Source organism: Dama dama, chromosome 2 (assembly GCF_033118175.1).
Source record: "Dama dama isolate Ldn47 chromosome 2, ASM3311817v1, whole genome shotgun sequence".
Lineage (NCBI taxonomy): Eukaryota > Metazoa > Chordata > Mammalia > Artiodactyla > Cervidae > Dama > Dama dama.
In genome coordinates, this window is record NC_083682.1 from 7,487,518 (window position 1) to 7,558,841 (window position 71,324).

General features: G+C 46.0%; 3 protein-coding genes across 3 annotated transcripts in view; all 3 read right to left on the minus strand.

Annotated features, from left to right (window-relative positions):
* Positions 1-4,700, minus strand: part of LOC133066002 (solute carrier family 22 member 20-like) — a 20,473-nt gene extending 15,773 nt beyond the window's left edge. The window contains exons 1-3 of the mRNA XM_061156596.1: positions 4,326-4,700; positions 4,142-4,245; positions 2,470-2,624 (exon numbers count right to left, since the gene is read on the minus strand). Of these exons, the coding sequence (XP_061012579.1) occupies positions 2,470-2,624; positions 4,142-4,245; positions 4,326-4,700 (634 nt within the window). The remainder of the gene's footprint in view (positions 1-2,469; positions 2,625-4,141; positions 4,246-4,325) is intronic.
* Positions 4,701-6,164: 1,464 nt separating this feature from the next.
* CAPN1 (calpain 1) lies at positions 6,165-32,460 on the minus strand. Its single transcript, XM_061163955.1, has 22 exons — positions 32,305-32,460; positions 31,323-31,590; positions 31,099-31,168; positions 30,722-30,840; positions 29,053-29,186; positions 28,797-28,965; positions 27,900-27,983; positions 27,466-27,551; positions 27,028-27,102; positions 26,731-26,891; positions 14,874-15,055; positions 14,010-14,021; positions 11,065-11,276; positions 10,924-10,963; positions 10,301-10,366; positions 10,163-10,220; positions 9,128-9,192; positions 8,664-8,732; positions 8,343-8,421; positions 7,645-7,761; positions 7,329-7,387; positions 6,165-6,919 (listed from the first exon to the last, which is right to left on the minus strand). Exons 2-22 carry the CDS (start codon positions 31,587-31,589, stop codon positions 6,893-6,895), a joined length of 2,151 nt encoding a protein of 716 aa, XP_061019938.1. The 5' UTR covers position 31,590; positions 32,305-32,460; the 3' UTR covers positions 6,165-6,892.
* Positions 32,461-43,835: 11,375 nt separating this feature from the next.
* Positions 43,836-45,706, minus strand: SPDYC (speedy/RINGO cell cycle regulator family member C). The gene is made up of 6 exons (XM_061156610.1): positions 45,565-45,706; positions 45,222-45,280; positions 44,879-44,964; positions 44,601-44,772; positions 44,174-44,504; positions 43,836-43,964 (listed from the first exon to the last, which is right to left on the minus strand). The coding sequence occupies exons 1-6, from the start codon at positions 45,704-45,706 to the stop codon at positions 43,930-43,932; spliced, it is 825 nt and encodes a 274-aa protein (XP_061012593.1). The 3' UTR covers positions 43,836-43,929.
* Positions 45,707-71,324: the final 25,618 nt, after the last annotated feature.

Here is a 71,324-nt window from a genome sequence, read left to right on the forward strand (position 1 = left end):
AATGCGCAAAGGATGTTGAAAAGGGAATATAATGACTCTTAATTACATGTGTGTGTCTGTGTTGGTTGCTCAGTCGTGTCCAACTCTTTGTGACCTCGTGGACTATAGCCTGCCAGGCTCCTCTGTCCATGGAATTCTCCAGGAAAGAATACTGGAGTGGGTTGCCATTCCCTTCTCCGGGGGATCTTCCTGGCCCAGGGATTGAACGAACCTGGGTCTCCTGCGCTGTAGGCAGATTCTTTATCATCTGAGCCACCAGAGAAGCGTCTCTTAAATACATGATTTTTTGCAAATAGCAAAACTTGGAAACAATTTAAATGTCCTTCCGTGGGGGCCTGGTGAAATAGAGCATGCACACTCTCACAAAACAACCAGATGGATGCATGAGACAAGTGCTCAGGCCTGGTGCACTGGGAAGACCCGGAGGGATTGGGTAGAGAGGGAGGTGGGAGGGGGGATCGGGATGGGGAACACATGTAAATCCATGGCTGATTCATGTCAATGTATGACCAGATCCACTGCAGTATTGTAAAGTGATTAGCCTCCAACTAATAAAAATAAATGAAAACAAAAACAAAACAACCAGAATAAATGGAAGAGGATGCTGCTTTCAGTCAGCAGCCAGCTCGTGTGTTCAGTCCATTGGCAAATCCTGTGGCTTCTCCCTGCAGAACCAAACCAGACCCTGAGCCTTCCTGCCTCCCCCTGTGCTATCCCCTGGCCCACTCCAGCCTCGCCTCTTGCCAGGTGACGGATAAGCCTCAGACTGGCCTTCCTGCTCCTGTCCTTGAGCCGCATGGCAGCCTGAGGGGTCCTGGCCGATGCCCAGTGGGACCAAGTCAGGCCTGTCCTCAGCTCAGGACCCTCCCGAGGCTGCCCCCTCACCCAGAGTCAAAGCCAACGTCCTCCAAGGCCCCCAGGTCTAAGGACCTGCCGCTGTCACCCCAGCCCTGCTCACCCACCTCAGCTCTGTCCAGCCACAAGGACCTCCTCCTTGCTCTTGAGTCCACTAGACACACTCTTGCCTCAGGGCCTTTGTCTGGAACGTTCTTCCCCAGTGGCCACAGGTCCCCTTCCCTCACCTCCCTCAAGCTTTGGTCAAAGTGACCCCTGCTCAGCGAGGCCTGCCCTGAGCCAATAAAACTGCAGGCTCTCTCCGCCTCAGGCCGCCACCGCCTGGCCCCCTCGCCCGGCCGCTCTCAGCCCCTTTCTGTTTGCCTCTGTAGCACTTATCACCTTCTAACACACTGTGCAGTTTGCTTATTTGTGTGGTTTATCTGTCTTCCTGCAGGAGAACATGGGCTCGCCATCTCCCACACCTAGAAGTGTGTGTGTGTGTGTGTGTGTGTGTGTGTGTGTGTGAGTAGGGATGTGTGTATATGGTGCATGTCTTGTGGTTAGGAGTGTGTATGGTGTGTGTGTAATGGTTAGGAGTGTGTGTGCGTGTCTGTATGTAGGAGTATGTGTTTATAGGTGTGTGTGTTATGGTTAGGAGTCCATGTGTATGTGTAGAGGTGTGTGTATATTGTTGTGTAAGGGTGTGTGTTGTGGTTAGAAGTGTGCATCTGTGTATGTCAGGGTGTGTGTATATGGTCTGTGTGTGTGTGTGTGTAGGCGTGTATATCATGCAAGTGATTCTAGCAGGAGATGGATTTTGGACGACTGTTTCTGCCTTTAGATTCCACAAGCCGTGGCTGGACGCCCACCCTGAAGAATGAGGTGGGTGGGCTGGGGTTTGCTGAGATCCCACCATGAGCTCAGCACCCTTCAATGTCTGGATGTGGGGAGTAGAGGTGGTCAGAGTGTGATCTGGAGCAGCCTGGTTCTCCAGCCCCAAGATTCCCCACTACCCTGGGATAGAAGACCCCAGCAAACCAAGTAATTAGAGGCAGGGGGTGGGCGTGCATCCAGGGTGGGCTTCCTCTGCCCACACAGCTCTCTGCCAGAGCCTCCGGGAGCTGCCTGGAACCAGCCTGGAGTGGCAACTGACCCTGTCACTGCGGGATTGGGACATTCTAACCTGGCAGCCAGGAGGCCAGGCCGCCAGTGCCCTCAAGGGGAAGCCTCACCTCTTTTGGATCCACATACTTTCGGGGTGCCTGCCACCCACCCCGGGGACCCCTGTGTCTCAGCTCGTTTCCATGTCCCCACACTAAGCCCCACAGGAGCCTGGCACACAGTAGGTCCTTTGTAAGTGGTTATTGCTGACTAATTCACACAAGAAGTGAACCCAGCCCTCTCAGCTCGCAGACAGGCAAATCGCAGCCCAGGGTCCCTGGCTTGCTGCTGGCAGGGCCACCACTGAGAGCCCAGGTCTCCTGAGAACCCCGGTGGGAGGCTGTGAGTTGAGGTCACTGGATGAGAATCCCACCATAAGGAAATGGGAACGATGCCCACCAATGAGGCTGCCACCGCCCTCCTGCCCCTGCAAGCCCCCTCCCCTCCAGGGCCCTCCATGGCTGGACTCACCCAGAGAAAGCGAGTTTAGGATGATGCCGGAGAAGGTCATGCCCATCAGGAACCGGCAGAAGCAGTAGGCGCCGAAGGAGCCGAAGTACGCTGTGGCCACCCCCGAAACTGCCAGCTGCAGGTATGACCAGACCAGGGGGGCCTTGCGGCCTAGCCTGAGCCCAGCCATGGGCGCAGGGTTAGGGTTCCAAGGTGGCAGCAGCTTCCCCCATGGCTGTCATGGAGGGAGGATGAGAGGAAGCTACTTACCCCCACCCCCCTCACCCCCCAATTTGAAAGCCACTCATCCTAACAGAAGCACACTCACTGGGGCCCAGGCACCGGCAAAGGCCAGGGAGGGAGAACACGGTGTGGAAGGAGAGCGGGGATGAAGAGACACCTTCCCGCCTTTGTTCTTTCACTCAAGGAGAATTCTAGCTCCCGACCAAGCCCCCACTCTCCCAGGATTTGGGGGAAGGCAGAGATTCTGCAGAGGCCCAGAAGCTGGTGCAGAGGGTTATGAGAGGGTCCCCTGAGTGACTTTCTGTTTGGGGGGTAGCCCTCGAACCAGAACTCATGGGGGCGTGAGCCCTTGAGGGGGCCCAGGCTGATGGGAACAGGGCCCCAGGTCTTCATTGGAATTGGTCATTTTGGGGGGACCAGGGTGAGGTAGGGCTTGTTATAGTGTAAAGGAGTCCAAGGCTAGGGAAACAGGGCCTTGGCATTGCCCCATTTGTAAGTGAGGGTCCAGGGCCGAAGCCCCAGCTTGTCTAGGTGGGCAGCACTTCTTGCTCACACACCGCATATTACACTCATTCATTCCATCATTCATTCACTGATTCTGTTGCACAGATGTCCATTGGTGACCTCTAAGCGGTAGGTCTGAGCTGGGGGCTGGTGACAAAGAAGACACTATGCATAAGACACAGCAGTCCAGGGGACCCCAGAACCTGAAGATTGAGAGGAGGGGCTATGGGGAGGGGAGAGGAGAGGGGGAGAGAGAGAGAAGGGGAGGCGAAGCAGGGAGGGAAGGGAAAGAGGACAGAGGCGGGAAGGAGCCAACTCCATCAGAGCCGTGGCGTGCGCTGCATTTCGGGGCGTCTCTGTATCCTCAGGGGCGCTTATGGTCAGCAGTAGCTCACCCACACAGTGGGGTGCAGCCTGGATGTAGGCAACACACAGTGTCTGAAGCAACACGCAGAGGCCACGAGTGAAGTAAAATAAAATCTTGATAGAGAACCGTGTGTGGGCTATGCCCACGTTTGTATAGACAAGGGGGATGGAGCACATGCACATGCTCTCTCGGACTGGTGTTGTTCAATCGCTCAGTTGTGCCCGACTCTGCGACTCCACGGACTGCAGCTCGCCCAGCCTCGGATCATACAAAATCGTAAAACATCTCTGTGAGATACACAGAAACCAGGCTGCCCTAGAGGAATTACTGGAGTGCAGGGCAGAGGGGAGAACGCTGGCCTGCATACCCACTTGTACCTTCTGGAATTTTGAACCACGTGAATGTAGTCTATGTATTATAATAAATTATATAATACAATATATAATACATACATCTACTTTAAAATACGCATTTTAAATACATTAAAATACATATTATTTTAAAATTTAGTTTAAAATAAACTTTAATAAAGAAAAGTTAATGGAGAGACTGGGGAGACCTTTGCCCCCGAAGGCTCACCTGTCTGCAAGGCTGCCAAACACAGCGGCACCTGCCAGCACCCCGGCCATGTAGACGGACTGAGCCAGGTCACGGAGGGTGCGGGCCTCGCATACCAGGTCCCACTGCGGGGGAGAGAGGGAAGCTCCAGCCTCGGCCTGGGGTGCAGCCCCCACCAACCCCGCAGCCCCTGGCCCCACCTGACCTCCGTCACAATGGTGGACGGGAAGACACTGCGGTTGTAGACCCAGCCGTCCTTGCAGCCCTCCGTGGCTGCCCCGTGGACAGAGGCATTGGGGCTCAGGAGGGCCAACTGAGGCCGTGTGAAGCGCTGGCATGGCTCGGGGACCCCGAGCGGGTCCAGGGGTACGGTGGCTCTCAGCCAGGCCTCCGAGCCGTAGACGGCGGCTGCAGTGTGGTTGGCGGGGCTTTGGCAGTGGTGGGGGGGCACGGCGGCCGTGAAGTTCTGCAGGAAGTTGTGACAGGCCAGCAGGCTGCAGGGTAGCAGCAGCAGGGCCGTGGAGACCAGCTGGAAGCGACCCACGCCACCCAGGGCGTCCAGCAGGTCTGTGAAGGCCATGGCCCCGGGCCTGACCTGAGGCCCAGGTGTGGGGCCTTAAGTAAAGGGGCTGGGACGGGGCCCTGGGAGGTGGAGGAACAGGCCGGGGTTAGGACCGCAGATGCCTCGTGTCCGGAACTCACAGGGGTCTGGTTACACCTCACAGGAGGCCTGGGGCGTCCCCACGTCTGCAGGCTTCTCTCCTGCCAGGCCCTTTCTCCTAATCTCTCACCTCCTGGGTTAGAAAAGCGAGGGGTCCCAGGGGGCCGCCTCACAGCCCCCTGCCCAGATCTGCAGGCCCAGCCCCCTGCCCACAGCCCTCATGGGGTGGGGGGGGGGAGGCGGGGGCGGACAGTAAATGCAGCACCACCGTCACCCTCCCCTTCTCTCTGGAGGCCGCAGTGAAGCATCTTCAGGAGCCTAATTCCAGCCTCAGCACACGCGACCCAGGCCTGCCACTGCTCTCCCCTGAGGCCAGAGCCTTAAAAGCTTGGAGATCATGTAAGGGGGTGCCAGCGATTACTGCTGCTTGCCTCTCGCCCATTTTCCTGGAAGTCAGGGGCTGCACAGGAGATACTCAGAAAAAAGTCCTTTAAAAATGCCCAAACTGGGAAACCAAGAGGAAGGCCTGCTCTCCCTGCCTCCACCCCAGGCGCCCTCAGGCTGGGGGTGGGTGAGGGGGCAGGGCCTCCAGGCTTGGGCACCCACGGTGTCCCAGCCCCTCATCAAAGAAAACCCACTACAGAGAACCAAGAGGGTGGGGCCCTCCACCTGCCCCCTCTCACAAACCAGCCCCCGAGCCCAGGAAATGACGGGCCACCCCCCTTACTGATGAGACCCAGCGGACCAGCCCATGGACTCCCAAAGGCAAAATGCAGATTCCAGGCCCCGTCTGCCACTCGGGGCTCCGCCTGGGTCTCCCGGGGCCAAGGGCAGTCCCCACCCTCTACCTGGCCCCGTCAGTCTCTGCCCTGCAGGTGCTGCCCTAGTTTGCAGCTCCCCCCAGCCCCTCCTCTACGCCCAACTCAACCTACTCTTATCTCTGGTAAGAAGAACCGGGATCCCAGAAGGACCAGAACAGCTTATACAAGCCGCAGGTGTCTGGGTCACAGGGGCAACTCCCCTCCCCCAGCCTCAAGAAGGCTTTCAGGAGGCTCTGTGCTCTGGGGAGCTTCCTGGGGGTCAGGCTGGTGTTAAGCAGGGGTTTGGGTCTCAGCCAGAGCCTCATGTTCCCTGCAGAACGTGCAGGGAAGGAAGGGGTCAGGGCTTAGAGGAGGGGGGCATGGAGGACCAGCAGGGCCACGTGGGACCTCAGCAGTGTGGCCCCATCCCCACCCCCACCCCCCAGACGCCCAGGACTCTAGCAGAGGTGCCAGCCACTGGGGCGATGGGGAAGGAGACAGAGGGCAGGGCAGGGGCGGGTGCAGGACCAGGTGTCCTCATGCGCCAGCAGGTTTAGGCAGAAACACACTCCAGAGACAAAAGCAGGGTCTTTGCCTTTATTGTTCGGGGTTTCTCCGCATGTAAACATGAGACCCCTCCCACCCCATCCCCAGGTGCCTCTGGTACCCTCATCACTGAGTCCCCACAGAGTCCCCTTTAAAATCACCAATATAAAAAAGGAGAGCGGGAGGGAGGGAGGGAAGGTCTGACCACCCCCCAGGCTAGGCTGCTTCTTGCCAGCTGGCAGGGACAGGCTGGGGGGTGTCGTGGGGCAGAGGGGAGCGTTGGCTTCCGCACAGGCACGAACAGGTGTTCCCAGTCCTGGGGAGGGGGCCCCAGCTGGGAGGGGGCTCCACAGGTCTAGACGGCAGACTGTTGCAGAGCTAGTGGTTATAAAGTGTGCAGGTGGGGGAGGGGGCGGATGGGGGGCCTGTGGGGGGAGGAGAGAGGACACATCAGGATGTGGGAGGCCTGGGGCCCCCAGCTCCCCGGGGAGCCCCATCCTGAGGCAGGAACTAGCGAAAGCTGCCTCCCTGGTCTGGCGGCCAGAGGAGCTGGGGGAGTCCATGTGCGCCCGGTGGAGGCAGGGAGGGCCCCACGGCTCTGCCCAGAGCAAATGAACTGCGGCGGCTGAGAGGTGAGGGGACAGGAGGTTGAGGCTGCCTCCTGCTCCAAGGAAGGCACTTGCAGCTGGTGTGGCGTCGCAGGAAGGCATGGCTTGGCGGACGAGGAGGACAGAGGAGCGCAGCAAGGGGGCCCGAGCCCCCGCCTCATGCAAACATGGTCAGCTGTAACCACTGCCAGGCAGAGCGGGCATAGAGAGCGGTCAGCCAGGGCAGAAGCCCCAGGTCCAGCCTCCCAGCTCCATGGCTCAGGGGCTGCCGTCTCCTCCCCCCGTCAAGGGCAGGAGGGAGAGGGACCCTCCTGGGGAGGGGTCCACTCTTACCTCCTCCACCCCTGGGGGCCCAGGCTGCTGGCTCCAGTGCAGGCCTCCAGGGGCCTGGGCCTCCCTGCCCCCACCCTCAGAAACCAGAGATCCTTGCTGTGTCCTTGCCGGATGCAGGTGGCCAGCCTCAGGGCTGACTCTGAGGCTGCAGGCTCCAGCCCCCCCCCCCACCCCCCACCCCCGCCATGAGGTGGGGGGTGGGTGAGAAAAACCCACTGCCCCTGAGCGTCTTCCCCCACCCGACCAGAGAAGAGCCCCACCTTAAACAAGTCAAAGGTCACCACTCCATCCAGATCGGTGTCCAGAGTTTTGAAAAACCCTGTGTGTTCAAGAAACGATGAGGTGGGAGGAGGACTCAGTTCGAGGGCTGGCCCCACCTCCCGCCTCACCCTCCACCTCTCCACGGCACCCCAAACTCTCGTACCCTCACAGCCGGGGAGCATCTCCCCCTGCTGCCCGAGAGCCCCCTCCAGAGTTCCCTCCCTACTCCTCATCTCCTGGCCATCAGCCTGTGTGGACACCCAGCTCCACTCCCCGAGACCCCCATGGGAAGGGGGCGCCCACGGGGACACTCACGGAACATGGTCTCCAGCCGCACCAGGCAGCACACGAAGTTGTCGAAGTCCACGGCCAGGTCGGGCTCCGAGTAGCGGGTGATAATGAGCTCGTAGAGCTTCTTGTTGAGCTTGAAGCCTGGCCCAGGAGAGCAGGTGAAGCACCGGGAGGTGCAGGAAGGGGGACGGAAGGCTGGGCGGGGTGAACCCTGGGTGGGGGGTCCTGGGCAAGTGCTGGCCCAGAGAAAGCTTGAGGACCCAGAATGCCCCACCCAGGGGCTGGCCATCAGGGCCCACAGGTCCAGTTTCATCCTCTCGGAAAGCCCTGGCCTCATCCTGAACTGGGACTGTGAGGGTGAGCCCTGCACGGCTCCCACTGGAGCCCCTGGAGGCCAGCTCTACTTCTCCCTGGCTGTGTGGCTCCAGGCCAGTCACTTCCCCTCTCTGAGCAGGCACTTTTCTCTGTGCTCAGTGAGATAATAAAAGACCCTATCCTTAGCAGGCTGCAGTGAGGACAAAAAGAAATGCTGATAATAGTCACCAGAAGAAAAAGGCAGTTAGATGGCTGTTATCACTTCACCACCATTGCCATCAACACCCCTGCCCTGCCCCCTCTCCCCTGCCCCCATGGGTGGGCCACTGCCCTGGGAGCTGTCAGGGAAGCGACCCGGGGCCATCTCCCTGGGGGCTCCACAGGTCCTTTCCGCCCTCAGGCCTCACCTGCAAACTCAATGGCCATCCGCATCTCGTAGGCGCTCATGCTGCCAGACTTGTCCAGGTCAAACTTCCGGAAGATGGACTGGGGTGAGGGGCAGAGGGTGAGGGCTCGGTAAGCATCCAGCCCTTCCCATCCGCCCAGCGTGGAGGGTTAACGAGGGTGGGGAGAGAGGGGGTGAGCCGCTGGGACATGTGGGCTCAGAAAGGCAGAAGCTAGGGTGAGGGCTTGGGAACCACACAGCCGGTCCAGGAACCAGAGGCCCGCCGCCCGCTGTGATCGAGGCCGCAGAAGACGGGAGGGTGCTGCCGGCAGGAACTACCCACCAGGTAATTCCGGATCCGGTTCCATAGGATGTTGAACTCCACCAGGCCCAATTTGCCATTGCCGTCGCGCTGGACAGACGTTAAGAAGAAAACTCCACAGCTTAGAGCAGACACCAGGAGAGCGGGTGCTGAGCACCGAGGGGAGGGGAGACTGGCCGTGGAGAGAAACCCGAGGAAGGGGAGCGGAGAAGCCGCAGGAGCCGCCCAAGGCCAGGCCTGAATCGGGGTGGGCTGGGAGGGGCGTTCACTGAGCGCCAGCCTTGGGGTCACCTGTGGACGAGGCCCTCCCCCATCACTTGACACAGCCCTGCGTCTCAGTGTTCCCCCCAGTCCAGGGAAGGACGCCAGGAAGAAGGAACTGGCCCGTCCACACCTGTCCTTTTCCCCGCACTGCTCCTGGGACGGGTCACCCACAGCCCTCCCCGGGCCGACGTCCCAACCCCGGGCCCTGCTCAGCAGGATACATCCATGAGGTTGACCATGCTGCGGCAGGACTCCAGGCTGAAGCCCGTGGTCCGCAGGTCTTTGTCTGCAAGAAAGACCAGTCTCAGCACCTCAGCCCGGCCAGCGGCCCCAGCCTGCCCCATGCTGGGCACACTGGGTGGGACAGAGGGGCGGGGAGGCACCATTCCTGTCCCCTGGAATCTGAACTCTAGCTGAGGAGGTGTGTAGGATTGTTTTTATCATCAGAAAAAGGAGTTTAAAAGTATTCTAGGAGTCAAGCCGTTGACCCAACAGCCACATCAACACCACGATTAGATGTGAGTAAAAAGGAACAGTGCTAGACAGAAGTGAAGGAAATGGAGTAGAAAGATGCAGCAAAGGTGGTCCCGGCAGGGCTAGGGGTTGCTGCAGGTCCCGAAGGGTGAGAAGAGCAGGACAGAGGGGTTCTGGGCTGAGGGAAAAGCATGGACAGAGGTCGGAGGTCAGAGGTCAGAGGCGGGGGCAAAGGGAAGGCTGAAAGGCATCTGCCTTCAGTTGTATACCTTGGGGAGTGAAGCCAGTCACCTGTCACCTGCCTTCTGGGAGGAAGGGGGCTGGCGCACCGGCCCTAAGGTGCCATCAGCCAGCTAAGCTGCTGCTTTTTTGAAATATCCATCTATTTATTTATCTGGCTGCATCGGGTCTTAGTTTGGGCATGCAGGATCTTCCTTGCGGCACATGGACTCTCCAGCTGTGGCACAAGGGCTTTGCTGCCCCTGGGCCAGGGATCAAAGGTGGATTCTCAACCACTGGCCCACTCCCCAGCTAAGCGCCTAATCATACCAGGGCCTGGAGCTCAGGCAGAGAGAATGGGATCCGGCACGAGGAGCTTAGGAGGAAAAAGGGGGGTGAGCAGGGTTCTGAAAAGCAGTGGAGGGTGCCAGCCCTCCAAGATCGAGGGGCTGGGTTCAGCCCAGGGTGGGAGGAGAAGGCTAGATCCTGGAGTCTGGAGGAATGGGGGATGAGGGGGTGGAGGCAGGACACGGGGTGGAGAGCAGTCGCCCAGGGACACTCACGTTTGCTGATGATCCTGTTGAGGATGGTCCGCAGCTCCTTGACGCTGATCTCCAGGTCCTGGGGGGAGAAGGAGGATGGCACCTGCCCTGGGGAAACCCCTCGGTGCCCCAGAACACCTGCCACCAGGCCCAGCCTACCTCCCCTGCCAGTTGTCTGAAGAGGGACTTGAAGTTCTCATCAATCTCCTCTTCTGAGAGCACTTGCTGGAGGGAGAAGACGGGGAGAGCAGGTCAGGGGCGCCCCAGCCTGGCCTCTGCATGGCCAGCAGCTGCAGGCGGGGCTGGGAGCACTCATCAGCTAGGTGTCACTTCATTAAGAGCTTCACTCTCCTCATCTGTAAAATGGGAATCCAGCCCCTACTCTATCCCTGCCCAGAACTCCTGTGGTCTAAATGCGGAGGCGGAAGTTCAGTCCAATGATGAGGGGCGAGGCTGGATCCCTGTTGCATGACCAAGTTCCCTAACCTCTCTGAACCTGAGTTTCCCTCTGAGAGGAGAGATGGTGACAGCACCCTGACACGGTTGTTATGGAGGAAACCGGGTGACCCAGATAAAGAGCTCAGCACAGACCCCGTAGAGAGCAAGAACCCAAGGGCCCTGAACCATTACTATCACCAAGTCCTTTGCAAACTGTAAAGTACTTGGCAAGTGAGGGATGTGTATGGCTACTGCCAGGAGGGGCTCTGCCCTGCCGGCTGGAGACCAAGACACAGGCCACCCGGGTCCCCATCGTGCACCCAGGGTGGGGGCAGGGCACCTACCTCGTCAGGGAGATTGGCCTGGACCTGGTCATCCAGCTCTCTGCAGAGGGTGGGGAGAGAGAGGGGCCCGTCAGCGGGGGTTGGGGTAGCGAGGGCGTGGCGGGAGGAAAAGGGGAGACAGGGGAGGGGCTTTCTACTCACTGGGTCCCTGCACACTTCTCTGAGAAGAAACGCAGCACAAAGTCGCCCTCCTTGTTGGGCTCGAAGGTGGAGGGCACCACCACGTACTCCCCAGGCGGCAGGCGGAAGCGGGTGCTGACCTCCCGCAGGTTGATGAACTGCTCGGACCGGGCCCGGGATGCATTGGCCAGGAAGAAGTCTCGCTTCAGGTGCACGGCCGGCTGGCCCACCAGCTGGTGGGGGGAAGGAAGAAGTGGAGGCTGCAGCTCAGCCCACCCTTAGGAGATGCCCCCAAGCCCAGACCCAGACCTCAAGCTCCAGGTTCTGGCCAAGGGGCCGGAGAGCAGGGTCACGGCTCAGTCACCCACATTCAGCCCAACCCTGACGAGTCACATTGCTTGTTTCCTCGTCTGTAAAATGGGTGTAAGAGCCCTGCCTACTGCACAAGGGTGCGGGGAGGAGACACCATGGAAGTGAATGCAGACAGTAAGGGAAAACCACTAGACCATTCAGGTATGACCTAAATCAAATCCCTTACAATTATACAGTAGAAGTGACAAATAGATTCAGGGGATTAGATCTGATGGACAGACTGCCTGAAGAACTATGGACAGAGGTTCGTGACATTGTACAGGAGGCAGTGATCAAAACCATCCCCAAGAAAAAAGAAATGCAAAAAGGCAAAGTGGTTGTCTGGGGAGGCCTTACAAATAGCTAAGAAAAGAAGAGAAATGAAAGGCAAGGGAAAAAAAGGAAAGATAAACCTATTTGAATGCAGAGTTCCAAAGAATAGCAAGAAGAGATAAGAAAGCCTTCCTCAGTGATCAGTGCAAAGAAATAGAGGAAAACAACAGAATGGGAAAGACTAGAGATCTCTTTATGGTATGGACCTAACAGAAGTAGAAGATATTAAGAAATGGCAAGAATACAGAGAAGAACTGTACAAAAAAGATCTTAATGACCCAGATAGCCATGATGGTGTGATCATTCACCTAGAGTCAGACATCCTGGAATGGGAAGTCAAGTGGGCCTTAGGAAGCATTACTATGAACAAAGCTAGTAGAGGTGATGGAATTCTAGCTGAGCTATTTCAGATCCTAAAAGATAATGCTGTGGAAGTGCTACACTCAATATGCCAGCAAATTTGGAAAACTCAGCAGTGGCCACAGGACTGGAAAAGGTCACTTTTCATTCCAATCCCAAAGTAAGGCAATGCCAAAGAATGCTCAAACTACCGCACAATTGTACGCATCTCACATGCTAGCAAAGTAATGCTTAAAATTCTCCAAGCTAGGTTTCAACAGTACATGAACCAAGAACTTCCAGATGTTCAAGCTGGATTTAGAAAAGGCAGAGGAACCAGAGACCAAATTGCCAACATCCGTTGGATCATAGAAAAAGCAAGAGAATTCCAGAAAAACATCTGCCTTATTGACTATGCCAAAGCCTTTGACTGTGTGGATCACAACAAACTGAAAAATTATTCAAGAGATGGGAATACCAGACCACCTTACCAACCTCCTGAGAAATCTGTATCCAGGTCAAGAAGCAACAGTTAGAACTGGACCTGGAACAACGGACTGGTTCAAAATTGGGAAAGGAGTATGTCAAGGCTGTATATTGTCACCCTGTTTAATTAACTTATATGCAGAGTACATCATGAGAAATGTTGGGCTGGATGAAGCACAAGCTGAAATCAAGACTGCAGGGAGAAATATAAACAACCTCAGATATGCAGATGACAACACCCTAATGGCAGAAAGCAAAGATGAACTAAAGAGCCTCTTGATGAGAGTGACAAAGCTGCCTTAAAACTCAACTTTCAAAACACTAAGATCATGGCATCCGGTCCTATCACTTCATGGTAAGTAGATGGGGAAACAATGGAAACAGTGACAGACTATTTTCTTGGGCTCCAAAATCACTGCAGATGGTGACTGCAGCCATGAAATTAAAAGACACTTGCTCCTTGGAAAAAAAGCTATGACAAACCTAGACAGCTTGTTAAAAAAGCAGAGACATTACTTTGCCAACAAAGGTCCATCTAGTCAAAGCTATGGTTTTTCCAGTAGTCATGAATTGATATAATAATTGGACCATAAAGAAAACTGAGTGCTGAAGACTTGATGTTTTTTAATTGTGGTGTTGGAGAAGACTCTTGAGAGTCCCTTGGACTGCAAGGAGATCCAACCAGTCCATCCTAAAGGAAATCAGTCCTGAATATTCATTGGAAGAACTGGTGCCGAAGCTGAAGCTCCAATACTTTGGCCACCTGATGGGAAGAACTGACTCATTAGAAAAGATTGAAGGTGGGAGGAGAAGGGGACAACAGAGGATGAGATGGTTGGATGGCATCACTGACTTGATGGACATGAATCTGAGTAAGCTCCGGGAGGAGGTGATGGACAGGGAGGCCTGGCATGCTACAGTCCATGGGGTCACAAAGAGTCGGACACCACTGAGCAACTGAACTGACTGATGACACCATGAAATAACTTTCTTATCATCCTTACCAGGAGCTTCCCATATAAGACGCTGCAGGGCCCTCTACACAAGGCACCTCACTTATGCTCATGGAAGCCCATGACGCTTAGAGCTTAAGCAACTTGTTCAAGGGCACAGAACACTCAGCCCACCCACTACCCCATTCCCAACCAGCGTCCCAGATGTCCTCAGTGTAAAGAGTCAGACAGGAAGAGCCTCATGGGTGCGGTTCAGGCAGGACTCTGAGGGTCAAGGTTCAAATCCAGCCTCTTTACTTGTTACCTGCTCTGACACGCAGGACAGTGTTTGCTCTGCCCACTGAATAGCGGGCAAGGGGTTGGGGGCACTGTGTGAGCCCCCAAAGGAGGTGACGTCTTAGCTCTCTACGTGTGGGTGTGCCGCTGTCCTGCTCCCTCTGGGCACCATCAGGCCACGTGTGTTCAACGGTGTGTAAATCCAGGTGAGTCAGGTGCCACACCTACCTCTGGAGGGACCTGCCGGAGAAATGAGGGGAGTTAGAGATACACGCTTGGCCCAGGGGGCAGGGGGTGTGATGTGTGCCACGCAGGGGCCCCGAGTTCTTTGGATGAAAAGGACAGGATGGGGAGACCAGGTGGGTTAGGGATGGGCCTGGGGCTACTGTTGCCTCAGATCTGTTTTCACGCCAGAGGGCCCTCTTGGTCCCTGGAATGCCCTGCACCTCGGTTCTGAACCGGAGTCTCCAGGATTGCCCCCTGGGGGGCCAACAGAGAAGTCCTCCAGCCCAGAGACATCAGACATCCACACCAATCTGCTGCTGGGGGCTGCGGGCCCGGGCAGAGGCTGTGACTGTCCTTTACCCTCACCAGGGAGATCCAGAAGTGTCTGTCTGCCACGAATACAGAGTATGTAGCAGGGCCCTCCATGGCCAGCATCTGCTTACATACTTCCCAGATGGGGAGCTCACTGCTTCTCCAGGGCAGACCACTTGCCCACTCCTTTCTGAAATGGAGCCAGGCGGTCTGTCTCCCAGGCATTAGCTAAGCCAGAGCTCTGCCCAAGAGCAGCCTGCTGGCCTCCGAGGACAGGGAGAGAATCTCAGGATCTCCCCTTCTCCTGGCTAAACATTTTCCTCACCCACTATCCGCCTCCCGGGAAGAATTTTAGGCCCTGGCTGCCCTAGTCCTGGCGGAGGGCCTCAGCAGGTGCTTCCCCAAGGTCAGGTCTAGGACTGTGCACCTCAGGGGTGTGACCGGCCCCAGTTGTCCCAGGATTGGCAGGTGTCACCAAGTCCTCCGGAGCCCCCTGGCGCCCCCTGGCGGAGCTCGCAGGGAGGCCGCTTTCTCTGCCGCTTTCCGCCCACTCACCTCGTAGACGGCGAAGCCTATGGTCTCCATGTCGCGGCCGAACCTGCGCTCCCGACGGCGGTGCTTCTGCATGAGGGCGAGCAGGAAGCTGCAGCCTGACTCGCGACCCCCGTAGTCGTCGTGGTCCGGGTCATCCGTCTCCTCCAGCCGGATCTTGAATTGGGGGTTTACCCAGAAAGTGGCTGCAGGAGGTAGAGAGGCGGGGATTAGAGGAGAGGCAGAGGAGAGCAGCCCTCCATCAAGCCTTCCCTCCTCCATGTGTTCATTCAGCAAATATCGCTGTGTCCACCGTGTGCCAGGTGACATGTGTGCGGTGGGGACACACAAAGTCCCTGCCCTCAGGAGCTTGCATTCCAGAAGGAGAGGCAACGCACGTGCAAGTCGGGTTAGTCAATGGGACAGTTACAAAGAAAGCAAGCTGGAGTTGGGCAGGGAAGGAATCTTCCAGGTGACCTGTGAGCTGAGACCTGAAGGGGAAGGCCTGGGAAGCAGGACAAGGCAGAGAGAGAAAAAAGACCCACAGCGGGGGCTCCAGTGAGCAAAGGGGATCTGGGACGGTGACAGGTCAGTGGTAAGCAATGTGGATTGAATCAAAGAGCAAAAAGACCCCCTGATAGGTCTGTACTGCGAGGGGCGTGATTGGATTAGGGTTTTAGAAGGTGGCTGCTGTGTGGACAGTGACTTGGAACAGGGACAGAGAAAGAGGGTCTGAGGGGAGGCCACAGGGCTGAGGGAGACTTGCATTTCTGGCTGTTTAGTAATTCAGCTGCCTGAACAACCCCCCTGACTAGAACAACAAAGTGAGGGACAGAAAATTTAAAACCTCCTTTTAAAGGTACCAGTAAGTCCAGCATTCCCTCCCCCCACATACCAAATGAACATTAATCAAAAAGATAGATAATAATAAAAAAAAAAAAAGATAATAAGCGAGGGTGTAGAGAAATCAGAACCTCACATACAGCTGGTAGGAACATAAAATGGTACAACTACTTTGCATAATAATCTGGCAGTTACTCAAATGGTTAAACATAGAATTACCACATGGCCCTGTGATCCCACTCCTAGGTATATGTATGTATGTATGTATATGTATACATACATACATATATGTATATATCTCCAAGACTAATGACAACATGTGGTGTTGGTGGTTTAGTCGCTAAGTCATGTCTGACTCTTGCGACCCCATGGACTGTAGCCCGCCAAGCTCCCCTATCCATGGGATTCTCCAGGCAAGAGTACTGGAGTGGGTTGCCACTTCCTTCTCCAGGGGATCTTCCCGACCCAGGAATCAAACCCAGGTCTCCTACACTGCAGGCAGATTCTTTACCGACTGAGCTATGAGGGAAACCCCTCTACAAAAGCTATGAGGGAAGCCCCTCTACAAAAAGTTCTGTAAAATGGGAGGTGCTTTTTGTCTCAGCCAGAAAGTCTTTCCTCAGACCATCTTTTCTAAAGTACTTTCCACTGTCATCCTAGCAACCTCCAGTTTCTTAGCATCTGCATGTGTGCTAAGTCTCTTCAGTCACCTCCAACTCTTTGCCACCCCATGAACTGTAGCCCACCCAGTTCCTCTGTCCATGGGGTTCTCCAGGCAAGAATACTGGAGTGGGTTGCCATTTCCTTCTCCAAATGACAACATATGTCCACACAAAAAACTTGTATGTGACTGTTCAAAGTAGCATTATTTATAACTGACAAATAATAGAAACAACCCAATTTGAACAAAATGTGATATAACGCAATAATGGAATATTATTCAAAAAAGGAATGGAGTACTGACACATGCTATATAACAAGGATGAACATTGAAGACATTATGGTAAGTGAAAGAAGCCAGTCACAAAGGATCACATGTTGTATGATTCCATTTATATGAAATTACTTTCTGGAACAGCAAATCCATATGAGACAGAAAGTAGATTAGTGGTAGGATAGAAACAAGGGGGAGAAGTGACCTGGGAGTAACAGCCAGGGGTGTGTAGGGTTTCTTTGGGGGGGTAATGAAAATGTTCTACAATTGATGTGATAATGGGTACACAACTCTATGAATACAGTGAAGGCCACACTGGATTTTACACTGTAAAATGGGTGAAATATATGGTATGTGAATTTTATCTCAATAAAGCTATTTTTAAAAAATGGAAACTGGGAGCCATGAAAGGTAAATAATGCCAAAGGACTTCTACGGACTCATTGAGACCTGGAGTCCTGCCTGGGCAGAAGGGCAGGAGAAAAGTCCAACAAGAGATCCCAGCAATAAAACTGGAAGCTCTGTGAGGAATGCCAGCAGTGGAAGTGTGAAAGAAAATAAAACCACTGGGAGGAAGGAAAGCATTCTCTGAGAATTTACAACCATAAGCAGCCTTCTCATGAGCTAGCAGTTTTAATTCATCCTGCCTGTGAGGTAAAAAAAAAAACTTAAGGAGAGAATTTATCTTTAAGAGTCATGGCTTTGGAGTATCCCAGGTGACTGGCAGAAACACTCGAGGAACTTAACTTCATCCAAGAACTCAAAGAACTCCCACAGATAAACTTCTAGGTCAAATAAGCCAAAAACCTCACAAGGCTGAGAACAAGCAGCCACAGTGGACAAACCTCAGGATGGCTGAGACTGACCAGCCATGATGGATGAAAAACAACTTGCCAAGACTTCAGATACTGAAATTATCGGACATGGACTATGGAAGACTGAGCTTACTATGTTTGAAGAAATGAATGAGAAGCTGGAATATACAAGCAAGAATGAACAGATTAGAAAAAAGCCATTAACACTGCCAGAAATAAATGTTTCAAGTGAAATTAAGTATTTGGTGGAAAGATTAACCAACTGCAAAAAAGAAAATTCAAGTGAATTGAGAATGGATCTAAAGAAACTACCCAGAATGCAATCTAGGGAGATTCAAAGAAGGACCATTTAAGAGATGTTAAGAGATCTAGAGGATTGACTGAGGAGGTCTTGCTTACATTTGACTGGCATTCTCAAAGCAGAAAATAAAAAGACTAGGAAAATGTTATTCTAAAAGAGCATGAAAAATAAATAAATAATAAAAGAGCACAGGTAAGCATTTTCTAGAATTGCTGAAAGACATCAATCTTCATATACAGGGAGCTCAACAAATCCAAAACAGAATCCCCAACTCAACACATCATTGTCTAACTGTAGAATATCAAAGAAAAATAATCTTAAAAGAGGAAAGACAAACATTTCGGAAGACATGGTAAATGGACAGATTCCAGACTCACATAGCAACAGTGGCAGCACAGTCAAGAGTAAGAGCATCTCCAGGGAGGTGAAAGTCATGTCGATTCAAGATTCAACATCCAGAGAATCGTCAAGAATGAGCACATCATAAAGGCATTTTACACAAGTTCTGAGAAAATTTATTACCAAAGACCTTCACTAAAATAAATTCAGAAGGATATATTACAGACAGACAGAAAAAGATCTCAGGTGAAAGGTCTGAGTATGGTGAGCAAGAATACTAATATTATGTGGGTACTCAAACAAACATGGATTATACCAAATAATGGGGATGATGATGGTGCTTAGTTTAGGACAGGCAGGAAATAGTTAAGGATTAAAATACTAGCTAAAGATAGCATATTGAACAAAGAGAGGATGTGATCCAGCTCAAACATTTTCAGGTCTTTATACTGTTCAGGTAGAGGGTAAAGATCAACTAACTTTGGAACTTATTAAGCAAGCTCTTATATCTTCTAAACTCATAGAGGGAAAAACTGAAGACAGAAAAGAAAAGAACTCACTCTAAAAGAAGGCACAGCAGGAGGGATGAACAGAAAATGCATAGTAAGTCTGCTGAAATAAATACAAATATATCAGTAACACTATGAATGTAAATGGGTTAAATTTTCCAATCAAAGGACAATGTTTTCCAAATCTGACTATTAAAAAATAGTCATATGCTATTTATAAGAGATAACTAAAACACTGAGCTATAGAAAGAACAGACATCAAAGAGTATAACAAGACATACCACAAAAATAGTAATCAACAGAAAACTGGAATAGCATAGTCACACAGACTGAAACAGACTTCAAAGTAAAAAGAATTATTAAGATGAAGGTGGGCACTAGAAAATTAAAAAAAGTTTAATTCACCAGGAACTTAAAACAATTTTAAACTTGATACACCTAAAATCATAGCTCAATATATGTAAAGAAAAATAATTGACAGAAATAAAGGGAGAAATTGGCAAAGCCAACAGGATGGTGTGAGATTTTTATTATCCTTCTTCCAGTAATTGATAGATTAAGCAGACAAAATAATCAGTAAGTTTGATACAATGAACAATTGTAGAAGATTCCCTCTAACATTCAGAGAATAGTCAAGAGAATAGACCTGTCAAGAGAATAGACTCCAGATCGGGTTAAATCCCATCTCAGCCACTTATTAGTGACTTTGGTAAACTATTTAATTTTTCTGTGCCTCACTTTCTTCATCTGTAAAACAGTGATAATATAGTACATCCCTCAAAGGCTCAGTGTGAAAGTTAAGTAGATTATACTTTAAATATTTACAGATGTGCTCAGCATACAGTATACAACATGAAAGTGTTAGCCAGTCTTTTTAAGAATACGTGAATATTCATGCTGGGCCATTGTACCAGCTTCTGTGTATTTCAAAGTTATGATCTTATATAGATCATATTTTCTGACTGCAAGGAAATTAAATTAAAAATCAACAATAAAATAGGGAACTCCCTGGCAATCCAGTGGTTAGGATGCCACATTTCCACTGCACAGGGCCAGGCAACTGTTGGCTTCATTGATTTTTCTCTATTATTTCTCTATTTCATTTATTTGGCTCTTCTGCTTGCTTTGGGTTCAGTTTGCCCATTTGCTAGTTCCTTAAGGTAGAAAATTAGGTTATTGTTTTGAGTTCTTTTTTAATATAGGTACACAGAGTTTTAACTCCTATCGTTTGTGATTTCTCATTTACATTACTATTTCTTTGGGATAAACTCATTCTATGGGACAGCATTACCTTGACACCAAAGCCAGATGAAAACATCATAAAAAAAATTACAGACCAATATCACTCATGAATAACAATATAAAAATCCTCAACAAATACTAGCAAACCAAATCCAACAGTTTATTAAAAAGATTACATGCTATGAAATAAGATTTATCCCAAGAATGCAAGAACAGTTCAATATAAGAAAAGCAACCCGTGTAATACATTACATTAATAGGACAAAGGGGAAAAAAAATACACGACCATCTCAATTGAGACAGAAAAGGCACTTTAGAAAATCCAACACAAATTCATGACAAAAACATACATAAATTTAGGAGTAAAAGAGAAATTCCTCAATAAGAAAAAGGGCATTTAAGAACATTTAAGTAATATATTCAGTGGTGAAAAAAAAATGAAAGCTTCCTCTCCAAGATCAGGAACAAGATGCCTCTTACACCACTATTATTCAACATTGTACTGCAAGTCCTAGCTAGATCAATTAGTCAAGAAAAAGAAAAAGGAACCAAATTAAAAATGAAGAAAAAAACTATCTCTACTTGCAAATGACATGATCTTATATGGAAAAACCTGAAAAATTAGAATATTAGAATGAATAACAAATTCAGTGAAGCTGCAGATTACATCAGGACACAAAAAACAGTTGTGTTTCTATACATCAACAATGAAAAGAAATCCAAAGAGGAAATTAAGAAGACAATATCTTTATAACAGCATCCAAAACTATAAAATACCTAGGAATAAATTTCACCAAGGAGTTGAAAGACTTATACACTTAAAATTATAAAACTTTGCTGAAACAAATTTAAAAAGACATAGAAAAGTCAAAAGATATGTTCATGGATTGAAAGACCTAATATTATTAAGATGTCAATAATACTCAAAGTAATCTGCAGATTCAATGTAATCCTTATCAAAATTCCCACAGAAGTGAAAAGCAGATCCTCAAATTTATATGGAATTTTAAGGGTCCCAGAAGCTAAAATAATCTTGAAAAAGAGCAAAGTTGGAAGACTCATACCCCCTGATTTAAAAACTCACTACAAAGCTAAAATAATCAAAATAGTGTGATATTGGAATAAGAATAAACAGACACATAGACTAAAAGGATAGAACTGAGAGACCAAAAGTAAATCCATACATAAATGGCCAAATGATTTTTGACCACTGGGTGCCAAGATCATTCAATGCATAAAGAATAGTCTTTTCAACAGATCCTAGGACAGCTGGATTTCCATAATCAGAAGAACTAAATTCTGCACCTATCCCACACCATAAACAAAAACTAACTCAAAATAGATAACAACCTAAATATAAGAGCTAAAATCATAATGCTCTTAGAAGAAAATGCAAAGATAAATGACCTTGGATTTGGCAACGGATTCTTAGCTATGACACCAAAAGCATGAGCAATAAAAGAAAAAATAGAAGACCGGACATCATCAAAATTAAAAACTTTGGTGCTTCAAAAACACTATTAAGAAAATGAAAAGACACCCAACAGAATGGGAGAAAATACATACAAACCATCTACCTCATAAGGCTCACATCCAGAATATATAAATATATATATGAAGAATACATGAGAAGACAAACACCCAATCTAAAAATGGGCAAATGATTTGAATAGACATCCCAGAAAAGATACACAAATGGCCAATAAATACATGAAAATATACTAAACATTATTAGTCACCATGGAAATGCAAATTAAAACTGCAATGTGATACTACTTTAAACCAGCCAGGATGGCTATCATAAAAAAGGTGGACAATAAGTGTTAACAGGATGTGGGGAAAAAAAAAAAGGATGTGGAGAAATTGGAACCCTCATGCACTGATAGGAGGAATGTAAAACACTGCTGCCACTTTGGAAAACAGATCACAGTTTCTCAATAAGGTAAACATGGAGTTACCATACAACCTAAAAATTTCACTCCTACTTGTAGACCTAAGAGAACATATGTGTATACAAACACATGTACATAAGTATTAAGAGCAGCTTACTCACAACAGCCCCAAACTGAAAATAATTCATCAACTGAGGAATGAATAAGCAAAATGTGGTATATCCATGTCATGGAATATTATTCAACCTTACAAATGAAATGAAGTATTGATCATGCTGCAACATGGATGATCTTTGAAAACACAATGCTAAGGGGGAAAAGCTAGGCACAAAAAGCCACATATTGCATGATTCCATTTTTATGAAATGTCCAGAACAGCAAATCTACAAAGACAAAATTAAATTAGTGGTTACCAGGGATTGGTGAATGAGAGGGTTAGGGAGTTACTGCTAATGGATATAAGATTTCTTTTGCAGGTAGTGAAAATGTTCTGGAGTTAGGTAATGGTGATGATTATACAGCATTGTGAATATATTAAAAACCACTGAATTGTACCCATTAAAAGTATAAATTTTATGGAATGCAAATTATATTACAATTCTTAAAAATATTACATATCAAAACTGTGTAACTCAAAGGTACACACAGAAAAAAATTAATGAAGTAAGCATCTAATTTAAGAAGTCATAAAATTACAATTGTATCAAAAAGAATAAAATACCTAGGAATAAATCTGACTAAGAAGGTAAAAGACCTGTTCTCGGAAAACTACAAGACACTGATGAAAGAAATTGGAGAGGACGCAAACAAATGGAAAGCTATACCATGCTCATGGACTGGAAGAACTAATACTGTTAAAATGGCCATACTACCAAGACAATCTACAGATTCAATGCAACCCCTATTACAATACTAATGGTATTTTTCACCAGACTAGGACAAATAATTCTAAGATTTATATGGAAACACAAAGATCTTGAATAGCCAAAACAACATTAAGAAAGAAGAACAAAACTGAGGTAGCACACTCTCTTACTTCAAGCTATACTACAAAGCTACAGCAACCAAAACAGTATGCACAGGTTGCTTTGTGTCCCACTTTGGACACCATGTATTGTCAACTAAAAAAAATATAGAAAACTGCTAATAAGAATAAAGGATCTATTTGGGTTCTTTAAAACACAGCCACAACAACAATATGGTACTGGTATAAAAACAGACACACAGATAATGGAATAGAACAGAAAGCCCAGAAATGAACCCACACTTATATGGGCAATTAATCTATGACATCAAAGTCAAGAATACACAATGAGGAAAAGACAGCTTCTTAAATCAATGGTGTTAGGAAATCTGAAGAGCTACATGCAAAAAAAAAAACACAAAACTCAACTGTTTTCTCACACCGTATACAAAAATAAACTCAAAATGGAATAAAGATTTAAATGTAAGACCTGAAACTATAAAACTTCTAGAAGAAGCCATAGGCAATACACTCTTTGACATCAGTCTTAGTAATATTATTTTGGATCTGTCTCCTCAGGCAAGGGAAACAAAAGCAAAAATAAACAAATGGGACTACATCAAACTGAAAAGTTTCTGCACAGCAAAGGAAACCACCAACAAAATGAAAAGACTGCCTATTGAATGGGAGAAAGAAACTGACAGGAGATCACATTTGTGGTAATCAGTGTCGAGGGGTAGAGGCAGAGAGAATTGGATGAAGGTGGTCAAAAGATACACATTTCCAGTTATAAAATGAATAAATACTAGGGATACAATGTGTAACATGATAAATATAGCACTGCTGTATGTTAGATATGAAAGTTGCTAAGAAAGTACATTCTAAGAGCCTAAGAGTTCTCATCATAAGGAAAAAATACATTTTTTTTCTATTTCTTTAATATTGTATCTATATGATATGATGGATATTCACTAAACTTATTGTGGCCATCATTTTATGATGTATGTAAATCAAATCATTATGCTGTACATCTTATACAATGCTGAATGTCAATATATCACAATAAAACTGGAAGGAAAAAATGTCATAAAATAAATTCTAAAAATAAATCCAAAGAAAGCAGATGAATGAAATAACAAGCAAGAAAGATTCATAATATGGAAAAAAAATACTAGAAAGAAGTAAAAAATCATTTTATTTTAAAGACTTATATTGACAACCCCCTCACAGGATCAATAAAGACAAAAGAGACAATGAATAAAAGAGATGTTATCATTACAGATGAGGTAAAGCATATTAAGGATAACTTCATGTTAATAATTCAGAAAACAAGATGCAAAGGATAAACTCCTAGAAAATAAAACTCTTCAAAATAGTTTCAAGAGAAAGCAGAAGATCTGAAAAATTCAATGACCATAAAAGATACTCAATATGAAAAGTTAATCTTCACATAAATAAAAGAGCAGGCCTGGTAGTTTTCTAGACAAGTTCCACTAAACATTCAAGCAAGAAATCATCCTCACCTTATGCAAACTCTTCCAGAAAAACAGGAAAAGAGAACATTTCCCAGTTCACTTTGCCAGCCAAATATAGCACCCATATCAAAACTAGATAAAGTAAGTATGAGAAAAGGAAACTATTGGCAAACCTCACTCATGAATGTGGATGCGAAATTATTGTATAAAAAATTTATATAATTACTCTGTTGTTTTATCTCAGGAATGTAAGGTTAATTTAATATGAAAAAAGTGATCAATGTAACTTATTGTTTCAATGGGTAATTTAAAACAGCTAATTCTAATAATAAAGTTATTTCATAACATTAAGTTTCATTACTCTCATAAAAGGTGCATGCACACACACACAAAAAACCTAGAGTAGAAATGTTTTTAGTGATGAAATCTATAGTCAACATTTAATAGTAAAAGCTTTTCCTTTGAAAGAAGGGTAAGACCAGAACATAGTCAGTGCTAGTGGGCAAGCAGCAAGCCTGGCCAGCACATTAAACAAGAATGAATATGTAACAAAAGTTATAAGCATTGAAAAGAAACAAATTTATCATTATTGGCAGATGCTATACTGTCAGTTAGAAAACCAAAACAAGTACAGAAAAATGAGTAAAACTCATTACAGTTTAACAAGCTTGCCAGATGTAGAATAAACTTAGAAGGTCAGCTGCATGCTACAGTATCAGCAATGACCTGGCAGATGTCATTTAAAGAGATACCATTTACAATAGCAACAAGATGACAGAGTACCTAGGAACAAATCTCAACAGGTGTATAAGCCCTTTACAATGAAAATTATAAAATTTTATTGAAAGACACTAAAGACCAAAATAAAGAGACATAGCACATTCTTGGATAAGAAGAATCAAAATTGGAAAGATGTCAATTCTCCCCAAATTGGTCTATATGCAGTTCCAAATTGGTCTATATATGCAATTCCAAATTAAAATCTCAAAAGGGCTTTTTGTAGGACTTGGTAAACTGATCCTAAAATTCACACAGATGAAACAAAATCAAAAAAAGAAAACCAGAAAGAAAGAGCAAGAGGAGCTAAGAGACTCTTGAAGAAGGAATTCATCCTGTCCAAATGCAGGATTTATAAAGCTTAGTTCCACAACCAGGATTCAAACACGCACCCCCTTCACTGGAAGCACAGTCTTAACCACTGGACCACAGCCAAGTCCCCCGGACTTATAAATCTATAGCTACTAAACCAATGCACAAGGAGCAAAGGGGTAGGCCGAGGGACAGAAAGGCAACTCAGAAACAGACCCACGTATGTGGGAACTGGATGGCAGGGCTGGACCTGCAGGGAAGGGACAGACTTCCCAGTAAACGGTACAGGGAACAGTGGTCATCTGTGTGGGGAAGAACTGAAGTTAGATTCCTGCGAGGGAGAAGAGGGCTTGAACACAGAGGCTGAGAGCTGCTGGAGGAGGCAGGACATGAGAACAAAGCAGCGGTGGTGGATTTGACAAGACCAAAGGGACAGGGAGCAGCTGCAGCAGCGTGGTGGGGACGCAAGGTGGACTGGAGCGGGTTAAGCACTGAACTGGAATGAGGAAGGAGATGGTGAGGGAGGCCCTCTTGAGAAACTTCACTTTGAAGGGGAGCAGAGAAATGAGCGGGGAAGTGGGTTCCAGAGACAGGCAACTGTTTGGAGGCAGGCAATTTTCCCTCGTGACCCGGAGCGTGAGGTGACAGGTGAAGGAGCCTGAGGGAGAACGGGGTCTAGCGCACAGGTCAGGGGCGGGGGTGCCCCTGAGCGGGCACAGTTCTGCCACTGTCGCAGGCAGGAAGGCAGCAAAGACGGGCACAGGTCCAGACAGGCTGGGGGACTTGGAGGTGGGACTATGAGGGGGTGTCCTGTGAAATCGGACAACAGTGACAGTGAGGAGGCAGGTCTGAGGAGAGGCTGGGCACATACTAACCAACAGTGGAATTGCTGGGCTCATACAAAGTGCATATCTGAGGTCTGCGGCTGTGAATTTACAGGGAAAGTACTGCCCTAAGTGTGTGATTTCTCTCTAGGCCCGGTCAGCGGTTCTGGAGCCAGTGGAGAGGGTTCAATTAGGATTATGGTTGTGCCAGGTAAGAGGACCAGAGGGAGCCAGGAGCCAAGAAACTCGAGTGTCTGCAGGGACAGCATTAAAATGCTGACTCCAACCTGGCAAGGATGAGGATGCTAACCTGTTAAGAAGAGAAGGCAGGGTGGCAGAGGAAGGGTACCCATGGACCCCAGGGAAACGTGCCAGAAGGACCAAGGAGGGAGATGGTGGGCCAGGAGGAAGGTCCGGAATGAGGAGACAGGAGGTGGCCGGACAGCAAGGAAGTCTCCTCTGTCGGCACCCCGAGCTCAGGCTCCAGCAAGGCAGTCAAAGGTGACTCTTGGGAATTTACACATTTTCATCCTCAAAGTAAATTTGCAAAACCAGCACAACTACCCCTGTCTTACAGGTGAGGAAACTGAGGCTCAGAGAGAAGACATGTCTTGTCCAGGGCAGCAGGGCCCAGGACCCCGCCCCCCAGGTCACCTGGGTAGTTGCGGCAGCCCCCCGCGGTGCTCCCCCGCCGCCAGGTGCCCTCGTACAAGGTGGTGTTCCAGTTGCGGAACCTCTGGCTCTTGAGCGCGTCGGGCGTCAGGTTGCAGATCTCCAGGCGGGTGAATTCACGCATGAAGTCTCGGAATGACATCCTGGGGCGTCGAGGTGAGAGTGAACCACGGTGCCCAGTCAGAGCATCAAGAGACAGGGCACAGCTGGGTTTCGGGGCGGGGGGGGGGGGGGGTTGGAGCTGGGGTGCCCACTCAGACTGAGGAGGGGGCTGCTTACCAGAACTCCCCATCCTCCATCTTGATCCGGAGCTGCTCCCGCACGTGAGGGTCCACGCCATTCCACTCCGAGGAGCTGCGGGAAAAGGGCACTGCCAGGGGCTGGCGGCCACTGACCTGCCCAGGCTCTGTCCCTGGGGGCCTGTCCTTCCCTGGCCTGGGTCAGGAGGCCTCCACAAGGTCAAGTCCAGAGACCCCAGTCCCAGAGGTGATCTTATGAGGGCCAGGTCAGACACCTCGAGGATGCTCGTAGGCGGGCACAGCTGCCCGCAAGCACAGCCTGAGCTTTGCCAGGGCAGCCCCCAGACCCAGTCACATGCAGATGGGCCCCTCTGTCCAAACCTGAGTCCACTGTGGGCTGGCAGAGACCCCAGCAGAAATGCCAGTGTCACTGAACAGTCTTCCCAGGCCTCCCCGGCCAGCGTCTGTAGCCCCTCACCCGTCACTCCAGGCTCCCGTCCACTCCACCTCGCCCCAGGGGTTCCGCATCCGGATCAGGTTCACCATCTGGCCCTGGTAGTTCACCTGTTCCCCAGAGCTCCCGTCAGCGCCTGCTTCTGGCACATACTTTAACACCCCTTCCCTCCACCTCATCCTCACAGAGCCCAGCTCAGCACCCAGCACCCACCGTCAGAAGCGCAGCTGAGAAGCCTGTCTGGGCATAAACTGCTGAGGGAGGCAGCTCTACACACAAAGTACAGTAAATCAGGGTGGGACAAGATAACCATCTCTGGGTGAGAGTCCCTGGGAGATAGGGAAGGTGCTGCTGGAGGTCACGGGGAGAGTCGGCCTCTCCCACAGCCTTGGTCACAGGCCAGAGAGGCAAGGAGGCTGGAACCACCCTTCGGGGAAGACCTCCATCTGGGGCGGTACCTGCTTGGCCCCAGTCACAGAGTAGGCGTGGCCCTTCACCAGCTTCTTGAAGGTGACAGCCTCCATGTCCAGAATGCTGGAGATCTGCAGAAAGACACATGGGCTGCAGCCACTGTCCTCACCCCCATTCAGGAGATGAGCCCTGAGTCTTGGCTTTCCCTTGCATACACCCAAGTTACTGGGAGCGATAGGCAGGACCCCTGACCCCATCTCAGTCCCTGGAAGGGGGGCTGCTGGCTACTCCACCAATGTTACTGCTGGTGAGGGGGCCTGTGCACCCCACTGACACTGCTTTTGGCCAGAGCTGGCCAGACCCTGGGCAAACATGCGTGAACACAAACATACAGCCATGCAAAACCTCTCCCCTCACCCAGGAGCCATGAGGTCCTCAGGGGATGTCATGTGGAGGGACACAGGGAGGCAGAGAAGAGGGGTGAGCAGAGACGAGTTGGGTAGGACAGGGGAAGAGTGCGGCGGCAGGGTTAGGGCGGAGTGATAGTGGGGGTGGAGGCCGAGATCAAGGATGAGGGGGGTCTGAAGATGAGTCGGGGAACATAAGAGCAACTGAAGGAACGAATGGGGAGCATGGGGCCCACGGGAGCTGGGACTCAGGAAGAGCTAACGTCAGGCTATGAACTGGACAGTGAATGGGCATGGCCTCAGATGACAGGAAAGAGGAAGTCGAAAAACATGCTGAGGTCTGAGGTTTTGGGGACCAGGAGGAAGCCAGGCATGGAGGTGGAGGACAGGACTGAGTTGATAAGCGAGGCTGGGTGAGGATCCGGGGATGGTGTGAGGTGAAGGACAGGGTCTGGAGCCAAGCCCACAGAAAGTCTGAGGCTGGGCTGAGTAGAGAGAAGGAACCACTAGGAGACTCAGGATGGGGGAGGCACTCACATCGATGGAGCAGCCCAGCAGGGAGCCACGCTCCAGGGCCTTGAGGATGATGTTGTAGAGGTCGCTGGGTGCCTTCCGCAGCTCATACCACTCGGTGACTCCACCGGTGAAGTCCTCAAAGCCCTCAGAGGTACTGCCTCCTGAGAGGGCCTCGTAGCTGCCATTCACCCTGGGGGTGGCACAGGTCAGCACTCTGCACCGAGCAGGACCCCCCACCCTGGGAGTGGCCCGGAGCTGTCCCTGGGCCCCCACTCACTTGGCGTAGGCCTTCTCCAGCAGGGCGCTCCAGAACTCATTGCCTTGGGCAGAGTGCACGAACACCAGCTTCCCATCCTTGGTGGGCAGCAGGTCATCCACCACCACGTCCACCCACTCACCAAACTGCCACAGCTGGGGGAGGAGGGGCATAGTGAATCCCTGCTTTGAGATCCCTCAGGCCTGAGGTCAGGCCTCAGCAGCTCTGCCACTCACTAGGTATCTGATTCTAGGCCATGCATCCTAGACACAGGATCTGAGCAAATCATCCTCTCCCAGCCTGTTTCCCTCCCCACAAAAGGGAGCAGTAATGCCTTCCTAATGCAAAAACTAAACAAGATTAGGCAGGTAACGCTTGTAAGGCAGCATTGTTGATATTTTTGCCTTTTCAGGTACAAAGACGTTGCAAAACCCTTGGACCTTGGCTCTGCTGGGACCTACCATGACCCCAGACTTTCCCCCTCCCCACCATTCTAGGCCAGGGTGTGTGTGTGTGTGTGTGTGTAGCGAGTGGGGATACCTAGGTAAATTAGACGCAGAATGAAAATGCGGGTGTGTGTGTGTGTAGGGGGGTGGGGATACCTAGGTAAATTAGGTGTGGAATGAAAATGCGGGATCCAGATCCTTCAACCACAAGATGGACTGGATTCCCACAATCGCGGGCTTACTTCAAAGATGCCTTGAAAGGCAAGTTTCCCAGTGGGGGAAGGAGTTCTCCCGATCCCAGGCCAGAAGTGACTGTGGTACAGCACTGGGGGCCGTGAGTGTGCAAAACAATGGGGCAAAAGGGAGGAGGTGCACCCACAGCGATGGGTGTGGAGGAAGTGAACGGGCCAATCAGAGGCCGCGGAGGATCGGATTGGCGGAGTGAGAGGAGGGGGTGGGGAAAGGGCAGCGAGGCCACGCCCCTGCGGACCCGCGCTGGTAGGTGCCGCATTGTGGGTCCCGCAAGTCAAGCCATAGGCGCCAAGGCGGGTGAGGATTAGGGCAAGGTGCTCCCTGACTAGTCGGAAGGAAAGGACACCAGCACCAGGGGGTCTCATCCAGGGTTGCTGGGCGTGTCTCTTCCCCAAAATGAGCCTACTGAGACTTCATCAGTGTGATTTGAAAAGTGGGCCCTGTGCGCCAAGAGCATCAGGAAAAGCTGGTTTAAATAAACTTTATCCCGAGTCTTTCTTTTCCGCAGGGCTGGAGACTGCCAGAGTGCAGGAGGAGTTGGGGGTGAGGGGGTCCGGGGGAGACTGAGGCCAAGGGTGTAGATGGACACAGGTGATAGCCGATTTTCCCCAGCGGAACACTATTTCTCAGACGGGGAAACTGAGACCCTGAGGAGGAAAAGGGTTTGTCCCACAGGACATAACCCAGAGAATTTTCTCCTCTTCTAAGCACTTTTTTTTTCTCCAGTGTGCACAAGCAGCCAGGAAAACTGCCAGCCAAAATACCTGCCCAACCGTTTCACACATGACAGATTCTCACACATGACAGACCTGAGATGGAATCAAGAGGTCAAATACTTTTGGGGTGGGGGTGGGGGCTGGTCCGGCAAGGTGCGGCCCTGAGCCACCCTAACTTCAGGGTTCCCCCTGCCCATCTCCAGTGCCTGCTACCCCTCTCTCCCTCACCACGTTCCCCCCCCCCACCTTGTCCAAGGTGCATGTGGGGCTCCTCACCTGGAAATGGAAGATGCCAGCGTAGCCATCCTGGAAGCTTTGGCCATGTGGAACTACTCGGTGCAAGAGGGTGTCATTGAGGGTAAGGGAGGCGATGGCAGCCAGGAGCCAACAGTCCCCTGGGATGGGAAGGATCCACGTCAGGTCTACTCTACCCGTCTTCACCCAGTGAGTGCCATCCTGGGGAGAACCTGGGACTCCCCGGGCAGGGTGCCCCTCAACTTACAGAAAAGACCCAGGAATCTGGGCAAACCAGCCCCAGCACCGAGAGCCAGAGCCTGCTCGGGCTTGCAGGAGGGAGAGGCTGAGGCAGAGCAGGAAGGAACGGGCACAGGGAACTACCACGGAAAAAACACTCGGAATCCCCCAGGGCCTACCCAGCGCGCCCTGGCAGATGTCCGTGCGGGTGGCTCCATCCACGATGAACTGGGGGTTTGAGAACAGCTCCTGCAAGAGACCCAGAGTCCTGTCTCTGGGCCAGCCCCTCCTAGAAACTGGAACCCAGCCATCCCAGACCCCACTCTAGGGACCTGGCGTCCTATTCCCACTCCTCACCCAGGAAGGGGGTAAGCTGAATCCCACCCAGGGTGGCCCCTCTCACCGTGGGACGCTTCCACTTGATGCCATAGGTTTTGGAGGAGTTGGGGCCCAGCTCCTTGAAGCCCAGGCTCTGGGGTACCGGGGGGAAAGCCTCGTCACGGAAGAGGGCCCCGCTTTGCAGGCAGTGAACCCGCAGCTGCTCGTAATCCTGGCCCAGGTACTTGATGGCATTTTCATGGCGGCCCAGGCCCAGCCCCTTGGCCCGCTGCTTCTGCACTTGTGCAGACACCCCGGTGCAGTACACCGGAGTGATGAACTCCTCGGCCATCCTGTGGGACAGAGGGGCCCGGCTCAGAACCCAGGCCTTCCCAGGACTAGAGCTGGGGCTCCTATCTGCTAACACTGCTCTCTGGCCCGCTGCCATCCTTTCTCCCCAAGCCTGTGGTTTCCCCGCCTCCTCACTAAATTAGGGCTGGCAACCATACCTCTCTGCTCCCAGAATCCACGAGAGGGGGCTTCCCATCCCCCAGGTGCGCTGGCTACCATCTCCCTACCCCCATCCAATGCTACCACCTCTCTGTTCCCAGACTCCCATTGTCCCGGGTCTGCAGGCCTGCGGTCAGCCAGTCAGGTGGGGAAGGGCGGGGCCCGAGATAATAGCACAAGGAAAGAGGAAGGTGGGAGACCCCGAGGCAAGTCCTCTTTGAATGCCCCTCTCCCCAGACTAGCCAATCGCCTAGGCACTGGCCCCTTTCCCAGGCTTGGGGGCTGAGAAGTCCAGGCAGTCCGGGGTCCCCCTCCCCAGGCTGCTGAGACGGGTTGAAGGATCAGGGCTGCTCGGCCTCAGTCTTTTCCCCTCCCGCCCGCCCCGAGTCCAGCCTCTGGAGACAGTGAGGAACGCAGCCTGGGGCGGGCTCCGGAGTCTTGCGGTTCCCGAGCTCCCGCCTCGTCGCAGGCACTCAGAGAGCCCGGGGGGAAGGCAGCCCCGCAGTCAGGATCCAGGCCAAGCTGGGGGAACACCGGGCCGGCCTCACCCTCCTTACCTGGGGGAGGAGTGTTGGGGGGTCGCTGCGGTACCTGCGCGGGCTTCCCGGGTGGCAGCTGAGGACAGGGCCCAACCAGGAAGAGCGCTCCTCCCCGCCCTCCTCCGCCCCTCCCTTCTCCTTCTCCTCCTCCTCGGGCTTCCACCCGGCTTCCTCTCCGCCCTCCCTTCTCTCCCGGCACCTTCTCCGACGATCTCTCTAACTCACAGTATCTCTCCGGCCCTCCTCCGCAGACGCCGGGCCAACTCCGCGAGAGGACAAATTAGTCAAAGACAGAGTCGTCCCCGGGGAGCGGCCAGCGCCTGTCGGGTTGGGGAGGGCTGGGGCCCGGCCGCCAGGGCAGCGCGGGGGAGCGGAGGGGGAGGACGCGACAGGGGGTATTTTTAACCAGGGGCAGCAGCTCGAGTTGCAAGGCCGGGCGGCCCCACCCCACGCGGCGGCTCCGGAGGGCATTCCCGGGAGTCCAGCCCTGAGGCGCCACCTCCCGCAGCCCGGGGTCCGTCCCCCTCCCCTCCGCGGAGCCGCAGCTGTCCCTCCACATAGCCCCCGCCCCGCGCGCCCCTAGTGTGCGGCCGAGATTACCTCGGGCTGCGGCAGCTGCTCGGAGGAGGGGCCGGGCCGGCGGCGGGCAGACCCCTGCCGGACGCTCTGCAAACGGCAGCCCCACCCCGCCGGGTCCTCGCTGCAGCCGGGCTCCCGGGCTGGGCCGGTTCCCCGCCCCCACCCCGCCCCCGCCCCCGCGCCCCGGGACGCAGGCTCGCAGCGTCGCCACCCCGCTTTAGCGGCTCGCGGCATCCAGGCGGGGCTCGGGGAATCGGTGTCCCGGACCCGGGCTGGCTGCGTGACCTTGGATGAGTCCCTGCCCCTCTCGGCCTTAGTTTCCCCATTCGCGCCGCGAACGGGATGAAATGAGGAACTGCTGGATCCCATCTTGCGCTATGAGGTTTCTTGTACCCGGAAATTGCGAGAGGCCAGCATCCTTGCCCTCTCCTCCTGGCCTTCCCTCGCCCACCCACCTGGGAACGCCCGTGTACCGCTTTACCCAGGAGAGGGCGGCAGAGGCTGCGGGGCGGATGGCAGGCCCACCCGGGACCCGGAGAGACCCTGCCACCTGAGATGCAGAGTAGGAGGGACGGAGACCGCAGCGGATCCTCGGCTCAGGGCTTTTGATTGACCTTGGGGGCCCCAGCCAGGAAGGTCGCGGCCCTGGCATGCTGTTGTCTTGTTGTTCAGTCCCTAAGTCGTGTCCGACTCTTTGTGACCCGGTGGACTGTAGCCTGCCAGGCTCCTCTGTCCATGGGATTTCCCAGACAAGAGTACTGGAGTGGGTTGCCATTTCCTTCTCCAAGGGATCTTCCTGACCCAGGAATCGAACCCCGCGTCTCCTGCGTTGGCAGGCATTGGCAGGTGTTTTCTTTACCACTGAGCCACCAGGGAAGCCCCTTATGTGATGTACACACAAGCCTTTTGTTGGGGAAACAGTGCATATAGCCTTCCTCGCTTTTGAGGGCCCATGACCCCAAGAAGGTTAAGGGCCTCTGATCTAATCTGACTCTTATCTCACTCCTAGTGAACAGATGAGGAAAACTGAGGCCTAAGAGTGCGGGTTGCTGATCTCCTTCAACTGGTGAGTCAGGCCTGGAACCAGCTTCTGAGCTCTTTGCTCATCACCATTGGGCATTTATGTGTCCAATCTTGACCAAACCCTTCTGACAGGTCTTTGCATAGCAGACCCATGACTAAGGCAGACGAGGCCGGCTAGAGGAGGCTGCTCTCCTGGTTCAGCTTTGGGGTTTAAGAAAGGTGAATCCTACTGGAAAAGTAGGGTTAACTAGGCAGTGAGGTGCTGGAAAGAGTGTTCCAAACTGAAAGAACTGTGCGTGTACAAAGGTCCAGGGGCTGGGGGGACACAGGTCAATCAGGGGACTGCAATTGTTTCTTGTGACTGGAATGCAGGGAACAGGGGCCTGGGAGACGCTCTGGAGAGGTAGCCAAGGCCACCGTTCCCCTCAAAGCACTCTGGCTCAACCTTTGTTCCCCAGAGTCCCCAGATTACTTTCACTAAACTGTCACTCCAGCTGACAGTGTTTGACTGTTCACCAAATGGGCACTGACCACCTCGTGTATGTGCAAGGCACTGTGGTCACCTGGACATCAGATGCTGAAGACCCAAGGCCTTGGCTCCCTCTGAAGGAGGCAGACATTGACTCAGCTCTTACACCCATGATCAACTGGGAAGAAGAATGATGTGAAGGAAGCCTGTAGCTGAAGCCCTTGCTAATCCAGGGTATTAGAGTAAAGATAAATCAGACAAAGGAGTTATGGCAGGGACGGGAGAGATGCCAGGTAGGGGAAATAGTTGCCTTGGCATATGGAGGAACTAAAATATTCTGAGTGTTGCTTGAGCTAAGAGAGAAAGGGAGAGGAGAGTTCTGGCAGGGCTGGGTGAAAACTATTTATTAGTAGGATACACCGTGGGAGAAGGTGAGGGTGGGATGTTTCAAAAGAACAGCATGTATACTATCTATGGTGAAACAGATCACCAGCCCAGGTGGGATGCATGAGACAAGTGCTCGGGCTTGGTGCACTGGGAAGACCCAGAGGAATCGGGTGGAGAGGGAGGTGGGAGGGGGGATCGGGATGGGGAATACGTGTAAATCTATGGTTGATTCATATCAATGTGTGACAAAACCCACTGAAATGTTGTGAAGTAATTAGCCTCCAACTAAAAAAAAAAAAAAAAAATAGGATACACCATATCAAAATTTAACTCAAATTGGATTATACACCTAAATATAAACCCTAGAACTATAAAACCTCTAGAAGAGGGACTTCTCTGGTGGTCTGTGGCTAAGACTCCCTGCTCCCAGTGCAGGGAGCCTGGGTTCAATCCCTGGTCAGGGAACTAGATCCCACATGCCACAGCTAAAATATCCCCTATGCCACAACTAAGATGCAGTGCAGCCAAATAAAAAAAAAAAAAAATTTTTTTTTTTTTTAAAATAACAACAATCTCTGAAGAAAGCGTTGTTCAGTCACTAAGTCGTGTCTGACTCTTTGTGACCCCATGGACTGCAGCATGCCAGGCCTCCCTGTCCTTCGCTATCTCTCAGAGTTTGCTCAAACTCATGTCCATCAAGTCAGTGATACCATCCAACCATTTCATCCTCTGTCTTCCCCTTCTCCTCCTGCCTTCAATCTTTCCCAGCATCAGGGTCTTTTTCAATGAGTTGGCTCTTCGCATTAGGTGGCCAAAGTATTGGAGCTTCAGCTTCAGCATCAGTTCTTCCAAAGAATATTCAGGACTGATTTCCTTTTGGATGGACTGGTTTGATCTTCTTGCAGTCCAAGGGACTCTCAGGAGTCTCCTCCAGCACCACAGTTCGAAAGCATCAATTCTTTGCCTCTCAGCTTTCTTTATTGTCCAACTCTCACATCCATACATGACTACTGGAAAAACCATAGTTTTGACTATGTGGATCTTTGTCAGTAATATCTCTGCTTTTTAATATGCTGTCTAGGTTTGTCATAACTTTTCTTCCAAGGACCAAGTGTCTTTTAATTTCATGGCTACAGTCATTGTCCACAGTGATTTTGGAGACCAAGAAAATAAAGTCTGTCTTAGGTTTGGTATCACATTGCTTTATATTGTAGTGTACTAACACATGACATACTTAGGATTTTTATAGTTCCTTTGACATCAATTAAAAGAAAATTGTATTGCTTCTGCCTTTTATTCTTACGGCATTAGATATACAAGCGTTTTTCTTTGTTAATGTTAATATGAACTGTCTTCTGGAATCCCTAATGTTCAAGCTGAAGAACTCCTCCTGTAATTCCTGTGAGGCAATTGGCTACTAATACATTTTTTCAGTTGTTATTGATCTGAGAGGATCTTTGTTTTGACTCTTATCTTTCAGAAGGTAGTTTTGGTCAAGATGGAATTCTGGTTGATAGTTTTTTTTTCTTAGCATGCCTTGAATGCTTCCCTCTGCCTTTTGGCCTCACTGTTTTTTTGCTGAGATATCACCTAATTTCACTGGGGTAATTTTACTGGTCATTTTTCAAATGCCCTTTATTCCCACTATATGGTTCCAACTCCTATTTCTATGTATGTCTCATGTTTCTGTTATAAACTAGATATTTTAAGCAATATAATGTAAGTACTCTGGGTACTGGACACATTTCTTCTGGACTTTGTTATAACGAGTACCAGCATTATCATTTTTTTGTTTGTTTTTTGGTGGGGAATCTGAGTAATTATCCAGCCTTATTTTAATGAAGCTTGATCCCCACGTTTTGAGAAGCCAGAGCTAGTGTATTGAATTAAGGCTATGCAGGTTGTGATCTGCTTCCCTGGTGGCTCAGCTGGTAAGGAAACCACCTGCAATGTAGGAGACCTGGGTTCGATCCCTGGTGGAGAAAATCCCCTGGAGAAGGGAAGGGCTACTCACTTCAGTATTCTGGCCTGGAGAATTCCATGGACTGTATAGTCCATGGGGTTACAAAGACTTGGACGCAACTGAGCAACTTTCACTTTCATTGGGTTTGGTAAAGATTTCTTAAGTATGACACAGAAGTCCAGACAATAAAAGAAAAAAAAATTGAAATTTATTGAAATAAAACACGTTGTTCCTCCTCAAAAGGCACTATTATGAAAATGAAGAAAAACCACAGACTAGGAGGAAATAATTGCCAAAAAATATATCTGATGAAGGACTTGTATTTAGAATATATAAAGAATGCTTACAATTAAAAAAAATAATTCAGTAAAATTGGCTGAAAGATTTGAATAGACATTTCCCAAGAAGATGTGTGATGGCAAATAAACACATGAAAAAATGTTTATTCATTGGAGAAATGCAAATTAAAACAACTAGAAGGACCAACATTACAAACCCAGAAGGGCTAAAATTAAAAAGACTAACCATGTCAAGTGCTGGCAAGGACATGGAAGAGTTAGAATTCTCATACGATGCTGGTGGGATACCACCACTTTGTTAAACAGTTTGGCAGTTTCTTTAAAAGTTAAACATATGTTCAGCAATAAATGGAAATAAACTATCAAGCTACAGAAAGATGCCAGAACCTTAAATGCATATTGCTAAGTAAAAGAAACCAGTATGAGAAAACTATATACTGTATGATTCCAACTATACGACATCTGGAACTGGTATAACTAGAGATGGTAAAGAGATCCATGATAGCCAAGCTTTCAGGGAAGGTGGGGGAAGGGAGTACAGGGCATTTTTAGGGCACTGAAACTATTCTGTGTGATACTGTAATGGTAGATACATGACATTACATTAAACCCATATAATGTACAACACTAAGAGTGAACCCTGGGGACTTCCCTGGTGGTCCAGTGGCTAAGACTCTGAGATCCCAATGCAAGGTCCCCATGTTTGATCCCTGGTCAGGAAACTAGATCCCACATGCTGCAATTAAGAGTTCAAATGTAACTAAAGATTCCACAGGCTGCAACAAAGAGGGAAGATCTTGCATGCAACTAAGACCTGGTCCAGCCAAGTAAAATAAACACAGTTTTTTAAACAAACTGTGAACCCTAATGTAAACTATAGACTTTAATAACAATGTATCAATATTGTTTCATCAATTGTAACAAATAGATCACACTAATACAAAATGTCAATAGAGAAACTGTGTGCAGATAGGAAAGGGGGTACTGGAATTCTCTATACTTTCTGAGAAATTTTTGTGTAAACTTAAAACTACTCTAAAAAAAAATTAGTCTATCTTAAAAAAAAGAACAGTAAAGTTAAATATGGGCTTCCCAGGTGGTGCTAGTGGTAGAGAACCCACCTGCCAGTGCAGGAGACGTAAGAGACCTGGGTTTGGTCCCTGAGTTGGGAAGATCCCCTGGAGAAGGGCATGGCAACCCACTCCAGTATTCTTGCCTGAGAAACCCCATGAACAAGAGGAGCCTACTGGGCTACGGTCCATAGGTTTGCAAAGAGTTGGACACAACTGAAGCAACTTAGAGCATGCGTGTTAAATATACACCTATCATATGACCCAGCCATTCTGCTCCTAGGCATTTACCCAAGGAAAATAAAAGCATGTGTCCATGCAAAGACTTGTGTATGAATATTCATAGCAACTTTAATTGTAACAGCCCAAAATAAACATAACCAAATGTTCATCAACAAATTGTGACTGGATAAGCAAATTGTGGTGCCTATATATATACCACAGAATACTACTCAGTCACAAAAAGGAACAATGACTTAATCTCAGAATAATTATACTGAGTTTAATTTCCAATAATTATACTGATTTAATTGTACTTAATTATATATTATATTTTATATATTATATATTATTAATATTAATATAATATATATTTATTAATTATATTAATTATTAATACAATCACTATTTATATTATATTTTATATTTATAATTATATATTTTATATGTTATATTTATAATTATATCATACATTATATAATATATATACTTATATATTATTAATTATCATTAATTATATTAATTATTACTATAATTAATGTTTATATTATATTTTATATTTATAATTATATTGTATATTATATAATATACAATATAATATAGACTATATTAATTATTAATATTAATATAATATATTATTATATATTATATAATTATATATTATTGTATATATTATATATACTTACCTATTTAGTTTTCCACCTGAGATTTAAAATGTCCCGTTGAGCCTCACTTAAATATATAATTATATTTAATTTCAAATAATTAATGTCTTGTAAGAAACAAGACAGAAAGTGAAGTGAAAATGAAAGTTGCTCAGTCCTGTCCGACTCTTTGTGACCCCTTGGACTATACAGTCTGTAGAATTCTCCAGGCCAGAATAATGGAGTGAGTAGCCTTTCCCTTCTCCATGGGCTCTTTCCAACCCAGGGATCAAATGCAGGTCTCCCATATGGCAGGCGGGTTATTTATCAACTGAGCTATCAGGGCCTGCTATATAATTTCATTTCTATGAAAATTCTAGGAAAATGATAGCAATTTAGTGACAGAAAGCATATCAGTGATTGCTGGGGGGAATGGGGGGCTGGCAGATGGGAAAGGGTGGGAGGAAAGGATTACAAAGGGCCTTGAGGAAACTTTTGGGGGTAATGGATATGTCCCTTATTTGACTGTGGTACTGGTTTTGTGGTGGTATATATTGTCAAAACAAAAATGAACCTTGAATTATACATAGTTTATTGTATGTCAACTATACCTCAATAAAGCTGCTTAAAACACCTATAGAACTTAGCCACTGATGGGATATGGCTCTGGAGAGACAGGGAGGAAAAAGACAACTCTAGACCATCTGAGTAGATTCTTGGTGTAGGGGACTCGTATCTGGAGGGGATACTGGAGGATCAGGTTAGGGAGGTACCTGTGGGACCCTAAAGGAAATCAGTCCTGAATATTCACTGGAAGGACTGATGCTGAAGCTGAAACTCCAATACTTTGGCCACCTGATGGGAAGAACTGACTCATTGGAAAAGACCCTGATGCTGGGAAAGATTGAAGGCAGGAGGAGAAGGGGATGACAGAGGATGAGATGGTTGGATGGCATCACCGACTCAATGCACATGAGTTTGAGCAAGCTACGGGAGTTGGTGATGGACAGGGAGGCCTGGTGTGCTGCAGTCCATGGGGTTGCAAAGAGTTGGACACAACTGAGTGACTGAACTGAGAAAGCTGTGGGACCCGCCCTCATCCAAGGGGAGATGCATGGGGGTGGGAATAGCCCTCAGAATAGAGGAACAAATTTGGGAGTCATTGGCCATCATGCCACCTGAAAGAAGTAGAGGCAGGGGACAGACATGTCATTCTGGACACAAAGATGTTTCATAAAGATGTCTGTTCTTAAAGTAATCTATAGATTGGCCAAATTAAAAATTCTAGGGACTCTCATGGTAGTCCAGTGGTTAAGACTCCAAGCTCCCAATACAGAGGACATGGGTTCGATCCCTGATTGGGGAACTAAGATCCTCTATGCCACATGGCTCAGCCAAAAAAAATTAAAAATTCTAACAGTTTAAAAAAAAAACTCTAAGAGATTATTTGGGGAAAAGAACTAGAAAAACTGATTTAAAGTTCCTATGGAAAACTGAACAAGCAAGAATAGCCAAGAGACTTCTGAAAACAAGTTAGGAGTCTAACCCTGTGAAAGTGAAGTGTTAGTCACTCAGTCAAGTCCGACTTTTTGTGACTCCAGGGACTGTAGCCGGCTTCTCTGTCCATGGAATTCCCCCAGGCAGGAATACTGGAGTGGGTTGCCACTCCCTTCTCCAGGGGATCTTCCTGACCCAGGGGTCAAACCCAGGTCTCCTGTACTGCAGGCAGATTCTTTACCATCTGAGCCATCAGGAGGTCCATTAGGGAGTCTAACCCTATCAGATATTAAATCCAATCTATAATGATTAAATAATTATTATATAATAATTAATGAAGAGGAGTACTGATACATATAGGTCACTGAAAGATAGAAGAATCTAGATACAGGTCCAAATGCGTATAGGAATTTAGTATATAAGAGCAGCATCTCAAATTTGTTGAGAAAAGATGAGTTTTTCATTAAAAAGCATTAGGAAAATGGGAGGGAATTTTGTATATAATCAATTCCAGATGAACTTAAGATTTAAATGTAAAAAATGAAAACAAAAAATACAGCCAGCAGCTAAGGGAAATGTTCTTTTAATCATCTCAGTGTGGAAAAATTCTTTTTAACTGTGACACAAAACCCAGAAGCCACAAAAATGTATTTTACCACACACAAAGTTAAAATGATAAACTGAAGAAACACAATTTACATCCTGAGAGGCTAGTGTTCCTTACATATGAGTCAAGTACCAAAAACCAGTGGAGAAATGCGCAAAGATAACAACCGTTCACAAAAAGATGCACAGCTCTTACGTGTATGAAACAATGCTTGAGCTCACTTGAAAGAAAAAGAAATACAAACTAAGCCTTCACCAAGACACGATTTTCTCCTTAGCAGTTTGGCAAACATAAAATAACCTTGTTCCTCATTGATTGGTGAGTGCTGTGGAAAACAGCCTTCACACAGCTGGAGGCTGGGGAGGTGTTTCAGGCAGAGCCCCAACAGATGGACACGTGGCAAAGTTCTTCAAGATGACAATTTTGGAGGCTTTCCCTGGTGGTCCAGTGGTTAAGAATCTGCCTGCCAATGCAGGGAATGTGGATTTGATACCTGATCAGGGAACTAAGATCCCACATGCTTCAGGGCAGCTAAGCCCTGAAGTGGTACATTGAAACTACTGAAGTCTCTCACTCTAGAGCCCACATGCCGCAATCAGAGAAGGCTGCATGCCACAGTGAAAACCCAGTGCCACCAAAAAATAAATCAAATGGTCCTTTAAAAAATGATGACAGTTTTGACTTGACCTCTGGCTGAACAATTCTTCTAGGAATTCACTCCGTTTCCTATTTGAATAATGCTGTTCTTACGAAGTCTTCAGTCAGTTCAGTTCAGTCACTCAGTTCAGTTCAGTTCAGTCGCTCCGTCGTGTCCGACTCTTTGCGACCCCATGAATCGCAGCACGCCAGGCCTCCCTGTCCATCACCAACTCCCGGAGTCCACCCAAACCCATGCCCATCGAGTCGGTGATGCCATCCAACCATCTCATCCTCTGTCATCCCCTTCTCCTTCTGCCCCCAATCCTTCCCAGCATCAGGGTCTTTTCCAATGAGTCAACTCTTCGCATGAGGTGGCCAAAGTACTGGAGTTTCAGCTTCAGCATCAGTCCTTCCAATGAACACCCAGGACTGATCTCCTTTAAGATGGACTGGTTGGATCTCCTTGCAGTCCAAGGGACTCTCAAGAGTCTTATCCAACACCATAGTTCAAAAGCATCAATTTTTCAGCACTCACTTTCTTCACAGTTCAGCTCTCACATCCATATATTACCACTGGAAAAACCATAGCCTTGACCAGACAGACCCAAATCTCCAGTGCCTCACCCTTCCTGGAAGAGCTGGAGAGGCTGAAAGTTCCCACCCTCTAGATCAGTTTTTTTGGCAACAGCCACCATCCTGAATAACCTCATTAGCATAAACTCTGGTGTGATCTATAGGAGGTCATTATGAATAACAAAAGACATTCCTATAACTCTGGAAATTCCAAGGGCATTAGGCGCTCTGTGCCAGGAACCAGGGACAAAGACCAAATTTGTATATTTTTATTATACATTTGGCTACATACATTTAGATTCTTTCTCTGGATGGACATAAATGATCACTTCCATTGTTTCCAGAAAGGAGAACCAGGCGACTGGTAGTCAGGGGCAGGAGGTGACTCTTGGTTCAAAATTCAAAATATACATGTGAATATATTACCTATTTGAAAAACTCTTAAAAATACTTTACAGTCCTTGTCTTGGCTTCTAATGTCTGCAGCCTCCAGGCTTCACCTCCATGCTTCTTGGGAGCCACTCAGAGAGGACAGAGGGGAATTACGTTTAGATTCCTCTGCCACCTGACCCCTTAGACATCTCTGTCTTCTTTCTGTTCCAGATACACTCCCCTTTAACCTTTCTCTACTGATAACACCCACATCTGAGCTCCTTTCTTGAGATCTAGTTCTAAACCCTTCTAGTATTATCTCATCCAAATCTCAAACAGTATCCTCCTTAGTGTAATACTCATTTTACAGATAAGGCAGTAGAGGAGATTAAATCTATTGTGCTAAAGTCATACAGAAGCCTGGAGTTTGAACTTAAGCTGTCTGGCACCAAAGACCAAGTCTTAATCACTACTCTAGATGGTCTTTCCAAAAATCCTGTTCCTCACCACACCACCCGAGCATGGGCAAACTTGATATAGTTCATCACACTATATGGGCTTCTCTGGTGGCTCAGTCAGGAAACAGTCCCTGCAATGCAGGAGACCTGGGTTCAATCCCTGCATTGGGAAGATCCCCTGGAGAAGGATATGGCCACCCACTCCAGTATTCTTGCCTGGGAAATCTCATGGACAGAGGAGCCTGGTGGGCTACAGTTCATGGGGTCACAAGAGGCAACTGCAGCCCAGAGCAAGGACCAAGGCTCATTCTGAAAAAGACCTCACCCTGTAGGCATTTCTAGACTGACTATAGAGCCATTTTCCTTTGGAGCGCTTTTTGGTCCAGTAGGTCCCAGGCCCTCTAAAGACTGCATATAGCTCATCTCATTCAGTTCTGTGGGCTCTATGTGGGTCTCAGCACCCACTAAGATGTTAAAGAGGAGAAACAGCGGGATGACTGGTCGCCAGTGGGAAGGGAGAGCTATTACAGGGCCTGTGCTTCAGGGGTCTCAACCACTGGTACCTAAATCTGGCAGACCCCCCTCTCCCCAAAACTCCCTCCCTACCCCCACCCTGGGTGAAGGACCCAGACCAGGGCCTAAGCACAGCCAGTGTCCTGTGGGCATGAATTTATTAGAGGAGTCAGGTCAGAGTGGGTACAAGTTGCAGGTTGGGAGGAAGGGGCAGGAGGCATGGGCAGCCCTGCCAACCTGAGGCCAAGAAGACAGGAGGCTGTAGGGGCCACAGTCAGTAGAGCACTGGGTCAGCAGGCAAGCAGACGGACTGTTCTTCACCCTGAGAGTGTCAGCGCCGAGGGCACAGCAGCAGCTTAGAGAAGACTGGGGGAGGAAGGACAGAGAGCTGCTCAGAGGAAGCCTGCCAAGCTCACACAGCGCGGGGGTGCAGAGCCGGACACATGCCCAAGCCTGCTGGACCCCAGGCGCCATGCCCCTCCTTCCCATTCTGCTGGGCTCCACACCTGCCTCCCGGCTCCACACCTGCCTCCCAGCTCCTCCCGGCTCCCCTCCAGCTTCTGTCCCCTACTCACTGTGGAGGGTGTAGGTGCCTGGCTCCAGCGGCAGCTGGGTGGGCAGGACAATGAGGAAGCCCCTACTCCAGGGCCAAGCTTGGGATGAAGGGCGCTGCCACTCAGCATTGTAGGAAAGGCACTTGGGTAAGACAGGCAAGGGGCGGGGGCGGGGGCGGGGGCAGCAGAGCCTGTGATGAGGGGGCAAGGCACAAAGGGAACAGTGGGGTGGCGAGAGGCCGGGGCCCCCGGGGAGGGGGATCTGGGCCTTTGGGAAGCTCCTTTGAGCCCTGCCATGGTGGGGGTGCCGCTCCCGAGTCCAGGCCCAGTGCGTCGGCTCCTTGGCCATGACCTGCATGAGAAGAGTGGATGGTAAGTGGGAGGTGGGAGATCCAGCCTCTTTCCCCCACCCTGGGATGCTGGTGGGGGGGGGGCGGGTGGGCCTCACCTCCTCGCAGCTCTGGCGTCTCACAACAGCCCTGAAGCCCATCCGTGCCCACAGCTTGTCCCTCTGATGCAGGAAGTCTGACACTTGATGACGCCAATCTTGGCCCAGGGCCCACAGAAAAATCACGCTTTTGGGGTCCTCCAGGTCTTCCTCCATGTCATTCGCAAGGTACCTGGCCACAGAGGTGGGGAACAAGGGGAACAGAGGCTGTAAGCATCCGCCCTGCCTCCACCCTTTGACTCCAAGTGGGCATCCCCCCAGGCACCTGGGCCACTCACAGTGCCAGGAACAGATTGCTGTGGGTGTACTCGCTGAGCTGCAGGTTGGCACGCCGGAAGTAGACCAGCACCATGGACAGGAGGTACTGCAGACACAGATGGGGAGAGTTAGAGCGGGGCACTGCAGGCAGGGGAGGGGGCAGTGCCAGGCCCATCAAGCAGGTTCTGGGTGGCGAGGAGGCCTAGAAAATCCAGGGTAAAATGGTGCAGGGGGACCTGCAAAGACACGGGCCTAAAATGAAGGTGCTCCCTGCACCAGACCAGGGGACCCAATGCATAAGCTGCACTCAGGCCCCACTAATTCAACCTTCCCCGAGTGAGCCTGGACTCTCCCCCCACTCACCTTGTCTGAAATCTGGAAACAGGGATCTTTGGAGAGGAAATCCTGGAGGGAACTGTGCTCTGGGGGAGAGAGAGGAGAAACGGTAGACTGGGGTTACCACCCTCACCCCACGAGATGAGAGCAGCATTCTAAGTTCCAAAGCCCCCACTGAACCCACTTTCTGACATTTCTGACATGAGCGCAGTCCCCCCCACCCCCCCCACCCCCCGCCACCAACCTACCAAACCGGAGTCACCTGAGAAGGGCCAGGACCGAGACATGGGCAGGCTGAGATCCCACCTCTCACATCAGTTCACATGTGGTCCTCGCAGTCCTCCCTGTGCCAGCCCCCAAGTGGACTCACCCAGAAGGTGGAGGAAGGCCTGGAGCTCCTGGTGTCTGCGGAGGTGGGAAGACTCATCACCCTCACCTTGATGGCTCCAGCCCCTCAGCTTCACCTGGGTGCCAGCTCCAGGGACTGTGGCCGGGTCTTGGGCATCGCTCATCTCTTGGGGGGTTGGGGGTGGGTGGGGTGGGGTGGGACAGGGTGACCTGTAAAGAAAGCAGCCCCAGGACTTAGCATCTACCCCATTAGCCCCGCACAGGTCAAGGGGATCAGTATGGCTGGCCTGACAGACGACCTCCAGAAGGTGGAGGGATGGGCATGGAGAAACGGGGGTGGGAGTGGTGGTGAGGAGACAAGAAAAGCAGCAGAATTCCTGGGGGCTGCAGCACCCTCACCCCTCCTCCTGGCACCCCAGACCAGGCCAGAGAGTAACAACAGCAGCAAGGAGCGCCTCTGAGGGTTTCCTAAGTGCCTGGAGCTGTGTTAAACGCTTTAACTTATTTCGTCCTGGTAAGTAGACCCATTTTGCAAACGCGGAAACTGAAGCATGGAGGTTTCACAGCCACTTCAAGGTGGATCCTGTCTGACCCCAAAGCCAGAGACTCACGGCGCCTCTTGCCACCCAATTCACAACCACCCCCTCACCGTTCATCAAGCAGCCCTGAAAAAACCAGCAGACCATTACTTCACAGAGGGAAAACTGAAGCCCAGAGACAGGAACGTTATTAGACAAAAATACTGGGGTTTAGGGGGAGTTTTGAGGTGGAGCCACCGCAAATATTTGGAGCTACAAAGAGACTCCAACTACAGGGCTCGGGGGAGGGACCCCTCCAAAACGGCTTGGTCAACCTAGGGGCCTCCATCTAGGTTCCCATAGGTAAGCCCAGCCTCCTCCTTCCGGAAGTCTTACCTGAGCTCAGGAGTTAACCTACAGCGTAACTCCAAACCCAGTGAGTGCGTTTATATACCCCCAGAGCTGCCCCACCCTAGAAGCCCTCCACCAATCAGGCCCCTTCCTGGGAAAAGGTGTGGCTTCTCGTCATCACCACTCACCTCTACTTGGAGTTAACCCAGTCAGTCTCCACCACGCACCTCCCAGCTGCGGCTCTCCTGGGTAAAGGCTTCTCTCAAGTTCTATCACCTACCAGAGGGGTGAGGGCAGCCAGCGGGACCCCAGGGCCAGAAAGGCAGCAGGAGCCCCTCTCAGCTCTTTACAAATGCAGTGCCAAGGTGCAGGACCTAGAATGCTACCAACCTGGGTTGCGGCTCGTGGCTGATGAGTAAATTATAAATATTCAGTGATTGTGCCTTGCTGGGGAAGGGTCGCTGGTTGTGTCTGTGTTTATTGCAGATACAGGAATCCCCAAACCTGGGAACCAGAGAGGAGATTGTCTTGGAGTGAGAATTCCCTGGGGCCACATCCCCATTCCAAGGTCCTTTAGGGATATGAGAGCCCCGCCAGCGGCTCCAAAGTGCAGAAGGAAGGCTTTGCCCAGGAGCATCTAGTTCAACCCCTCCACCCCGCGTCCCCCCGCGCCCCACCAAGCAGACCTTAAGCCTTTCCATCTTCACTGACTCAGTTACTCTTTACTCTTTAGTTTTATAGGACAGTCAGCACCTACATGTGACAGGTGACTTCTCCCCCCTTTTTCCCCACAATAAAATACACGTAACTCAATTTCAACAATATGCACTGCCTTAACACCCTTTAAGTTCACATTTTTAAGTACTCACGAAACAGTAGCTCCCCATTTCAAAATTTTCAACTGAGGACGTGAGGGATAAGAAGGAAGAGGATATTAAACTCGAAGTCATTGAACAGGAAAGCAGTGAGATTCACTTTAGAGTGAAAATGATGACACATCTCAAGAAGCTCAAAGAATCATAATGGGTTCCCAGGAATTCAGTCAGGTTTCTCTTTGAACATCAGAGAATTGCTGATGATCACACTCCAAAAGAACTGGGAGGGGCTTCCCTGGTGGCTCAGTGGTGAAGAATCCACCTGCCAATGCAGGGGACACGGGTTTGATCCCTGATCTGGGCAGATCCCACCTGCTGCAGAGCAACTAAGCCCAGGCACCACGACAATTGAGCTCTAGAGCCCTCGAGCCCACGTGCTAGTGAGCCCACGTGCTGCAACTGCTGAAGCCTGTTCACGCTACAGCCCGGGCTCTGTTCCTAACAAGAAAAGCCACTGCAGTGAGAAGCCCTCGAACCGCAACTTGAAAGTAACCCTCGCTCTCTGCGACTAGAGGAGAGCCCTCGCAGCAGCGAAGACCCAGCACATCCAAAAAGAAAATAATTTTTTAAAAAAAGAACTGGGAATGGAAGAAGAAGATGTGATCTTTTAAAAATAGTCCTTTTAGTAAAATACAAACTTGTATATTAACTAATATATGTGGAATCTAGAAAAATGCTATAGATGATCTTATTTGCAAAACAGAAATAGAGACACAGATGTAGAGAACGAATGTATGGACATCAAGAGGGGGAGCGGGGGACGGGGTGAATTGGAAGATGGGAATGACGTATAAACACCATTGACACTATGTATAAAAGAGATAACTAATGAGAAATTACTGTGCAGCTCAGGGAGCTCTATTCAGCGCTCTGTGAGGACCTAAATGGGAAAGAAATCCAAAAAAGAGGGGATGTATGTATACATGGGCTTCCCAGGTGGCTCAGTGGTAAAGAATCTGCCTGCCAATGCAGGAGATGTAAGAGACGCAGGTTCGATCCCCGGGTCACAAAGATCCCCTGGAGGAGGAAATAACAACTCACTCCAGTATTCTTGCCTAGAAAATTCCATGGACAGAGGAACCTGGTGGGCTACAGCCCATGGAGTCGCAAAGAGACACGACTGAGCTACTGAGCATGTGTGCATATATATATGTATAGCTGATTCACTTTGCTGTAGAATAGAGGATGAGATGGTTAGTTAGCTTCATTGACTCAGTGGACATGAATCTGATCAAACACTGGGAGATAGTGAAGGACAGGGAAGCCTGGTGTGCTGCAGTCCATGGGATCACAGAGAATTGGACATGACTTAGCGACTGAACAGTAACAGCAATAGAAACTAACACAACATTGTAAAGCAACTATGTTGTTGTTTAGTTGCTAAGTCATGTCTGGCTCTTTTGCGACCCATGGACTGTAGCCTGCCAGGCTCCTCTGTCCATGGGATTTCCCAGGCAAGAACACTGGAGTGGATTGCCATTTCCTTCTCCAGAGGGTCTTCCCTACCCAGGGATCAAACACAAGTCTTCTTCATTGGCAGGCAGATTCCTTGACCACCAAGGAAGCCAGAGCAACTATACTTCAATAACAATTTTTAAAAGCAAGTAAAACATACACTTTTAAACTATAGCACGTATTTGATCATTATCTGCAGTCATCTCGCCTGCTTATTTACTTACTTCTCATGCGTTTTCCCCACCAGGTCACTGCCTTCAGAACAGCACCTTGTCAGCCTTATCAGCTCCCAGACCCTCTGTGCTGACTCAGAGCCTGCTGTTGCTCACATTTGGATGAATGAATGACTTACAAGGCCCTTGTGAATCTCTCCAAGAGCACCCCAACCCTACCCTCCATCACTATCCTCCAGCTACAGCAGCTTCTTTCAGTTCTCCTGTCAACTCTTTCCTCCCCCACTCTACACCCTGTTGCCCCAGGACCCTCATACATGTTGCCCCCTCCCAAAAGGACAAATGTCCTTCCTTCTGGGAGGACGCTGCTTCCTACTCCATGTATGCTTACCCATGTGGTTTGCTTCAGTCAGTGGAATTTGAGCAGAGATCATTTATGCCACATCTCAGTAGAAGTGTTAAGAGCTCTAAGGTGGTTCTGCCTTTCCTCTTTTCCATCTGCCCTGGGTCAAGTGTACCTCCAGGTAGTGGTAGCCTCTCTAGCCTGGGGTCTAGAATAAAGACAACATGGGGACTTCCCTGGTGGTCCAGTGGTTAAGATTTGGTGCTTCCACTGTAGGGGTCTCAGGTTCAATCCCTGGTCAGGGAACTCAGACCCCACATGCTGTGTGGCATGCCAAAAAACAAACAAACACACACATTCAAGCTAAACAGTAAAGGACATATAATATGATTAGGAAATAAACTTTTTGAAAATGCTAAAGGAAATTCTCTAGGCAGGAAACACAAGAGAAGAAAAAGACCTACAGAAAATAAAGCCAAAACAGTTAAGAAAATGGTAATAGGATCATACATATCAATAATTACTTTAAATGTAAATGGATTAAATGCACCAACCAAAAGACAGACTGGCTGGGTGGTTGAAAATGTGCGTGTATGCACTTCCACTTACCATAGTACTCTGCTTGACCCCCCAAATTGTATGTAATATTTTATATTATTAGGTTAATCATGTTCCCAATATGGCTTGAAACTGTAACTATCTTTTATTTTTTGTCTGGCTACTGATTGTGAAAACATATAAACACTTTTTACCATTATGATTATGTAACCATTACTCACTTAATACCATTATATTATGATTGGTCAACAGAAAAATAATAGAATTCTATATCACCAAAACTACTATTTAGAAGAAAAATCTGTAATCACTTTTTAAAAATCCAGATGCATATAAGAATTATCTTGAAAGTTTTTGAAAAATACAAATGCTCAGGTATTGCTTTTTTTCTCCAAAGCTCGAGGCATGTTTCTAATGAGCAAGCATGGTTAAAAACAACTTGACTATGTGAGGAGCTTTTACTTTTAACTACTTCATTTCACTTTTTCTATTTTATATTCAGTGCTGCCATTTCATTTAGTTTATGTTTTTCAATTTCTCCATCTCTTTTTTGTTTATGTTCTTTCTCAAGCTTTTATCAAGTGTGGTAGAAAAGCTTTTGTATACATTATAAATTTTTTTTAAATTAGAAATCTAGAAATTAATTTTTAATTAAAAAATTTTAATTAGACAAAAATTCATGTTTTCTAAAAGATATATATTATACATACCTATTAAATTTTAAAAATTTATGACATTTTGATTCTACTTGTTTGACTTAGTATGAACAGAATGCTAGATTTCTAATTAAAAAAATAGATATACAAACAGCAAAGTTTTACTGTACAGGGAACTATAGTTGTTATCTTATTATAACCTGTAATGGAAAATAATCTGAAAAATAATATGTATGCATATGTATAACTGAATCACCTTGCTGTGTACCTGAAACATTGTAAGTCAACTATCCTTCAGTAAAATATATATATTAGGAAATAAATGAAAAAGAATATATGTATAACTAAATCACTTTGAGGTACAGTGAAACATTGTGAATCAACTCTAATTCAATTTCTTTTTAAAAGGAGACTCCTTACTGAAACTCAAACTAAAAATCTTAATTTATCTAATTAAAAAAAACTTGTAATGCACAGTGGAGCTACATGTAACTTTGTTCTGTATTTTCCAAGTCTCCTGTAAATGTGTTATCATACTTTCATAATTTAAAGAAAAAAGAAAGAGAAAAAATAAGACTCTTGTTTAACATTTCCTCTAATTCCTGTTTAAAAAAAAAAAAAAGAAAAACTTCTGTATTGAAAGCTGCTGAGATTTTGGATATCATTGATATCAAATAATTATTGATATTGTTGGGTTGGATTTCCATTTCCTGCCCTAACAAATTACCACAAACTCAGTGGCTTAAAATAATGTGAATCTATCATCTTCCAGTTCTGGAGGCCAGAAGTCCAAAAGGGGTCTCAGTCTGCTAAAATCAAGGTGTGGGTGAGGTTTAATTCCTTCGGGTGGTCAGCCTCATTCTTTGGCATCTGGCTTCCGGCTTCCTTCCTCCTCTTCAAAGACAGTAGCATAGCTTCTACTAACTCTGATCCCTCTTCCACTTTTTTTTTCTCTTCCACTATTAAGGACCCTTGTGATTATATTGGGTCCATATGAATAATCCAGGATAATCTCCCCATCTCAAGATCCTTAATCACATTTGTGAAGTCCCTTTTGCCATGTCAGATAATATGTTCATGGGTTCCAAGAATTGGGATTGGTACAGATCTGGAAGGTCATTATTCTGCCTACCACATTTATCACAGCATAATTTCTACTGAGTTAATTAGTATACTGTTTATAAAATAATTGTGCTACAAGCTAGAAGCATACGTCCATTTATTGCATTTTGCTTTATTGTGCTTCACAGATATTGCATTTTTTACAAATTGGAGTTTTATGATAACCATCAAAAAGAATAATCAATAAATAATCTATAGTAGGAATAGAAAAGTTTGTTTGTTGGTTGGTTGGTTCTTTTGTTTTTTGGCTGCACTGCACAGCTTGTGGGACCTTAGTTGCAGGATTTTAATTGCCCCTGGCAGTGGAAGCGTGGAGTTGTAACCACTGGACCACCAGGGAATTCCCTAGAAAAGAGTTTTATTTGAACTGAGCTGCAGACTGTGGCCTGGAAAACAGCTTTCCAGATTACTCTGAGGAACTGCTCCAGAGGAGCAGGGTTTTCAGCAGTTTTATAACTCATCAGAACAAACATTAAACAAATCAGAAATATATTCCTTCAAGGTTTTGAAAAATGGACCACAGAGAACGCAAATCAAAACTGTATTGAGACATCACCTCACACCAGTCAAAACAGCTATCGTCAAAAAATCTGCAGACAACAAATGCTGGAGAGGGTGTGGAGAGAAGGAAGCCCTCCTACACTGTTGGTGGGAATGTAAATTGTTATAGCCATTATGGAGAACAATATGGAGATTTCTTAAAAAACTAAAACTAGAGCTATCAATGGCAACCCGCTCCAGTATTCTTGCCTGGAGAATCCCGTGGGCAGAGAAGCCTGATGGGCTACAGTCCGTGGGGTCACAAAGAGTCGGACACGACTGAGCGACTAACACTAACAGAGCTACCCTATGATCCAGCAGTCCCACTCCTGGGATTGAGATCCTGGGGTGAGAAAAACATGGTCCAAAAGGATATATGCACCCCAGTGTTCACTGCAGCACTGTTTACAATAGCCAAGACATGGAAGCAACCTAAATGCTCATCAGCAGAGGAATGGATAAAGATGTCATACACAGATACAACGGAAGGTTGAAAGTGAAAGCTGCTCAGTTGTGTCTGACTCTTTGTGACCCCATGGTCTATACAGCCCATGGAATTCTCCAGGCCAGGATACTGGAGTGGGTAGCCTTTCCCTTCTCCAGAAGATCTTCCCAGCCCAGGGATCAAACTCAGGTCTCTCGAATTGCAGCCGGATTCTTGGGAAGTGATGGAATGTTACTCAGACATTAAAAAGAATGAAATAATGCCATTTGCATAAACATGGATGGACCCAAAGATTGTCATACTGAGTGAAGTAAGTCAGTGAAAGAAAAATACCGTATGGCATCACTTGTATGTAGAATCTAAAAAGAAATGAACTTATTTACAAGATGAAAATAGGCTCACAGACTTAGAGAACCAAATTATGGTTACCAGAGGGGAAGGGTCGGGGGGAGGAATAGTTAGAGAATTTGAGATTGACGTGTACACACTACTGTATTTAAAATAGATAACCAACAAGGACCTACTGTATAGCACAGTGAACTCTGCTCAATATTATGTAACAACTTAAATGGGAAAATAATTTGAAATAGATACATGCGTATGCATAACTGAATAAGTTTGCTGTATATCTGAAACTATCACAACACTGTTAATCAACTATGCTCCAATATAAAACAGAAAGTTAAACAAACAAGAAAACAGGCCAGCAAGTACACAGCGAGTCAGTATGGCTTTGGCACCTGGAAGTGGTCTTTAACAAAACAGGACCAGCATTGGTGTCCCAGGAGGCATTTAATCTTTACTTTTAACATGGATATTCTTTACTTCTGGTCATCACGTCTTTTTATTTAATAATTAAAGCAGCTAACCCATGTATAAGCCAGAATGACTTTCCCACAGCTCAATATGTGAACATGTCTTTTATCACAACCGTATGTGGAGCTAATCTGTTGGCATCATTTTTCCAACAGCACTTGCTCACTTTGTGTTTTTGTGTCACATTTTGGTAATTTTCCAAAATTTCTCACTTTTTTCATTTTTATTATATTTATTATGGTGATGCTACTATTGCAAAAAGATCATGACCCTTCATTACTTTTATTTATTTATTTTTGGCTGTGTTGGGTCCTCGCTGCTGTGTGGGCTTTCTCTAGTTGCAGAGCATGGGGGCCACTTTTTGTTGTAGTGTGCGGGCTTCTTATCGTGGTGGCTTCTCTTGTTGTGGAGCACGGGTTCTAGGTGCAAGGGCTTCAGTAGCTATGGCGTGTGGACTCAGTAGTTTTGATTCCCAAGCTCTATAGCACAGGCTCAGTAGTTGTGGGCACAGGTTTAGTTGTTCCACAGCATGTAGGATCTTCCTGGACCAGGGATTGAACCTGTGTCTCCTGCAGTGGCAGTTGGATTCTTTACTACTGAGCCGTTAGGGAAGACCTGATCATGACTCTTCATGATCCATCATCATGAAGGCTCAGATGATGGTTACCATTTTTAAGCAACAAAATATTTTTAAATTATGTACATGGTTTTGTTTTGACATAATGCTATTGCACACTTAATAGACTATAATCGAGTGTAAACAACTTTTATATGCATTGGAAAACCAAAAACTTTGTGACCTTGCTTTATTTCAATATTATTTTATTGTAGTAGTCTAAAAGTGAACACTCAATAACTCTGAGATATACATGTATTTATAAAAGATACACAAAAAAAACATAGGATAGTTCTAAGAGATGCATGTAACACATTCAGAAGTAGAAGTGAAACCACTAGGTGGCGTTTCAGAGGGCTCTGAGGAGTTCTGATCCTCAATGTCTCAGTGCAGAAAGAATTTAGTAAGAGGCAGAGTGATAGATCAGAAGTGATTTGTTACAATAGGACGCTTGTGAGGCTTACAAGGGGGTAGGTGAGCATTACACTGCCCTGAGTACTTCAGTTCAGTTCAGTTGCTCAGTCGTGTCCAGCTCTTTGCGACTGCAGCATGCCAGGCTTCTCTGTCCTTGACCAACTCCCAGAGTTTGCTCAAACTCATGTCCATTGAGTCAGTGATGCCATCCAACCATCTCATCCTCTGTCATCCCCTTCTCCTCCTGCCTTCAATCTTTCCCAGCATCGGGGTCTTTTCAAATGAGTCAGTTCTTCCCATCAGGTAGCGAAAGTATTGGAGCTTCAGCTTCAGCATCAATCCTTCCAACGAATATTCAGGACTGATTTCCTTTAGGATGGACTGGTTGAATCTCTTTGCAGTTCAAGGGACTCTCTTGAGAATCTTCTCCAACACCACATTTCAAAAGCATCAATTCTTTGGCACTTAGCTTTCTTTATGATCCAACTCTCACATCCATACATGATGGCTGGAAAAACCATAGTTTTGACTAGATGAACCTTTGTTGGCAAAGTAATGTCTCTGTTTTTTAATATGCTGTCTATGTTGGTCATAGCTGTTTTTCCAAGGAGCAAGCATCTTTTCCTTTCAAGGCCGCAGTCACCATCTGCAGTGATTTTGGAGCCCGAGAAAATAAAGTCTGTCACTGTTTCCATTGTTTCCTCATCTATTTGCCATGAAGTGATGAGACTGGATATCATGATCTTTGTTTTTTGTATGTTGAGTTTTAAGCCAGCTTTTTCACTCTCCTCTTTCACTTTCATCAAGAGGCTCTTTAGTTCTTTGCTTTCTGCCATAAGGGTGGTGTCATCTGCGTATCTGAGGTTATTGGTGTTTCTTCTGACAATCTTGATTCCAATACTTAGTGGGTTACATTTTTATAATTGAAGGAAAAGTGGGGAGAGAACAAGATCATCTTCTTCCTCATTCTTGAATAGACATCATGCTTCCATTATCAGCTCCTCCTCCAGGTTGGGCAGGGGAGTTTCTTTTTGTCCTTACATGGTCAAGCCAGGACTGTCATGGTGCAATGGAAAAATTATTTTAGGTCTCAGCACAATAAGGGTCTTTCACTTTTAAGTGTATACTTTCCACAAATTATCATGAGTGTAGAGAGCATGTCCTTGGGATCATTAACTTATGAGCTCATTGGGCAGAATGTGAGTCTCATGACACCATTGTTCTATTGTTTTGAAGCATGTCTCATTCTTCTGTTGCATGTTTTTGTTCCTCAGCAAGCTTACTTGATTTTGTGGTTAAGCAAACCTGCTTTCTTGAATGATTATTAACTCACCATGATCTCTCAAAGCCCCTTAAAGTTTCCTCTCTATTTACAATCCCCTAATGGGATTTCTGAGCTAACTATTTGATTATCCTACTTCATCTCTATCAGAAAGATGGAAAAAAATATTAGGCAAATGTTTACTAAAGGCTGGAATAACTATATTAGAAAAAAATCAGAAAAAAACTTAAATTTCAGGTTAAAGAGGTTGCTTACTTAGTGATTTTTTAAATACACAGCAATTTTAAATTTATTCTTAAAAATAAGATCAACAGGCAATAAATATACATATATATATATGGTTCTATTCTATATATTTGTTGTTCAGTCACCAAGTCATGTGCGACTCTTTGCAACCCCATGGACTGCAGCACACCAGGCTTCCCTGTCCATCACCAATTCCTGGAGCTTACTCAAACTCATATTCATTGAGTCAGTGATGCCATCCAACCATCTCATCCTCTGTTGCCCTCTTCTCCTTCTGCCTTCAATCTTTCCAAGCAATAGGGTCTTTTCCAGTGAGTCAGCCCTTCCCATCAGGTGGCCAAAATTAGAGCTTCAGCTTCAAAAACAGCCCTTCCAATGAATATTCAGGGTTGATTTCCTTTAGGATTGACTGGTTTGATCTCCGTGAAGTCCAAGGGAGTCTCAAGAGTCTTTTCCAACACCATAGTTCAAAAGCATCAATTCTTCAGCGCTTGTGGTTCTATTCTATAGAATAGAATATATACATATAGGACCACAAGGAAAAGCAGATTACATCATAATTTTATTTGTAGACTCCATGACACATGCAGGCAAAAAAATTTAGCTAGGATATAAAAGATATGAAGAATATGGTTAACAAATTTGACCTAGTGAAGCATTGCACCTAAATGCAGAACAGCATATAAAGAACATTTCCCAATAAACCCATCAAATTCTAGACCATCAGGCAACTCAACTAGTTTCAAAAAAGTAAAATCATTCAGTTTGTATTCTTTTTACTGCAATATAATTAAGTTAAACAGTGCCAACAAACAGAAAAATGGGGAATCTCATGCATTTGAAATGAAGAAACATTTTATGAAATATCTGGATCACAGGAGAAAAAAAACCACAACTGAAATTAGAAAATAGAGTATAAATTTGCATTGTTTTAGATTAAAATCATAATGAAATATCATATAGCAAAGATGGAGGATCCAGCCAAAAATTCTTAGAGAAAAATTTATGACCTCAGGTGCGTATATTGGAAAATAAGAAAGGGTGCAAATGAGCTAAACTCCGCCTTTAAAAGTTACAAGGTGGGACTTCCCAGGTGGTCCAGTGAGATTCCAATGCAGGGAATAGGTTTGATCCCTGGTCCGGGAACTAGATCCCACTTGCTGCAACTATGAGTTTGCATGCCCCCAACTAAAGATCCCAAAGGCTGCGGGGAAGATCAAAAGATCCCCCTGGCACAACTAAGACCCAGTGTAGCCAAATAAATAAATACATGTTAAAAAAAAAAAAAAAACTTACAAAGAAAAAGCAGAGGGACTTCTAGGTAATTGAGGACCACAGTGGCTGCCTATGTCCCCATCTCCCAGTGCTTCCTTCCAAAGCAAGTTGAAACAAGCATGGGAAATAAAACTCTGCAGTAGCCTCATCAGAGCTTGAAAGCAGAGAATGTCCACACTTCACAATGAAAGTGAAAGTGTTAGTCGCTCAGTCCTGTTTGACTCTTTGCGACCCTATGGACTGCAGCCCTCCAGGCCCCTCTGTCCATGGGATTCTCCAGACAAGAATGGAGTGGGTTGCCATGCCCTTCTCCAGGGGACTCTTCCTGACCCAGGGATTGAACCCGGGTCTCCTGCATTGCAAGCAGGTTCTTTACCATCTGAGTCACCAGGGAAGCTGCTCTTCAGAATAACTGTAAACAGAAAGAAAGCGCACCGCAGGGCTGTGCTGGTCTCCTGCACTCCGGCCCCACGCCGCCTTCTCAGGAGGCTTTGTGCCCAGAAAAACAGGGAAGAGAGAAAAGGACAGCAGCAACACGGCCAGCTTGTCAATCTAGAACCTTCATCAGGAAGACGATGTTTTTTCTGCAGGCTGTAAATAATAGGAAAATGTCCTGGGACATCAGAATGCAGACTACAGGGAAGGGACTTCAAGTATATGGAATTTGAAGAGTCAGTCTTTTAAATATATAGGTTCTGGGAAAGGGGAAAGAAAGGGGGGTGGCAAATGGTTGAAGAGTCTTTGGGCAATTGAGTGATGAAGGAGGGGAAAAGCAAAAATTTAGGATCTTACAAGAGAAAAGAGAAACAAAGCTAAACAGAAAATCGGAGGACACAAACCCCTTCCCCCAACTAAACAAATTAAAATCCACTAAAGTGTCTGGACTTTGGTATATTGACATGAGAGTGTTTGATAGAGCTAGGAATCTTGTAAACACCCCAATAGCACAAAAAAATGAACAAGGAAAAGGTTAACAGATCCATTTGGAACTATTATTTAAAAACCAAAAAATTATCAGAACATAAAATCCAACACACATCAACAGAGAAAACTTTCCCCTGAAAAAAACTCCCATAAATCCAAAGAAACAAAACATCCACAAAAAAGTAATCATATTAATCACAAAAAATTTTTAGTAAGTTGAATAAAATGGAAATGTTATAAACAGTAGTCTCTGAATACAGTGTAACAAGATGAGAAGTCATTAACAAAGACAAAAACAAAATTAATTAGGTGAAAAACTGGAATACAAAATTCTAAAAAATAGTAAGACTCTATGAGATACATTTAAAGCAATGATTAGAGAGAAATCCCTGGTGGTCCAGTGGATAGGACTTCGAGCTTCCACTTCAGGGAGCATGGGTTCGATCCCTGATCAGGAAACTAAGATATCACACATCATGCAGAGCTGCCAAAAAAAAAAATTAAAAAAAAAGTACAGCAATGATTAGATGAACGTTCATAACACAGAACACTTTTATTATTTAAAGTAAAAGAAAGAGAAGAAATGAATTTAATTCCCAATTCTAAGAAAATTAGGGAAAAAACCAACAAGAAAGTAAACCAAAAGAAAGCACAAAGAGAGAAGAATAAAGAGAAAAACAGAGATTAGTGTAGTAGAGGACAGAAATTAGACTTGTGTTTTTGGAAAAATTAACAAACAGACAAACCACTTGTTAATTTGTTCAAGAAAAAGGGGGGGAAACATATATATAGCGAATAAGTGACAAGAGGAAAACAACCATTGGAATAAGACAATTTTTAAATCTTAAGATTGATTTTCAAAAAAAAAAAAAAAAAAGATTGATTTTCAGAATGGCAGAGTGAGGAGCACAGTTGAAATTCCCCCAGGTAAAACAACTATCTAACTAGAAAGAAATTTTTTACCTAATTATTTAGTCTGGAGATTATCCTAAAGGCATATCCAGCAAATTCAAAAGCATTCATTTAAGGGAATATTGCTCAAGACAGTGAGAGTCACAACAAGGATACACTATTTAGCACAGGGAATTGCACCATTATCTTATAATAGCCTCTAATATATAATCTGCAAAAATACTGTCTCTGTGCCGGACACCCGAAAATAACACAGTACTGTAAATCCACTATTGCTTAGTTGCTCAGTCATGTCTGACTCTGTGTCCCCTTGGAGGAGCCCCCCAGGCTCCTCTGCCCATGGAATTTTCCAGGCAAGAATACTGGAGTGGGGTGCCATTTCCTACTCCAGGGGATCTTCCCGACCCAGGGATTGAATCCACAGCTCTTGCATCTACTGCAGTGGCAGGCAGAATCTTTACCACTGCGCCACCTGGGAAGTACAAATCAACTATACTTCAATTTAAAAACAAAAGCAAAAACATAAAAACAGTGAGAGTCTATGACTTTTGAGCTACCACCCACTGCTTTCTCCTTCCTCCTCTTCTCCTTTCTGTCTTCCAGGAGTTTAACTCCACGCAGGGGCAGCCAAGAAAATAGGGGGTGCCCTCTCCCACTCTAGTCCCCATATCCCAGTGTAGAGCAAAGCTTTCACCTTGAGAAGGGCAGGCGGTCCACGTTTCGGATCCTCTCGTTGTTGAAGCTCTGTTCCAGGCAGGTGCAGCAAAAGAGACCTGGGCATCTCTTCCCCCATACAACCCACACTTGCAGGCAAGAAGCTCTACACTCTGGGCACGACAGGCCTAAAATACTGGATCCTCATGGCTCTCCTAAAACAGAGAGTCCACACCAGAAGGGAAAAGTCAAGAAGACCAGGAGCTGCTGTCTCCCACTCCCACCAGCTTCTAGAGCAGGGGTGTCACTCATGGGTAATGGGCTGCTTTCCCTACTGCTAGTTTCTAAAGTGTGGGGCAGAGGTTCTGCCCAGGTGGAAAGGCAGGCCATAAAGAAATCCATAGCTTTGCTGGGGAACTTAGCTCATCTGGAACAATGCCTATTAGCATTATCAAACAAAGTGAGATCTTTGATGTTTTTGTGGAGAGCAATCAAGAAGGTACTCCTTGATACTAGTAGCAATAGGTAAAATGGCAACTGGACATTGACAAGACAATCAGGGAAAGAGGCAGCCAGGAAGGGCCTTCCTTGGGTCTCAGTCTACCCTGGGGCTTGGAAAGGCTGTGCACAAATACCAGGCTTCACCCACTCAAGAGCCCAAAATAGATCCACATAAATATAGTGGGTCTTTCTTTGACACAAGAGCAAAGGCAATACTGTGGAGAAAGCATAGTTTTTACAACAGATGATATTGGAACAACTGGACATCCACATGGAAAAAAAAATCTAGATATAGACCTTATACCCTTTACAACAACTAACTGAAAATGGATCATAGACCTAAATGTAAAATAGAAAACTATAAACCTCCTAGAAGTTAACATTGGAGAAAATCTTGGGTTTGGCCATGACTTTTCCCCCCAGTTTTACTGAGATATAAATGATATATAACGTTGTATTAGTTTAAGGTGTTAGGCCATGATTTTTCAAATACCACACCAAAGGTATGATTTGTGAAAAAGCAATTGATAAAGGAATTCATTAAAATGAAAAACTTTTGCTCTGCAAAAGACAATGTCAAGAGAATTCGCCTGGGAGACAACCTTTGCAAAAGAGACATATCTGTTAAAGGACTGTTATTCAAAATATACAAAAAACTCTTAAAACTCCAAAATAGGAGAGAATTCCCTGGCAGTCCAGTGGTCAGGACTCTGCGCTTTCACTGCTGAGGGCCTGGGTTCCATCCCTGGTAGGAGAACCAAGATCTTGCAAGTCACACACCTTGGCCAAAAAAAGACAAAAACAAAAACATAATGATGAGAAAACAAAATCCAATTTAAAAATGGGCCAGAACCCTTAACAGACATCTCACAAAAGAAAATATACAGATGGCAAATATTCATGTAAAAAGATGTTTCATATCATATGTTATTAGAGAAATGCAAATTAAAGCAACAATGAGATACCCTACGTCCTTATTAGAATAGCCAAAATCCACAACACTAAATGTTTGTGAGGAGATGAAGCAGTAGGATTTCTTAGTCATTGCTGGTAGGAATGAAAAACAGTACAGGCACTTTGGAAGGAGTTTGATAATTTCTTACAAAACTAAATATATTCTTACATACAGTCCAGCAACTGTTCTCCTTGGTATTTACCAAGGGAGTTGAAAACTTACGTCCACCCAAAAACCTGCGCACAAATGTTTCTATCAGTTTCATTCATAATTGCCAAAAACAAAAGCAACCAAGATATCCTTTAATAGGTGAATGGATAAAAAAGTTGTGGTATATCCATAAAATAGAATATTATTCAGTGATAAAAAGAAATGAACAAATGATATAAAGAAGGCTGAACACTGAAGAATTGATGCTTTTGAACTGTGGTGTTGGAGAAGACTCTTGAGAGTCCTGGACTGCAAGGAGATCCAACCAGTCAATCCTAAAGGAAATCATTCCTGAATATTCATGGGAAGGACTGATGCTGAAGCTGAAGCTCCAATCCTTTGACCACCTGATGCAAAGAGCCAACTCATTAGAAAAGACCCTGAGACTGGGAAAGATTGAAGACAGGAGGAGAAGGGGATAACAGAGGATGGCATCTGTTGTATGGCATCACTGACTCAATGAACATGAACTTAAACAAGCTCTGGGAGAGGTGAAGGACAGGGAAGCCTGGCGTGCTGCAGTCCACGGGGTCGCAAAGAGTCAGACACGACTGAACGACTGAAAAACAACAAAAAGAAATGAGCTATTGTGATGGCTGATTTTTAAAATTGAACTCTGGTTGATTTACAATATTGTGTTAGTTTCAGGAATACAGCAAAGTCAAGATTCAGAAATTTATGTGGATATGCAAGAGACGCAAAATAATCAAAACAATCTTGAGAGAAAAATAACAGTACACTTAAAACAAACACAACATTATAAATCAGCTCTACTCCAATAAAAATTAAAAACAGAAAAAAAGAGAACAAAGCTGCATGATTCACTCTTCCTGGACTCAAAACTTAACACAAAGCTACAATAATGAGGACTGTGTGGCACTGCCATTGTATCCAGAAGTGGAGTCTAGCCGCTTGCCGTTCAAAAGCCAAAAAAGAGGCAAGGTTTGTGGAAAGGAAAGTTGACTTTATTTTGGATTCCAGCAACCGGGGTTGGGAAGGGCTACCACCTGTCCAAAGGTTGACTCTCTCCCACTAACAATATAGACAGACAGAGGGGGCTACATGCAGAAACAGCAGACAACTCTGACAGTCATCTTGAAACTGATCATCAGTGGTATGACCAGCATCGTCTTGATTGTTTTAAGTACAGGTAATCTTTAGTTCCATGGTGGATTTGTTCCCATTTCTTAGAGGCCAGCTCTTGGAATTGGCAGATTATGTCATGGCTACAATCCGGTCGTCATGTAATTAACTTCTTCCACCAGGTGAGGGTTTCAGTATCTAAAAGACAGCTCACAGGATACGGCTCCTAATATTACCTATAGTCCTTGAGAAGGAACTAAAGGTCCTTGACTAAGTTTAATGACTAAACAATTATTTAGTCTTGTTGGACTGTTTTCCTTTGTTTCTGATTTTCTCACTTCTCTGATTAAACTTATTCTTTGGCTAAGACAAAAGGTAGGCTGAGGACATGGGGGGCAAGGATCATAGGGTCCTGCTCCATTTCACCATTAAGACAGACAAATAGATCAATATAATATAACGTGCATCCAAAAATAAATCCCGACATTTGTGGTCAACTGATTTTCTGTAACAGTGCCAAGATCTTTCAATAAGGGAAGAATAGTCTTTTCAGTAAATGGGTGCTGGGACAACTGGATAACCACATGCAAAGGAATGAAGTTGGACATCTGCTTCACACCCCATGAATAATAAAATCAAAATCAATCATAGACCTAAAATCTAAGAACTAAAACCATAGTTCTTTCTTCTGAGAAGAAAACATGTGCACAAATCTTCATGAACTTGGGTTAGGGTTTCTTAGATACAACACCAAAAGCACAAAAGAAAAAATAAGCTACATAAAAATTAAAAACTTTGTGCTGTGAAGGATATCACCAAGAAAGTAAAAAAACAACCACAAAATGGGAGAAAATATTTGCAAACCAGGTATCTGATAAGGAACTTGCGCCTGTAATATTTAAAGAACTCTGACAACTGTAGCCCTTATGTTTTAATTTTAATTATGTATTTATTTATTTATTGGCCCTGCTGCATCTTCATTGCTGTGCAGGCTTTCTCTAGCTGCAGAGAGTTGGGTCTACTCTAGTTGCGGTATGCAGGCTTCTCGTTGCGGTGGTTTCTCTTGTTGTCGAGCACAGGCTCTAGGGTGCTCAGCCTCAGGACTTTCCGCATGTGGTCTCAGTAGTTGCAGCTCCCCGGCTTGAGCACACAGACTCAATAGCTGTGGCTCATGGGCTTAGTTATCCTGCTGCACGTGGGATCTTCTGGGACCAGAGACTGAACCTGTGTCTCCTTCGTTAGCAGGCAGATTCTTTACCACTGAGCCTCCAGAGAAGTCCAATAGTCCTATTTTTCAAATGGGCAAAAGAATAGACATTTCTCCAAAGAAGATACACAAACAGCCAAAAGCACATGAAAAGATGCTCAGAATCACTAGTCATTAAGGAAGTGCAACAAGAAAAAAAAAAACCACAACAGACACTATTTCACACCCACTAGGACGGCTAACAAAGACACAAAATGACGGGTGTTCACAAGGGTGTGAGGAAATTGGAGCCCTCATACATTGCTGGTGGGAATGTAAAATGGTGCAGCTGCTTCAGAAAATAGTTTGGTGGTTCTTCAAAAAGTTAATTATAGACTTACCGTATAATCCAGTCATTCCGCTCCTAGGTATATACCCAAGGGAACTGAAGATATGTGTTTACACAAAACCTTGTATATGTGATATTCACAGCAGCATAATTTCCAAGAACCCAAAGGTGGAAAGAACCCAAATGATGAGTGGATTAAATAAAATGTGATATGGTCATGCAAGGGAATATTATTCAGTCATAAAAAGAAATGAAGCACTGGGAATTCTTTGGAGGTCCAGTGGTTAGAACTGCATGCCTTCACTGTTGAGAGCTAGGGTTCAATCCTCGGTTGGGGAACCATGATCCTGCAAGCCTTGAGGTATGGTGGTCAAAAAAAGAAAAATGAAGTACTGATGCATGCTACAACATGGATGAGTTTGACAATATTATTTTAAATGAAAGAAGACAGTCACAAAAGGCACTATATTATATGATTTTATTTATGTGAATAGGCAAAACTATAGAGACTGAAAACGGATTAGAGGTTGCTTTGGGCTGGTGGAACAGCCAATGGGGAGTGAGTTTCTTTTTGGCATCATGAAAATGTCCTGAAATTGGATTGTGGTGATAGTTGCACAACTTTGAGTATACTAAGAACCATTTCTACACTTTGTAGGAGTAAATTATATGTCATATGAGTGCTACCTCAGTAAAGACTTTTTTATAAACTTATACAAAATAGTCAAATTTATAAAGACAAAGTAGAATGGTGGTTTCCAGGGGTTGAAGAGAGAGGGAAACGGGTACAGAGTTTGTTTGGCAAGAGGAAAAGTTTTATGGATGGATGGTGTTGCACAATGTGAACCTACCTAACACACTGAATTATGTTATTGTTGTTAAGTCAGTAAGGCGTGTCCAGCTGTTTGTGACTGCATGGACTGCAGCACACCAGGTTCCTCTGTCCTCTGCTATCTCCTGGAGTTTGCTCAAATTCAAGTCCATTGAGTTGGTGAAGCTCTCTAACCATCTCACCCTCTGCTGCCCGCTTCTCCTTTTGGCCCTGAATCATACCCTTTATTTATTTATTTATTTATTTATTTTTGGAATCATACCCTTTAAAAAATGGTTAAAATGGTAACTTTTATGTATATGTGCTCAGATGCTCAGTTCAGTTCAGTTAGGTCGCTCAGTCATGTCCAATTCTTTACGACCTCATGAACCACAGCACGCCAGGCCTCCCTGTCCATCACCAACTCCCAGAGTCCACCCAAACCCATGTTCATTGAGTTGGTGATGCTATCCAACCGTCTCATCCTCTGTCGTCCCCTTCTCCTGCTCTCAATCTTTCCCAGCATCAGGGTCTTTTCCAATGAGTCAGCTCTTCACATCAGGTGGCCATAGTATTGAAGTTTCAGCTTCAACAGTAGTTCTTCCAGTGAATAATCAGGACTGATTCCCTTTAGGATGGACTGGTTTGATCTCCTATAGTCCAAGGGACCCTCAAGAGTCTTCTCCAACACCACAGTTCAAAAGCATCAATTCTTCGGTGCTCAGCTTTCTTTATGGCCCAACTCTCACATCCATACATGACTACTGGAAAAACCACAGCCTTGACCAGATGGACCTTTGTTGGCAAAGTAATGTCTCTGCTTTTTAATATGCTATCTAGGTTGGTCATAACTTTCCTTCCAAGGAGTAAGTATCTTTTAATTTCATGGCTGCAGTCACCATCTGCAGCGATTTTTGGAGCCCCAAAAATAAAGTCTGCCACTGCTTCCACTGTTTCTTCACCTATTTGCCATGAAGTGATGGGACTGGATGCCATGATCTTTATTTTCTGAATGTTGAGCTTTAAGCCAACTTTTTCACTCTCCTCTTTCACTTTCATCAAGAGGCTCTTTAGTTCTTCTTCACTTTCTGCCATAATGGTGGTGTCATCTGCATATCTGAAGTTATTGATATTTCTCCTGACAATCTTGATTCCAGCTTGCGCTTCTTCCAGCCCAGCGTTTCTCATGATGTACTCTGCATATAAGTTAAATAACCAGGGTGACTGTATACAGCCTTGACGTACTTCTTTTCCTATTTGGAACCAGTCTGTTGGTCCATGTCCAGTTCTAACTGTTGCTTTCTGATCTGCATACAGGTTTCTCAAGAGGCAGATCAGGTGGTCTGGTATTCCCATCTCTCAGAATTTTCCACAGTTTATTGTGATCCACACAGTCAAAGGCTTTGGCATAGTCAATAAAGCAGAAATAGATGTTTTCCTGGAACTCTCTTGCTTTTTCAGTGATCCAGCATATGTTGGCAATTTGATCTCTAGTTCCTCTGCCTTGTCTAAAACCAGCTTGAACATCTGGAAGTTCATGGTTCACGTACTATTGAAGCCTGGCTTGGAGAATTTTGAGCATTACTTTACTAGCATGTGAGATGAGTGCAATTGTGTGGTAGTTTGAGCATTCTTTGGCATTGCCTTTCTTAGGGACTGGAATGAAAACTGCCCTTTTCCAGTCCTGTGGTCACTGCTGAGTTTTCCAAATTCGATGGCATATTGAATGCAGCACCCTCACAGCATCATCTTTTAGGATTTGAAATAGCTCAACTGGAATTCCATCACCTCCACTAGCTTTGTTCATAGTGATGCTTCCTAAGGCCCACTTGACTTTGCATTCCAGGATGTCTGGCTCTAGGTGAGTGATCACATCATCATGATTACCTGCGTCGTGAAGATCTTTTTTGTACAGTTCTTCTCTGTATTCTTGCCACCTCTTCTTAATACCTTCTGCTTCTGTTAAGTCCATACCATTTCTGTCCTTTATTGAGCCCATCTTTGTATGAAATGTTCCCTTGGTATCTCTAATTTTCTTGAAGAGATCTCTAGTCTTTCCCATTCTGTTGTTTTCCTCTATTTCTTTGCACTGCTCACTGAGGAAGGCTTTCTTATCTCTCCTTGCTATTCTTTGGAACTCGGCATTCAAATGGGTATATCTTTCCTTTTCTCTTTTGCTTTTTGCTTCTCTTCTTTTCACAGCTATTTGTAAGGCCTCCTCAGATAGCCATTTTGCTTTTTTGCCTTTCTTTTTCTTGGGGATGGTCTTGCATTCCTGTACAATGTCACAAACTTCTGTCCGTAGTTCATCAGGCACTCTGTCTATCAGATCTAGTCCCTTAAATCTATTTCTCACTTCCACTGTGTAATTGTTAGGGATTTGATTTAGGTCATACCTGAAAGGTCTAGCGGTTTTCCCTAATTTCTTCAATTTAAGTCTGAATTTGGCAATAAGGAGTTCATGATCTCCATAGTTTGGCCCCAGGTAAATAGCAGGGAGGGAACACAGCTCCACCTATCAACAGAAAATTGGATTAAAGATTTACTGAGCATGGCCCCGCCCATCAGAAGGATACCCCCCTCAGTCAGTCTATCCCATCAGGAAGCTTTCATAACCTACTTATCTTTTTCCATCAGAGGGCAGGCAGACTGAAAAGCACAATCACAGAAAACTAAACAATCTAGTCACGTGGACCACAGCCCTGTCTAACTCAATGAAACAATGAGCCATGCCATGTAGGGTCACCCAGGATGGACGGGTCATGGTGCAGAGTTCTGACAAAATGCGGTCCACTGGAGAAGGGAATGGCAAACCTCTTCAGTATTCCTGCCTTGAGAACCCCATGAACAGTATGCTCAGATGCTCAGTCATGTCCGATTCTTTGTGACCCCATGGACTGTAGCCCATCAGACTCCTCTGTCCATGGGATTTTCCAAGCAAGTATACTGGAGCGGGTTGACATTTCCTTCTCCAGGGGACTTTTATGCATATTTTACCATAATTTTTTAAATAAATAAACTTGTTAAAGAATTTTAAAATTATGAGGTCACTGTGCAGACTTTTATAAAAGTAGATTTGGAAAGCCTGGGATAAAGTAATAATGTCCTAGGGAAACAGAGATTAACAAAATTCATCTCATTAAAATGAAAAAAATCTTAGCTAGACCAATATCCATAGAAGAAATAAGGAAAGTTTTAAAGAACTACCTCACAAAGAAGCACTGGGCCCAGATGGTTTCATAGAAGTTTCTCACATCATTTAAACAGCAGATAGTCCCAATGTTTTAGAAATCATTTCAGAACATTCTTTGTTTCTTTTCTCTTTTTTAAGTTTTAAAAAATTTATTGTATTGAAGTATGCTTGAGTTACAACTTATTTCTTTTATGAAGCAAGTAAAACATTGACATCTAAACCTAGAAGGCAGAATAATAAAAGATAACTATAGACTCAAATTACTCATGAATGTTGAAACACAAATACTAAGTAAAATATCACCAAACATAATCCAATGCTACAGTAAGAAAACAATGCACCATGACCAACTGGAATTTATTCCAGAAGCCCAAGATTGATTTAATGATAAGAAATCCATTAATATCACAGGCCACATTAATAGATTTAAGGGAAAAAATTATACGATTATCTGCATAGACGCTAGAAAAACCTACCAAATTCAACGCCCTTTCTTTTTAAAAACATTAAAAAAAGAGGAATTAATATCTATTTTATATATTAATATATAGTATATATGTATATATCTTAATATATATATACTTATACAAATAGATATGTATATAATAACTAATGTATATATGGTACTTTATATAATTAATATATAATATAGAATGTTAATATTATATATAACATGTGACATATATTTCTTAGTCTTATATACATCTTAGTCCTAAAGCCAGTATCTTACTAAAAGCAGAAACACTAGAGAATATCAGAAAAGGAAAATAAGAAAATGTGGGACTTCCCTGGGGGTCCAGAGGTTGGGACTCTGCATTTCCATTGCAGGGGCCACAGGTTCTATCCCTGGTTGAGAAACTAGAATTCCATATGCCATGGGGAAGGCAAAAAAAAAAAAAAAATATTAGGTCTTCGATGGTATCAGTGAACTTAATAATCTGATGCATTCTCCACCTGCCTGAACTTCTTGTTGTATGAAATAATAAATGTCCTCTGTTTTAAAACCATTGGAAGAAGAGCCTTTTACTAGCAGTTGAAATTATCCCATATAATACTTAATCCCATATAATATTAATTATCCCATATAATATTTGGTCACCAGCAATAGAAACATATTATCATATAATTATATAATACACATTATAGTCATATAAAGTATAATATATATAATGTGTAATATATATATATTATGTGTATCTATTATGTATTATATATAATATACACATGTATATTATGTATATATATTATACATATATATGATACATTATGTCTATATATGTATGTTATGCATATATATAATATATATACATTATATATAATACATTATGTATATATTATATAATATATATTATACTTATATAACTATAATGTATATTATGTAATTATATGATAATATGTTTCTATGTATATATACACATTATGTATATATAATGTATATAATATATAAAATAGAAAATAAAAGCTCCCCACACCTTCTCAATATATAAATAGAGAGAACTATTACAAATTGAAGGACAAATGATCAAACACATACTTTGAAAACTAGAAAAAAAATATGAAAAGTCACAAGAAAAAAAAGCATCAAAATCTTCTTCAAATATATTTTAAAAATTGTGGACTAACTGAAAATTAAATAAATGAAAATTAAATCAGCACTGAAATACCATTCCTCTCCTGTCAGTTTGGCAAAATTAAATAATATGAGAACACATTCTGATGGTGAGACTGGAGAAATATAACTTATCATATGTAGCTAATGGAAATGCAAACTGGTACAATGGTTCTGCAGGGAAATTTGACAGTGTTTACCAAAGCTACATATGTACGTATCTTTTGACCCAGCACTGCCACTTTGAAAAATTCACCCTGAAAATACACCTCCAAGAATAGGAAAATATATATGCACAAAATTATTTATTGAAACATTGATCACAATTGCAAATAATTGAAGCAATCTTTACATACTACACTATACATAGAAGATAGGAGAAAACATTTGGTACATCCAGACAATGGAGTATTATGCAACCATAAAACAGGATGAGAAAGGTCTCTATGAATTGCTAGGAAGTAATTTCTAAAAGCATGTAGAACGCTATCCTTTATGTAAAAAGAAAAAGATTATAAGAAAATACACATATATCTGTTCTTTTGTGAAAAAATAAATACAAGAAAGATAAACCAGAACTAATGATGATTGCTTGTTGCCCACGTGGAATAAGTGGGAAGGGGTAGAACTGGCATAAAAGGAATGAAAAAAGAGTGACAGTTCTCTGAGTGTAGTTTTTTTGCATAATTCTGACTCTTAGACCCATGTTAATGCTTCACCTACTTCGCAAAACATCAAATAAAATTAGCTAGAATGTTTGGGAGAACTCATAAAAGGAAACTAAACCATAAGAAATGAATCCAACTGTATTAAAATGAGTAACAACCATTCTGAAGGAAATGAGGAGGTAAAAATCTCACCTAAGTAACTTTGGAAAACAATATTTTGACTACCTCAGTTCAGTTGCTCAGTCATGTCCGACTCTTTTCGATCCCATGGACTGCAGTACGCCAGGCTTCCCTGTCCATCTCCAATTCCTGGAGCTTGCTCAAACTCACGTCCATCGAGTCGATGATGCCATCCAACCATCTCATCCTCTGTCGCCCCCTACTCCTCCTGCCTTCAATCTTTCCCAGCATCAGGGTCTTTCCCAATGAGTCAGTTCTTTGCATCAGGTGGCCAAAGTATTGGAGCTTCAGCTTCAGCATCAGTCCTTCCAATGAATATTCAGGACTGATTTCCTTTAGGATGGACTGGTTTGATCTCCTTGCAGTCCAAGAATCTTCCCCAACACCACAGTTCAAAAGCATCAATTTTTCAGCACTCAACTTTCCTTATGGCCCAACTCTCACATCCATACATGACTACTGGAAAACCATAGCTTTGAGTAGATGGACTTTTGTTGGCAAAGTAATATCTCTGGTTTTTAATATGCTGTCTAGGATTGTCATAGCTTTTCTTCCAAGGAGCAAACGTCTTTTAATTTCATGGCTGCAGCCATTATCTGCAGTGATTTTGGAGCCCAAGAAAATAAAGTCTGTCACTGCTTCCACTGTTTCCCCATCTATTTGCCATGAAGTGATGGGAGCTGATGCCATGATTTTTTTTTTTAATATTGCATTTTAAGCCAACTTTTTCATTCTCCTCTTTCACTTTCATCAAGAGGCTCTTTAGTTCTTTGCTTTCTGCCATAAGTGTGGTGTCATCTGTGTATCTGAGGTTATTGACATTTCTCCTGGCAATCTTAATTCCAGCTTTAATCTTTGACTA

Coding starts and splice junctions, on each gene's coding strand:
- CAPN1 (XM_061163955.1), bottom strand. CDS start 31,589: ATGGCCGAGGAGTTCATCACTCCGGTGTACTGCACCGGGGTGTCTGCA. Junction 28,966..29,052: donor CTGGAGAAGGCCTACGCCAA/GTGAGTGGGGGC, acceptor TGCCACCCCCAG/GGTGAATGGCAGCTACGAGG. Junction 10,367..10,923: donor AGGCCAATCTCCCTGACGAG/GTAGGTGCCCTG, acceptor TTCTCCCTCCAG/CAAGTGCTCTCAGAAGAGGA.
- SPDYC (XM_061156610.1), bottom strand. CDS start 45,706: ATGAGCGATGCCCAAGACCCGGCCACAGTCCCTGGAGCTGGCACCCAG. Junction 44,505..44,600: donor GACGCCAGAGCTGCGAGGAG/GTGAGGCCCACC, acceptor CTTCTCATGCAG/GTCATGGCCAAGGAGCCGAC. Junction 43,965..44,173: donor AGGCACCTACACCCTCCACA/GTGAGTAGGGGA, acceptor TTCCTCCCCCAG/TCTTCTCTAAGCTGCTGCTG.